Here is a 72,089-nt window from a genome sequence, read left to right on the forward strand (position 1 = left end):
AAATGAAAAACAATTTCATTCACTTGCCCCAGGAGTTCCCTGTCACCTTTTATGATCACATTTACCTATTTTAAAGCGCATTTTTATATATCTTGTTGCTGTGCAAAAGACAAGCGGGGAGAAAAAAAAAATCACTGACTGTATACAAAAAGTGTTTTCAAATGGACAAGTTAAGAATGCCGATAATGACTTTATTCCCTCCAGTCTTTCAACAGGTAGGTGTCACTTGTAACAGTAGGTAAAATAAATTCAGATAAAAGTTGATTTAATTGCCATTCAGATCTACAAGGATATCAGAATGCATTGTACCTGGAGAAAGAAGAGGTCCAAATCAAAATAAAGGGCTGAAAAGCAATCAGTGTGACAGATACCAGTGATCAACACAAAATACCCCAATTTTTTAAAATTTTATTTAATCAAAGTTAAGACGTGGATAAACATAAATACAGCACAGTTACTTCAGATCATTCTTCATATTTGTGTACATACAGACTGATGAATGTAATCCCAGTGAAATCTTCAGTCAGCAATGAAGTGCATACTAGCCTACCCCGACCCCACACACACACAGAAACAAAATCAATTTTTTTTTTAAAAACCACACGAACTTATAATCTCAGCACACACTCTCTCATTACAAATGATTCATACATAAATAGGTAGTGGGTGCAAACAAGCTAATATGCTAACATGTATAACCTTTCTTGTTAATGAAAACCAGAAGCAGCCATAATGATTAAAATACATTCAGTTACTGATAACTAGTTGTGCCATGAGGCATTACCAAAAAAGAAATCGTGCTGCAGAGAAAAGCTATATACAACAAGAAAATAAACTGCGAAGTTAATGCATGCATGTTTTGTACTGGAAAAGCACAGCCCTCCCATGTTTTCTCCATGTTTGTTATAAAAGCCCTCTGCACTCAACTAAAATTAAAATGATCTTAAAGGATAATACTTGTAAAGTTTACTTAAGTCTTCAGCCACAGAAAACTGCAATGAAAATAAATGTTCAGAGTCATTTTCAAAACAAAAAACAAAAACAAAAATCTATTCTTCTGATGACATGCATGATTAAAAGATCTAGGCAAGATACACTGCTCTACATTCCTGATGACTAAGGAAAAAGCTCAAGTCAATTTAATCTGCAGATGGTCAGGGGATTTTATATTCCAGCAGAAGTAGCAGTTCAGATCTTCTGAATCTTTTCCCCAACAACTACAGGATTTTCTTTCCTGATTTTCTCAGCAGCATCAGCTTTGTAATTGTAAGAGCAACTGTGTACATCTGAATAACGGTGCACACCACAGTAAACGTTTCCACACCGGCATTCAAACCCTGTAAACAGAAATATTGATCTATTAAGACAGACACTAAAGATGACTTAATTCTACAGGTTTGGCCTTTTTAATATCCTAAATACTACATTCACATTCGTTATCAACTAATCTCAGTTACCAGCATCCGTCAGTCAAAGCCAGTTTCTGCTGCCAAAATTGCTGACATATAAAGCACCGAAGTTATAAATCTTTGTTGTAGTGATTATTATAAAGAGCCCTCACTTCAAATATGCATTGCTATACAGCACTACAAAAATACAGTCCCTCAAGACTTACTGCAGACATTTTTTCAGTCACCAAGCGGAGGAACGACTCAAACGATTTTCAAATACTTAAACTGAATCATACCACTTCATTATGAAGGCTGATTAATGAGCAGACTCTTATATAATGGCCTGGAGAGTTGAGGTAAATGTAAGAGCTCCCAAACAGGAGCACTTGTAATGAAGAGCATTTTGCTTAATAAATGAAACAGTTAAACACAAGGACATATGAAAAGTCCTCTTTAATAAGAGCTACTGGTTGAAAACACCTTAGGGCCAACTTTTACTTCAAATCCATCAAAGTCAACAGACTAACCCACATGTGAATCTGAAGGCAGAATTTGGTCCTTTGATATTAATTGCATAACTTAGTCTTGGACTAAGAAAGAAAATGAAATATTTCTTACCAGTAAGTCCCACCTTCTTCCGGCACATGAAACAGCGATTCTTTTTCTGTTTTGGTTTGTCAAGTGACTTGTCTTGTTCTTCAGATGTAGACTCTGCACTCTCTGACACTAAAGCTAATATAAAAGAGATAAAAACTGAAAAAAGAGTGGAAAAAATGGCAAGAGATTTGTTTGAGCCACAAGAGAAATTTGAAGCCTATTTTGTAAATTCAAGCTCTGGGACTTGTAACCTTGTTGTAATCAATTTTTCCTTCCATAATCTACAATCCAGTCACGTGTGGAACTCTGCTTTAGCAATATTTCTGCATCACACAACAAGTAGTGCACTTGAGCTCCCTCTTTCTAAATTTAATTATCCAACCTGACTCATCCAAGAGAGAAGTCAGTTGACAGTGCTAAATGTTTTATATACAATTCATAACCTACAAACTACTGTAAGGACTAGTAAGAAAGACAGACCAAGGTTTAAATATACACACACTGTTCCTTTTAAATCTCAAAACCCAAGATTTAAAAATGGCTCTGAAGTTACCAAGTTTGGCAAGATGCAAGTGTAAGGTTTAACAGTTCCATAAAATTGTTACAATTAGCAGTATTCAAAGCTGATTCAAGTCAAGCGAGAAGCACAGATAATTTACCAGAGTTCAATAAAACACTTCTCCCTTCCGCAATGCTGCCTCACAATGCTCTTATGGAGGATAACAATATTGAATCAAACAACTTTCGGTATGTCAGATTTATGCTACTGAAGGCTAAAGACATCCATTGCCAATGGAGAAAAGAATTTAACTATGAAATCCGAGGGAGAAGGAATTACCCGAAATGAAAACTACATCTTTTTGGGAAGGTGGAGGTGTAATGTTTCCAGGCAATTCTAATCTTCTCTCACATCTGAAAGAGACTTGGGCTGCATATGGGAGAATCCGAGTAGAGAACATACAACTGAACAAATTGCCTGACCCAAGAAAAACAGGAGTGGTATTTTGTTCAGTTGCTGCCCTCTTCTCTACACCTGGGTGTATCAGAAACTTACAAAACTGACAGCAAGGGAAATTAACCTGGTTTTAAATGGGTCTGTAAGACAAACACTACCTACCAGCTATCTGCTAGGTCACAACAGGACAAGCTTTCACTGCCTACGTTGTAGGAAAGTGAACAGAAGAAATAGGGTGTGCAAAGGAAGGGACAGAGAAAGAATGAAAGGAGGCCGCAACTGGGTGAGTGCCAGCAAAAACAGGGCTAATCACATGAATTGCTAAAGAAGGGATACAGCAGTAGTCCTAAACGTTTGTCTGCAACTTGGCTACTTTTTCTGACAATATACACACAGCTGCATGCTTACCAGGCAGAATCGGTCAGAGATACGGTGAAGTCTCACTTACCAGCTCTCTACCAATCTCACTACTACTCCTAAAGACTCACCTGACAGTTCATACTTTTTCACCCTCAATAGTATCTGAATGTTTGGGGTGTCTTTAGTATGTACATACAACTTTGAAATTATCAGTGGTCCAACTATAACTGCCAAGTGTTTGTTAACTAGAAGTCCACTTTGTAGATTGCCAATCTGACAGGTTGAAAACTAATAAAATCAAAGGTTACAAGAGGCAGGAAAATAAGTTTGGATGCAAAACAGAAGAATCTAAGTCTTTTAGGACTAACAGGATGAAATTCCAAAGTAACCACCTCCACTGATCTACTCAAAGAGACTTGGGACAAAGCAGGACATGCAACAGCATGTACAATAGCAGCAAGGTGTGCGCAAGAGAGGAAAAACCTCATTTTAGTGAGTTATCTAAAAGTAAAATTAGTGAGCTGCAAAATAAAGATTTGTTACAGCAAAGACCTAATGCAAATAAATACATCAATTTGGTTGAAAGGTTAACCTAGTGAGGATAAATATATAAATGAAACATATCCATGAAGACATTCATTCCATTATAAAGCAATATTACCATCATGACACATTTGTACCAAAGAATTTTATATAACCTAATATGTGTGTCACCAAATGTATAGTATTTAAGTAAAACTTTCACTTACCTATAGTACATAGTTTAAAATCTGTATCATACATCTTTCCTCTCTCTCTGGAGCCTTCATCTAGGAAGTCAGGATCATCTACATTATTTTCTATGCTTGTATCAAAGTGTACTCTGTTTCTGAGCCCTTTGTAGTATCAAGTAAATCTAAAATATCCAACAGCAAGTCCTCTCCCATATGGCCTACTGAAATACTCTATCTAGGTGAGGTCCACCGACGTTGACTGGGATGGGACATTTTAGATCCATTTTATTTACATGTCTTAATAATCTGTGCTCATTTAAAATTACTTGTTTGCACTTTCTATTTAGTTTTAACTACTTGCATTTCAGGAGTTATGACAGGTAGTCTATGATCGCTGCAAACACTACATTTTATATTGCTTGTTCAGCAGTGGATGGGTTAAGGGACATCTTAAAATATTCTTTGGCTGCAGCAACAGTAGCACAAGAAAGGTCAGATGAGCGTGAAGCAGGGGAAGGCGAGAAATAAGCAAGGGGCAACGTACTTTGCCACTTACCAGTTATTTAAAGTGGCATTGCCAAAGTTTTCCTTCATGCAAGATATTGAGCCTAATCCTCTGCCCCTCCTCATTCCACTCCTTACTTCTTAAGCACTAAAGCTGATCTAGCTTCCACTTATGTTACAGCAGCACTAAGGCTACTGAGGCCCTAGTAGCTCCCAATATCAGGGGGGTATTGGAAAGATAGAGTTAAAGCCACTTATGCTTCCCTCCCCAGCGTAATCCAGTCTTCTTAGAGGGAGGGTGGATTCCTAAGTAGCAAAAAGCTTGGGAAACAGTGGAAGCAAACACAGCTCTTATTTAAAAAGCAAAACAAAACAGTACTAATGGGAAAGCAGCATAGCAACACTCTGCGAGCACGTCTTCCCTGTTACATCCTCCCTATTCTTGGGCTTCAAAGTTTCATGTAGCTACATTATACATTAAAGTCAGCAGCCCCCTTATAATGTGTGTTTCAGACACCTTTAAACCTCTAATTTGAACTTTAGCCCTACTGGCCTGTAACACCTCCTTGCACTATAGTTGAAGTAGCAAAGTAACACTTCTAGACTACCCTCCTGAACCCAACTCTTGCAAGAATACGCTGAACTGTGGCACTGAGTTTGTGTAAAACAGCCCCACTATAAAGTAAATGATCTCTGACTTGCCTAGGAGTCATGACTATTAATCTTAATTACATAAACCAGAGATTTGGAGGCATAGCAGGGCTTGCTGCCTGTATTAGAGCAAGTTGCAAAGGAGAGCTTTTGTATGCCTAATTGGGCCTGTCCAACAAGAGAATCCCATATTAATGCAACAAGGCTGGGGACCCACCTGAGCAAGGAGTGAAAATGGCTGGTGTAGTACTAAGTATTTAGACTGCAAAGCCCAGAAGGGTCATGCAGTAACCAGATAATGTCTTTACCTGATTAATACACAGAGAAATCAAGAGCCTCCAATGCTCCCTCCCAGAAACTCAAACAGTTTTGATAGTTAACATTCAAAAACACGAGGCTAGAAGTATAATATATTGAAAAGAACACTTCCAATGACCAAAAAGGTCTCCTCCACTTTCAATAGGACCGGTTGTACATCCTAAATCTGCAAGGTAAAGGGTCACCTCAATGTGCAGATCTACCTGAAGCTTTGCTTAAAATGCAGAGGTTGTACAACAGTACAAACACAACTTCACCATCTGATTCTCCTACAGTTTGCCAAGGAGAAGCCCTAATCCAATGAACCCACAGGCTAGCTCAACAGATTGAGAGTCTCACTGGCTAACTGTAGCAGGTCCAAAGGAGACTTGGGGTGGAGGGCATAGCGTACTATGATATGTGTTTCGGAAGCGACAGGGAGGAGCTTGCTGGAGAATATACTTATGGAGATACACTGGGCAGCTCTGCTGGGAATCTGAGCTTTGCTGGAGAGACTAACTGGGGAAGGGTGCAGAAGACATGGAGCCAGATAAAGTAAAATGGAAGTAGACTGCAAAGATTGTTCTATCAGTTTCCACAGCAGAGAGGAAAACAAAAAGCACAGAATGGAGTAGTGTTATCTTTGGATACTTTAAGTCTTCCCAGGTGATGTAATGCTGGGTCTGAAACATAAAATGTTGTGTGAAATTTGAAGTTCATAACTGTTATTGTTAAACTATAGGAGTTCAAGAAAGCCTGAAAGGACAGTTGTCATCTTATACTGGTTGAAGCAAGCCTCCTAGGAGTCTGATAGTGGCCTAGAAATTTCAGGTTTGTACTCCTTATTGAAATAATCTATTTTTAGAATGATCAATGTCAGGTTTTCTGTTTAAGGGATTTTAGCACAACTCTAAATGGAACACACAAAATATTCATAACTGTGGAGCCACTAGGGTGCTTCCCTAATTTTGCTCCATGTTGCCTTTTGCAATGTAAGTGCTCTTTTAAGCAGTAAGGGCAATATATGCAAACTGAATATGAGCAGTTCTGTCACATCTCTGATCCAAAGCCCTTTGAAGTCTATGGAAATGTTTCCATTGACTTACATGTGCTTTCAGTCACACCAGCAGATATTGTGAGCACCATAGCATTTATCTAAGATATTCAATACTGCATGCAACGTGTTCCATGTAGTTAGTCCATTTTTATTTTAAATAATAGTCCAGCTCAAAAGCTTATTTACCTATGGACTGGACAGACCAAGACATGCGTCAAAAGTGGGCACCTTCCAGTGGTCAGACGAGACAGACAGACCTTTCATACATTTTGCCAAGTTCATTTTCATTGAGCTCAGTCAAGTTTCATGATGGTACACAATGCCCAGTGACTTAAATCAAACTATTTCTACTATCTATCTATTCCTAGCTATCTACAGAGGAGGCCTGAGCACCTGTTTTTTTGGTCTCAATCTTTTGCCGTTCTGGGCCAATGTATCTACCATAACGTTGAGTGCACGTATCAAAAAAGCTCTCAACCCTACCACTTGTTGAAACCCACTCCCATCCTAAAAGTTATGCATATATTGCTAGAGAGCAAGAAAAAAGGTAGACCAGCTATGCTATGTATGCCTTTAAGTGACCTTTACATTATAGTCAGAAGAAGTCAAAGAATATTGGAGAGTTTAACTGCACACGAACAAAAGTATTACTGTGTTACCCTGCATTTAGCAGGGAGCATACATGAAGATAATGAATGGTTTGTAGCACTATAACCTGCAAAGTGGTAGGCAGATATTAATCTCCATTTTACAGCTGAGGAAAGACTTTGAAAACTAAGCAAGGTAAAAATTCTAGTAAATATTTGTTCAGCAATCTGAAAACAAAGTCTGACTATTACCTGAACATTTCTAGGGCAAAAACCTCATGAGGGAAAAAAAAGTTAGGTTTTATCTTAATGCATTTTATCTTGTCATATTAGGGATAATGTTCATAAGATTTGAGAATGTTCACAATTAATTGCTTTTAGAGTTATTTAATATTTTTGGCTTTGCTACAGTATTTAATATTTGCAAACAGTTTGAGTAAACAAACTGTAGAACATGCTGACTATTTGAAAGCCAGGTTCGCTCAGATTTCCTACCTCTTCCTTGATCTGTTTTGCAAGGCATAACACAAACTTGGGTGTATAAAGGGCAAAGCCACACAGACCAGATCAAGTCAGAGCCACCTGAGGGATTTGTAACCTTGCAATTTTACCTAGGTTGCCTGACATGTTACATATCATCTGCACAAATACAAATAATACTCCATATGTCTGTTTGCTAGTTTGTTTTTTTAACTTCTAGGAGAGTCTGAGTGAGTGTGATTTGTCCCGGTTCTCATTTACACTTGCAGCTGCCTGTAGCATATGCGTAGCCACATGCCACAGGGAAAGGCAGGCTGCAGCCACAATGCTGTGTGTAGCTACAGGTGACAGTGAAAGGCTCTTGCAGTGGGGCAGTACACTGCTAAAAACAAAGTGTAGATGTAGAGGCACAGCTTGGGCATGCAGAGACACATGCAGGGTATGCATCCTAGGGTTCTGGCATCTCTTTACTCGCCTAAGCCGTGCCTCAGTGTCTACACTGCTATTTATACCTGTGCTAGCTGGGTATGCAATGTCTGTACTCTGCACACTGCCTTAAGTGCAAACCTACCCATTATCGCAGCCTTGTGTGTTCTGCTTTACAAATCTAATAGTAACCAATTTAGATTCCTACAAAAAACAGTGTGTACCTTAACCTTTATTAAATGACCAGTATGGAACATACTCAAAAACGTCAAATGACTTATTTGGGTTATGTTGATTATATTGTGCAGTATATTTTCATTTTGAATATTCAGCTGATGCAGTGTTCTATGCAATAAAGAACTAACGCTTCAATCTGGCACTAATTCCCCACACTGCTTTGATCAGAAATTACAAGCTATTTTTATGGTAGCTACTGAAGCAGCTACCAAAACATGAAGCTTTCTTAATTTAAGGTGAACAGGTACAACTTTCTGATGCACAAAGCAAGAATTGCTTCTTAGAAGTAAAAAGAAAAGGAGGACTTGTGGCACCTTAGAGACTAACCAATTTATTTGAGCATAAGTTTTCGTGAGCTACAGCTCACTTCATCGGATGCTGTAGCTCACGAAAGCCTATGCTCAAATAAATTGGTTAGTCTCTAAGGTGCCACAAGTCCTCCTTTTCTTTTTGCGAATACAGACTAACACGGCTGTTACTCTGAAACCTGTTCTTAGAAGTAGGAATTTTAGAAAGCTGGGGTGAGTAAAATGGGTAAATTGCACTGTGCTACTATAGATCAAACAAACAGTTTTTTGAATTTAATATTACCTTGTATTCCCCAAGAGATTCTAATAGATCCTCCAACTACTGGCGTGGATGTGAATTTCATTCAAAAAAATGTTTTTACATTATCTTACCTCACACAAAATTGTTACACTAGCTTGAAAACATGTTTGTGTAGAGTCTAGCTAGCTCCCAGCAAAAATTATTTTATTTGCTAAGCATCTAAACAAAAAAATTAATTGTTACCTGCAAAACCTGGAAGTGAACAGACAACTTTGTGTTTGCAATGTACAGTTTAAGGGTCTGCACAGGAACTCCCTTCAAAAGAGAGAGGGCTGACTGCCACCACTGGAGAGCACTTATGAATTTGCTTGTGACAGGGAATTCCATGTCTGGGTCCTCATGGTTTAGATCTGTAGTTACTAGGTGCTGGTGATCCTTACAGTGAAACAGGCAGTAAAATGAGGCAGGAGACCACAAGGTCCAGAGTTCCTCAAGCACTAGGCACAGGAAAATTCCCATTACAGTAACTCCTCACGTAATGTAGTCCCGGTTAACTTTGTTTCATTGTTACATAACTGATCTATTAGAGAACATTCATTTAAAGTTGCACAACGTTTGCTTATAATGTTGTTTGACTGTGGGGGCTCGGAACCAGGGTGGGCTAGCAGCCCCCCTATCAGCTCCAATTCACCTCCCCACCCCAGCACCTCCAACTGCCGGCGGCCCTGCAGGTCAGCAACTCCCCCTTCCCTCCCCATGCCGCTTGCCTGCAGCAATCAGCTGTTTTGCAGCATTCAGAAGGCTATGGGGGTGGGGAGGAGCGAGGATGCGGCACGCAACCTCCCCTTCCCTCCCTGTGCCTCCCACCCACAGCAATCAGCTGTTTTGCGGCATTCAGGAGGCTGAAGGGAGGTGGGAGGAGTGAGGACGCGGCGCGCTCAAGGGGAAAGGGGGTGGAGCAGGGGCAGGAAGTGGCGGGGTGGGGGTAGGGCCTTGAGGGAAGGGGTGGAGTGGGGGCAAGCCTAGGGCAGAGCCAGGATTGAGCACCCCCCAGCACTTTGGAAAGAGGAGCAGCAGGATGATCCACCCTCTTTCACCCTGACTCCAGCACCTCAATCAAGCTTCACAGTCATCATTGCTGAGTACAGTATTAAATTGTTTAAAACGTATACTGTATATGTATATAATGTCTTTTGTCTGGCAAAAATAATTTCCCTGGAACCTAACCCCCTATTTACATTAATTCTTATGGAGAAATTGGATTTGCTTAACATTGTTTCGCTTAAAGTCGCATTTTTCAATAACGTAACTACAACATTAAGCGACGAGTTACTGTATCAGGGTTTCTAATTTATGTGAGCCTGCCCTCTGGTGAAAAAACAACCACCAACAATACTCTTTTCACTCTTTTGGGTGAGGAGGGGAAAAGGAGGAAGCAGGGTCATCTGTCAGTGTACCCAGAGGAGCAAGCCTTGGAGGCAGGAGGAGAAACCTCTTATCAGCTGATTACCAGCTCTATATTCCAGAACAAACAGAATGCTAGAGCATTTACAACTGATATCCAACTATGTCAAAAAGTTCACAATCTAGTATGGGCAGATTTTTTTTTTTTTTTTAAAAGACGACCATTGTCCATTATATATATATATATATATATATATATATATATATATATATATATATATATATATATATATATATATATATATTAACAGCACCAAGTTCTTTCATCACTCCATAGTGAAAATCTGATTTTAATAATGTTTTAGTAAAAATTAATCAATCCATTCAGAATGTTACCTAAATTCATATTTCCCCAACCCCAGTTAAAAACCCAGCACTAAGGCACACACTGATTTTAAGCACATTGTATATAGTTAGAATTCAAAGTCAACTGAAATGTGAACATTTTTGTCAACCTTATCTGAAGTTTCCATACGTGTAGTATTTCTACATTAAAAGCATATGCATGCCATGTTTCATTTTCCTTCAGCTTTATGCAACATTGTCTTTACATTGCTCAGAATGAAGCACGTTAGAATTTATTATAAAACTAGTCAAGGTGTAAAAACAGCATATATATTTCATACATGCTTTAATTATGCAAATTCAGACACTAACCTTGCAAATCTTCTGTTTCAGGTACTGTTTTGTCCACAGCTGTAATTTCTGCTTGGGATGATGCTACAGATTCTGTTAAAAGTGACTGGTTTGACACAGGACTAGGAAGAAAACAGTTGAGAATTCGTAAGAGCCAGGTACAGGATTTATTTTCACAAACATTGCTCAGATATTATGATAGGACAACAATGCAGTGCACCAATCTTCTAATTTAGAAGTTAAGGACTTCAGTGGCAAATTACAGCACTAGTTAGTGTTTAAACAAACAAACAAACTGATGAGAAGCCAAATATTTTCAGCTTCCATTGTAGTACACACTTGAGTTAGGAGTAGGCTTGGCAGAATTCAATTTTTATTTTCTTACAGTTTTAACTGATAATACTGATGTTTATTTTTAAGTATTTTATTTTTACCCATTTGAATTTTCAGTTTCAGGAAATTATGGTGGGGATTAGGCAATTACTATTTAATGACACTAGGAATTGAGATTCAAATAGTTAAAGCTTTATAACCTTTAAAGCATAAATTGTCAACCAAATCAAAACAAACAAAGTATGTATACTTAAATCAAACCCTAATAAATTCTCAAGCAGATTTTTCTTACTTTGCCTATCTGTAAATTTTGATTATTATGGATAGAAATATTTTGTCAGTGTATGTATGTGTGTAGTGAAACCAATGTTTATCAAAATTCACAGATAATCTAATACTTCCAAGCCTAGTTAAGAGTAATGCCAACAACTAGCTGAAGTAACCATAGTGGCTACTAAACCTCAGATTCATATACTGGTATGTTTAACGTGAGAAAGAAAATTGCAGCTTGTCCCTGTGAGTGGTCATTAGGCTGTAGCCTGAATCCAGGAAGATAGGGGAATCTACTCAAATACTTAGGACTTCCACAGAACATCTTGCATTCTTCTCTTCCATCCTATCATCCCCTGTTGCATAGAGAAGCCAATAAGACTTTGTGACTTGAGCCTTCAGCCACACTAATTATGCACTACTTAGAATAGATCAAAAATCCCAGGTGCTGTTAGGGGACAGGGCAGGGGGTAGATTTTCAATTTAATACTTTTCTAAATAAAACTGAAGTTGAAACTTACTGAAGTCATTGAGGGTGACAAGTCCACTTCCCTTTTAGGAATCCACTAACCCAGAGGTGGATTACAATTTTGTGGGGCTCTGGGCCAGAGCAAGCAGGGGGCCCCTCTCCGCCCCTTTCGCCTGCAGTCCCTCCCCCCCGCCCCCCCAACAGCACTCCTGCTAGTGAATGGGGTCAGGGCACAGGGGCTTGCCCCTCCTGTCAGGGAGCAGGGTTGGGCTGCGGGGGTTTCCCCGGCTCCCCAGCAGGAGCGCCAGGTGAGCAGGACAAGCCCCCATGCCACAACTCGGCTCCCTGGCAGGAGCGCCAGGCGAACGGGGCGAGCCACTGCATCTCAACCCTGGCAGGAGTGCTGGGCGAGCGGGGCAAGCCCCTGCGCCTGGACCCTGACAGAAGCGCTGGGTGAGTGGGTGGAGCCGGGCAAACCCCGTGCCCAGACCCCGGCAGAAGCACCGGGTGAGCGTGTGGGGGCACTGGGGTGATCATTTTTCCAGGACCCCTCATTTGGTTGGTGACCCTGGACATGGGCCCCGTTGGCCCAGTACCTAATCTGCCAACCAAGCCAGAGATTATCAGAGAACTGACTGAAGGAAAGAAGCTGGCTCTGGATACTAGCCAGGATGTGGGGGAGGGGAGGGGGAAGGGTAAAGGTGCCTTGCAACACTTCAGAGGGTTTTCCTCTGCCCCTGGGCCTATAATACTTTGACACTTTTCCAGACCTGGCATGAACTTTGTGCAGTTTGACTGGATAGAAAGGCCGTATTAGTATGAAGTACAAACCTTCCACCCAAGCTGGAAATAGAAGGGTAAAAGGCTCCTAGATCAGCTAGCACTGCAGATGGTATTCAGCTCTTACTCAAGTTTACAAGTATGAGTTATCAAGTTAACAGCTTTCATAAATATTGACTGAGAAGCTGTAAACTAGGACTGGTTGTGTTCAGACGATTATAAACGAATGATTCTAGTCTTACCTAACTGTAGTCTATATTATGACTTTTTAAAAAGGAGAAGGTTGGTTGATGAAGTTAGAAATTGCAAGCCAATTTACTTAAAATTTTAATATAATCTGCTTGTTTAACGTCTTTCATGCCAAAAGATCCCAATGTCCTTGAAAAAATTAAACTGCTGTTGGGTTTATGTCATTCAACACTGAAATGCAGCTACCAAAATAAATAAGTAAATATTTAGCTCTTACATACTGCTTTTCATTTGTAGATATTGGAATGATTTACAAAGAGACGTATATCCTTTACTAATTCTGACAGAGGTGAAGGAGACAGCAGTTGAGTAGCAGAGCTAAGAATAGAACTCAAGTCTCCTATATCCTATTCTGAATAACCTATCCTCTAGATGAAATGATGAGATGAACTGAAGCAAGCAGTTCAATATGGAACACTGCAGGTCAGTAAAGAGAACTGCAATTAGAAGAGCTTTCCTGTCCAGTTTAAGTATATATAATTAATAACTCCTATTTCTAAGATAGTTTCCCCTCAGAAAATCAACCGCCAAATTGAATGTTGTGGAGTGACGAGGCTTCATAGACTGTTTTAGTGCAGATATGATTTCTCTATGAGCAGAAAGGTGTCACTGCAGAGATTTTGGTATTTGAGACTTTGAATTAAAAATCAGAATTTTGTTTGTTTTCAAATATATTTATAAGATGATCTTGTTTGTATAATAGTAATTGGTAATTACTTAAAGAAATCTCATCTTTAAGCATGCAAGATCAAATTGCTCATTTCTCACCCCCAATTTTTAATACCTAATTATTCAGCCTCAGGACATAGTTGAAACAGTCATGTTTATATCAGTTTGTATGTAAAATGTTGACTAACAAGCATAGACAAGATAATTTACCTTGGCTGTGTAGACTGGGTAGATGTAGAGTCTAATGTTGATGGAGTTTCTGGGACACTGCCTTCTGTGTGCTGTACTGGTAAAGACTCGGTTATACTACTGACAGAAGTTGCTGGAAGAAAGACATTAATGTAAAACGGGTTTCACTGCCTTCTGGAGTTACAGAATTTATCCATAACAAAGATTCTTCTGCACTCTGGTCACAATTCAACATACTATTTTAACATATGGTGAAATTCCTTGCTGAATCAGAGCCTACATTTTAATGGATTATATTGTACTGTAATTATTTAAATTAATTGTGTCTGGTCACATTTGCCCACTTCCCACCCTTGTCCACCAAAAGCCCACACTGCACATATTTCAAAAAAAGCAGCATTAAACAAAGGAAAGCATGACTGTTTTAAATTACTCAAAAGCTTCTATGAATAACTGGTATTTCAACTTCACATTTTTGTAAGAGACCAATACCACAGAAGATATTTTAGGATATTTGGGACCAGTATCCAACTTCCCCTGTATGCCCAGACATCTTTCATCCAGGTATCATTTTACTTAACCCTTTTCACTATAGATCCACCACTGCACTTTTGGAAATGCATCAGGCAATAACATGCCATTAAACTGAACAGAATGTTAGGGCCTACATGAAATGACATTTAGTAGCACAAGTTATGCTTTCTGCATGGTCTGCTTCCAGTCAACAAGTAGTTAAAACTACATAACATACGACACAGCTATACATACAACAAAGAACTATACAAGTATCTCTGTGAAGATATTGTACTGTGTCTACATCCAAAGAAGTCTAACAGACTGCCTGTACTAGAAGGCAAATTTCTTCATTTGTTTATTCAATTGTAAAGAGAGACTTAGGCCATGGGAACACTATGGACGAATCTCTGTGTTGACCCAACTTATTATTGAGCCAACTGGCAAGTAGCTCATTGAGTCATACTACCAGAAGCACTGCATCCAGGATCACTTAGTGTAGTGAATCATGACATCTCCACTGAAAGAGGTACAATTCTTGCCACACAAGGTAGGATGTACTTTCACTGTCTGGCCAAAAGAAATAATTTTGAAATGGAAGAACCACCTTCTCTAAGGCCAAATACTATACTCCTGAAGGATCTTCTGGGTTTTGTAAAACAAAACAACAAAAACACAAAAAGCCACACACAGAAACAAGCAACACACACTACTACAAGAGGGAAAATTCGTCAATATAAAATTGCAGTAACATACAGTAACAGACAAAGATTCCATTGAAAAACTCTTTGAACAGGTCCACATCTAGGGGCCCAGATCCTAGAGTCATGGGATATCAGAACCAGAGCTTTCCGTTTAAATGAGACTCTAGCCCTGGTGGTTGTGAAAAAGCTTAAAAATGTGACCTGAATGTAATCCATACCATGAAGTTTACCAGAGTCTGCATGCAGTTTCCAGCAGAAGAAGCAGCTGCCATTAGTCATGAAAAAAACAGTCTGGCCCCACACTCACCACAAGAGCAGGCCAGGGTTTAGCTACACCATGAAAGACCACCATATCATGGGGCTAGTGGGACCCTGCTGCTGCTTTCACCACTGCTTGGAATGAGGGGGACACTACCAATGGTTCAGAGGGGAAGGAGTCTCCTAACTCCTCTAGGCAGCTGAGGGTGAGGAAGGAGAGGCCCCTGGTCATAACTGTTGCCCATTCCAAGTGGTCAGGGGACAAAGGGCCTCTGCTGCTGACCTGGAGCAGGGCCGAAGTGCAGGAAGCCCACATGAAGCGTGCCTAAAGCTTTGGGTTGTCTTAATCCAGGTGAGCGTAAAGACTGCTATGGGAACCTTTCTTTCTGAAGACCAATGCTTCCTGAGTTGTGTTTGAAGTGTCAATCTTAATACTGCACCAATTACTTCCAGAATTTAGATTTTGTTCTAAATATTTTTCATCTGCCCAAGACAGGTTGTTCTCTGTAGAGTCAGTAATTCCTGATAATCTTCTCTGAAAAGAATTTCTAGCATTTTTATAGTGATATTAGACACCTAGTGCTTATTATATCTTGCCAGAAATAAATGCAAGGCACAAAAATATAAACTACAATTACACTTATAAAAAGATTATCCACAGTATGTTTATTTCATTTTAAAGCGGATTCAAAGATTCTGTAAAACAGTAGAGACTTTTTGGCAGCAGTACAGTGGATTGCCCTCTCTCTCATTCTTTATCATCATCGGCTGCTGAAAAAAATCAATCAAATCCCCACTTCAAAAAATGGATGAGGCAGGGACATCTAAATGTAAATGTAGCACACAAGGTTTGCTCAAATTGGAATCAAGATGTTAGATATTAATCTAATACTTACCAGGAGGGCTAATTCTACCATTACTACTATTCTGCCTTTGAAGGTGTTCTTTATAGCAAATTGAACACATTCCATTTGTACGAGGATTTCCATAAAATCCGCATCCAGTGGAACAAAGCATAGGCACTTGGCTATGGTTAGTTTCTTGAGCCATTTTCCTCTTCTGTAAACCTGAAATTCACATACACAGCCAATTATCTAATGAACTCAGACGATTTTCAACGTTGCATTTTAAAATACAAAGGTTCCTACTGCTTTGGCATCATCTATTCCAGGCACAAAAGTCTGCTTTAGAAAAAAAGGATCTTTGGGTCAAATTCTCTACAATTGTTTCATGGAAATCAGTGTCTTTAAAAAATAAAACCACCACCAAATTTCAAGACCCTGGTTAAAAACAAAAATTGCAGAAGAAAGAGTGTCTTCCATTGACTTTGGTGGTAAAGACTGTGCAGGACTGAGCCATCTTAAATGAATGTGCAGCAGGGTGTACATTTTCATAAGCAAACAGTTTTTTACTTTCCTGTGGAGCATTCAGTAATTTATCACTTTCAGAGAGACTATATTAATTCCTAGCCTACACCCTGAAAGCACACTTTTTGAAGCTTGTACTCATGACACTACTCAAACTCTGAAAGTATAAACTGAAGACTAAAGAAGGGAAATATTGCTGCTTACTTCACAACATTTAATCATGAACAGCAACTACAAAAAATTTCAGGTATTTCTCTGAATTTAGGAATCTGTTACATTATAAATTCATATTTAGATTTTCATTTTCAGAAGTTACCATTTTGGTCAAGACTAGCATTTGAACAGATACATTCCTCCATACCTCAACTCCAACAAGATGTTTGCATTTTTAGAATATTGTTTCATACAATTTAGATCGTATGTGGTAGTCAATTTGGTAAGGGTTGCTTTGCAAGTTACCCTGTCTTTTATTTGTATTTCTCTCCTTATTAACAAGGAACATTTGTCTTGCAAGCTAAAAAGCTCAGGTGGCCTTCTCTATCATGAACTTTTGTGATGAGTTGCCTTAGCAGTTCTCAAGTGACCCAAGTCTTAGATTAAGCTATTGGAATCGGTTTCAGAGTAACAGCCGTGTTAGTCTGTATTCGCAAAAAGAAAAGGAGTACTTGTAGCACCTTAGAGACTAACCAATTTATTTGAGCATGAGCTTTTGTGAACTACAGCTCACTTCATCGGATGCATACTGTGGAAAATGTAGAAGATCGATCTCACGAAAGCTTATGCTCAAATAAATTGGTTAGTCTAAGGTGCCACAAGTACTCCTTTTCTGTTTGCTATTGGAATCCAGACTGTAACACATGAATTTAATACAATCACTTTGTCTTCTTCACCCTCAATCAAAACCCCCAAAACTGACCATAGTATATAGTTCAAGGTTAGTCAATACTACACTGTCAGTTTCAAATAGATCATATCAATGTGCCATTACCTTAAAGAATGCCAAGCTGACTGTAAAGTACAAAATACCACAGAATTGTTAGGCAGATATCAGATTGCTTAAGCTTGGTTCATAAAATGCTCTCACTGTACAATTTATTCAGCTAGAGAAGAAAGGAAAAATACTCTTATAGCAGAGTCGGTCAAATTTATCTTTTAACTTCAGCTTCTTAAACATCTGGCAAATGCTCAAATGTTTTCCCCTCATGGTCACAGGTCTTCAAATATTGCCTTACAAATTTTCAATGGTAGAAATTTCTGAACAACATCTTTCTTCTACAGCTTAGTTTTCACAAGTATATCAGTGTAGGGAGACTGCCCTTTCATTAGGAGTCTAAAGTAATGTGAATCCAACCTTCCGAATCTAAGGAGATGTTATGAATTAATATTTAAGACGTTTACAGGCCATTACTGTTTGTACTAATATAGCACCTAGAGACCCCACTCAACAAAATGCCCCTTGTGCAAGGCATTATGCAAGCAAGTAACAGAGTTAATCTGTGCCCCCAGGAGCATAAAAATCTGGGTTTGTGACAGGGCACAAATATGAAACAAACAGACATAACTGGAGATGGAAGGATTGTTGGATCATATTAAAGAAGTTCTGTATTAAAATCACAAGTGAGTTTGATTCCCCATAGTTTAAATTCCAGGGTATTACTAATTAAGAGGTCTGTTGGTTTTTGGTACTGTTTCTCTCCCTCTATGTGTGAAATTTGCAAGCTGCTAATTGCGTTAGTACATTCTAAGACAGAGTCTGTTCTCAAAGCAATTCGCACAGAGAGAGACTCAAAGCAATACTCTGTAACAATAGAAACAGTACCCAGAGACTCCCCGCCCTTTTGTTGTATTAACAATTGTGATTAAAATAGAGATAGAGGATGTCTGTGGATGGATGCTTGATGTGGATAATAACTGATCAGGGAGGTGCCAGCCTAAGAATCCAGTGTCCATCGGCTGAAGAAGGCATCAAGTGGAAATAACCAGAGGACCCCCTCCCGGAGGGCAGACTGGAATCCACCCAACAGCCTCAAGAATGGGAGAACCAAAGAACAAGATAACATCTAGCAGCACGGAGCCATCAGGAATGTGCTATCTGCTGATTGATTCAGCAACAGCATGATGAAGCAATTCCCATAGACTGGCATAGGAACAAATTCCTATAAAAATGGACTCTAGAAAGTGAGAACTTTGGGGTCTGATTCTGCAAACCAACTTCCAGGAGCATCAGATGAGCATCTGACAAGGCCCAGCTCCCTCCTCATGTCCAGGCCACCTGGCCAGTGGCTTGGCATGAGCAACTCTAAGGCTGGTAACTATGATAACAACCTTGCAGAACCTGTGTGTGTGTGTTTGTATGAATGATTGTGTAAATAAACATGAGATTGAATGGAATGTTATAGCTATAACTAACTGATTACTATGATTCTTTCTGTATTCACAATAAATGTGGTATTTTGCCTTTTCCCCTTTAATAAGATCCTGCTGGTTTTTATTTTATTGGTATAACAGGATGAGCTAACAAAAAACAAATTTAGCATAAACAAATTTCAGGATCACCAATTGCCTAATCATTGCAATGGTCCATTCAAAATGTATACAATATACACCACCCAAAAGGTGATACTGTTGCACACTGGAAGCTTGTCAAGGCTTGACAGTTGAATTCGAGTAAGAATGATTCAATAGGTTTAGACCTATGGACATTTAGTGTATAGCAGATCTTGACTGTATGGAAGACAAATCCATGTTCCTAAGTTTTCCTCATCACAGGCATAGTCAAACTATAAATAAAATGAACAGTGGATATATCAGAATGGGTTTGAAGTGATCAAGGCAATATAGTAAACATGAGACCAAAGGCCTATTTCAGCAATCCTACTCATTTTCCAAGCAAGGGCATGTCAGTATATACTAATAATTTTACCACTAACAGCAGGTGCTTTGAAACCAGAGAATAAAGTCAATGCTTTTTTCACCAGTTAGCCAATTTTATACAGGCAATTTAACATAGGAGTACTACCAGTGCTCTAGAATGCATGGAAACTTTGTGTAGATACTAAAGCAGCAGAGGAAAACTCACAAGTTCAGATATATAAAGTCTCCAACATTTTTATCATGAGAAAGCCGTCTGACTTTTTGTATACAGTACAACCTCAGAGTTACGAACACCAGAGTTACGAATTGACCAGTCAACCACACACTTCATTTGGAACTAGAAATATACAACCAGGCAGCAGCAGAGACCAAAAAAGGCAAATATGGTACAGTACCATGTTAAACAAACTACTAACAAAAATAAAGGGAAAGCAGCATTTTTCTTCTGCATAGTAAAGTTTCAAAGCTGTATTAAGTCAATGTTCAACTGTAAACTTTTGAATGAACCATAACATTTTGTTCAGAGTTACAAACAACTTCCATTCCCAAGATGTTCATAACTCAGGTTCTACTGTATCAATTTTAAAGAAAATGTTTTTTCATTGCAAAGAACTAAACATCTAAAAAGGGTACTAATTGTCTTACTCGGAACCAGCTCAACTATCTAAAGCAAGGGTGGCCAAATTTACTGACCCTCTGAGCCACATACAACAATCTTCAGAAGTTTGAGAGCCAGGGTGCACCTGCTGGGTGGTGTCTGAGCTTCAGGACTGTGGGAGGCATCTGCCAGGTCTCAGGGCTTCAGCCCCACTCCTGGTGAAGCCCCAAGCCGCAGCAGGTGCGCCCCATGGGACTGAAGCCCCGAGACCCCCGTGGGCAGAAGCCCCTACCCCACCACCCTGCTGCAAGGCAGAGGTCCTGAGCTCTCCCCGCCCCAAGTCTGGTAGGTGGAGAGTGGGGGGAGCGGAGTGGGGGGCTCCACAAGCCACAGTGTCTGTAAAAGAGCCACATGTGGCTCTGTAGTGGGGCAGATTAGCCACCCACAGACCTGGAGGGGAAGGAGCCCCTCATTGAACCCTGGTGGGCGGAGCCACGACATGTTCAACCCTCCCGCCGGAAGTCAGTGGGCGGGACCAGAAGTACAAAAGGCGTGCTGGAGAACTCAGTTGAGAGGCAGCCGCCGGAGGAGCCAGATGCCTCCTGTGAGCCCCCAAGCTGGGAGGCTGTGGCAGACCCTGAGGGAGCTGAGGACTGGCCTGGACCGCCAGGGCCATTTACAGACCTAAGCACGGAGGAGCTGCAAGCGCTGACAGAGGCTCTCTTCCCTGAAGACCAGAATGACCTCTACAGAGCCATGTACACCCGAGGGGGAGTTGGGAGGTGGCCCAGGGGTAGCCGACCACTGTCTGGCTGCAACGCTGACAGCGAGTGAGTCAGCGTGTTGCGGTCAGGATCCCCACTGACCCAGTGGCAGACCTCTCTGCCACTGCTAGGGCCCTGGGCCGGGACGCAGTGGAGTGGGTGGCCATCTCCCCCTCTCCTTGGCAAGAAGCCTGCACTTGTCAGCCCTCCGCCAGAGCTAGGGGGCCCGACTGTTTGCTGCTCAGCCTGATTGCAGGCCTGAGCTCTCAGACTGCCCAGCCCCAACCGGGGGCTAGGGCTCTGTAACTGTTTGTTGTTTGGCCCTGATCAGAGGCCTGAGGTCACGTCTCTCATTGCCCGCTGATTCTCCACGTCAAGCGACCCCCGGAGCTGTAGTGGGGCGGATTGGCCACCCACAGACCCGGAGGGGGAGGAGCCACTCCCCCCAATGGGCTACAGGCTCATGAGCCACAATGTCTGTAAAAGAGCCACATGCGGCTCATGAGCTGCAGTTTGGCCACACCAGTCTAAAGTTTCATGCTTCATGTAATTAAAACTTGGGCTTAGTTAAGGGTGACCACTTTTCTTTAAAACAGATCAGAGACAGAAGAGCAAGACTACTAAAAACTAGACCTGGGCTGGGAGGTTCCCTTCCATGAGCTGTCTAGCCAGACCCTCAGTAACTAACTTGAGCACTCCACACACTTACGGTGATTATTATTGCTATCGATATTTTTGTTCATACATTGCTCATTTAACAAATATTGTCACTGCAGCTAGATAAACCCCCTAACATTGTGGTTCTCAAACTGTAGTCTGTGGACTACTAGTGGTCTGCAGCACTGTCTGGTGACATGGTGCTATATCATTCTGTTCTCACCTGCTAAAATGCACTGAAAGACAGATAAGAATCCATCTAAATCTGATCCTCTCCCACAGCACAAAGATAACAGAATGGAATAATATAGCTCATAGGCTTCCTAGTTACAGTAGAACATCACATGTAATTTACGTATCTGTACAGTCCCTATAATTCCTATCATTCTTCTCCTGCACAGAAAGTTTTCACGGGTAAGTCCTTTCTTACACTTCATCATGTAGCAGACAGCACTCGGTGTCAGATGAATCTTTATACACTTCTAACTTGATTTATAAAAACTTGAAATAGCGAAGAAAGTAAAACAGATTAAGTTTTTAGAGTAAGTTTCTAGACGGTAAGTTCTTTGGGGGCAAGGACTAGATCTTCCAAAAAGGCTCTGCATTGCACTGAGCATAATGGTTATGTTCAGTAAGATAATTCTTAGTACCGTTGTATGGGTATATCTTGTTATGGAGAGTAAAATGGATCATGATGCCAGATAACTTTAAAAGTATGTGCATTTGGTCTTTTAGTTACTACCAGTCTCAAACACTCCATACTTGTTAGTGTTCATAGGCTTCAGTCATCAATCAGAAGGATCAGGGACAGCGGCATTTAGTAGGATTAGTCTAAACCTCAGGTTTTTAATCTCCCTTTAAAAAACAAAAAAAAAACCTCCACTTTTTACTCTCCCAGCATTCCTCCCCAGAACAGAGGTATGTCTCCTTGCCCCTGTTCCTTATTTGTATACTTGTAAGTGTATATCATATGTGCAGCTGTTACTGTATTACTATTATAAAATTTAGTGTAGTGAGGATGTAGATGCAGATCAGCTAACTCTGCTTAAGCCCATACAAATCATGAACAGTTTTCCAGTTCCAAGATGTCCTTCAGGTTCCAAAGCAAGGTTTGAGTTGTACAGGTGCTCCCCATATATTTTATGGAGATTCTGGCCCCCATAACCAGTAGGGTGGAGCAGACCACAAGAATGATATACTGGTGCCTCAACTACAATAACAAAACTAAATACAATTTGTGCCATGTTGTTATCAGTATACTACAGTATCACTACTGGACTGGAGAATGAAGGAGAGAAAGCTTACATTAAACTACATACCTGTTGTATTAACAAAGACTATTGTCAGTACTTTAGTTAGAGCCTTCCATTTCAAATTTCACTTGAGGAATGAAATCTGACTAGAATACCACTAAATGCAGACTTTAAATAAATTAAGTAGCTAAACTATTCCCCCACCACCATAAGCACACTTAGACTGGTCCACTGTGGAACTGCTAATGGTAACCTTCTACCATTGCTGATGAAACAGGAAAAGAAACTGCAGACACACCCTTCCCTATTCAGCTACCCCAGTGGCTGAGGGTAGTACTTGTGCTGCTCACTCATGTTGTATTTTCTCACCAGACGCAATGTTTGACAATGTGCATGATTAAATCATCTGCACTTTATAGCACCTACTGGTATTACTATCTGGTAAGTCCTGAGGGTCTGAAAAGCATTAAAGGGGCAATGCATACTGTGGCATTATGCCACCATATTCTTCATAGAGATATTGTTATATGATATTATAGCATAACTGTGATGTATTTTATACTAGATAAGGCATGTGAGATATCATTGGAAAGGTTATTATTTACTGAATATGGTTATCCTATTTGTATGCATGTATCATTTTGGTATCTGAAGTTAGGAATATTGTCTAGGCATCTATTATAAATGTGTTTACATCTGGGGAATGCCCACTAGACAGAATGGATGGTGGTTGGGAAGGGCCATTAGGGAAAACGATAGTTCTTAGAAGATGCTAATCACCCACTGAGAAGTCTTCCTGGGGATGCTACAAACAGCCTCTGAGTTTTGGCTGCAGGGTCATGTGACCAAGTCACCTGGTAATGGACTCCATGAAAATACAAGTATTTTTCCACTAATGGGGGTGGGAACCACACTGGGAAACATAGGATTCCCACCATATCCAAAATCTATTCAAGACAGGGGAGTAACATCATCATGGCTCATCCATCATTAACTCCCCGGCCAAGAAAGAAGACTGCTGGAAACACCTGAGAAACAGAGACTGAGGTTTTGTGGGGTTTTTTTTTTGGGGGGGGGGGAAGAAGGGCTGAGCCCAGACTCGAGGGGGTCTGGCCCGTGAAAGGAATATCTGGAGTTTTAAAGCCTCAAGCAAGTGCAGCTTGTCTTCAAGAATCTCTGCAATCTACCTAAAAAAAAGTTAGGGTGAGAATTTGTTACTTATAACCAGTTTCGTTAGTATATTAAACTTAGATTACCTAGCAAATAAAACAAATACGCAATCTTCTTCTGTTTGCTATCCCTTATTTAAAATCTATCTTTTGTAGTTAATAAATTTGCTTTTGTTTGGTCTAAAATTATTTTGTGTATAAATCCTACCTGGGGGCAGAAAGTGGTGTATACCCCTCTCCACATTGGAGGGAGGGGGGCAAATATCATAAGCTTACACTGTACAGTTCTCTGTGCAGCACAAGACGGTATAATTTTGGGTTTACACTCCAGAGGGGAGTGTGCACTTGAGTACCGGGCAGTTCCTTAGCTGAGCCTTCCCATGCAGGGCTGATCTCAGCATCTGTGTGTATAGCTGTTCCTACCTGTATGTGTGCTGGTTAAGAGCAGTCTGAAGGCTGAGGGAGGGAGGGAGGGTTTGGCTGGCTTGCCTCAGCAATACAGTGTAAAGGGAACCCAGGCTGGTGGGTCACGCAGGCTCGGGGGGGGGGGGGAGATAAGAACCCATCACACATACTTGTGCAGCATTTTCAAAAAGTGAAGGGGTGTTAGAAAAAAGTAAGGAGGAGAGAAGGAAGTAAAAAGGATTTCTCTCATATGTAAGACAGAAATCCTGTTTGTTTATATATGTATAATACACACACACTATAAGTGTATATATTATATTACATTTCACTGTTTTCACTACATGTATCACATGAGCAATATCACTGCCTTCAAGACATCTGAGCAACTGTACACAGGACTTCTTTATCACGACTTTAGAACAAATTGATCTCTTGAGCTAAACATCGTATTGGATTTTCTCATCTAGGAAACATGGGAGTTATAAGTGTAGTAGCTCTTTCCATTTTTTGTTGATAGACTTCATGGGAAGGAGTTACATGTAAAGTTGCTACATAAAACCCAGTCTTCTAGAGAAGGAGAAACTAACTGGTGTAAGAGGCAACTGCCAAGTCTACTGAGGGCCAAGAACATAATAATTGACTTAATCACATCCACTGAAAGAAAAACTTTAAAAAATAATAAGCGTTCATGAAGAGAACCAGAATAAAATGTTACTACTTTGACATTCAAGAGATGCAAACTCCTTTGCTTGCGAAGAGAAAGAGCCCAAAGCTGGAAACAGTGACTACATACACAGAAGTCACAAATGCTGCAAGTTTAGACAAAACAGCTATGAGTTTATATCAGTCTCCGAGAACAGGTTACCTCAGAAGTACTGTATAGGCCCATGACTAAACAGCAGGAGAGAACTTGTACATTTTAAAAAACAAAAACACTTAATTTGGGGGTGATCACACAAAAGACAGCAGTCAGGTTTTTTCCTTAGACCAATTCTAAACTCTGGTAAAATCAGAATTTCACGTACACTGTTGAAAGAAACTTGGGCAAAACCATGCTTTTTAAGTGAAATACTAGATATTTAGATCCTAGACCTTGATCTATCTTGTTAATTTCAATACAGGAAATATGGCAAATATGGATGTGTGTAAATTAGTTCTTACAAATCAGATAACTATATTGGTAGAGAGAGCTTGCTTTATGTGAAAAAGTTAAAAGAAAATCATCAAAATAAATTTTGTAGAATTTAAAGATTAACCATGTTGGTTTAGTAAGTTTTAAACCTAGTTTCATTGAAGTCAGTTCTCAATATCCAGGTTAGCAGGACAACATTTTAAAATATTTACTCACATAGTTGGGGAGGAACAAACAGCTTAACACATGCACACTAGCTTCCTGACTTCCCTTCTACTTAAAGTACATTTTAAAATCTTGTTTACTCCAATACTCTTCAGTTTTCTTCCTGTAATATTTAATGTAATTGATTTATAAATTTTTAATATTATGTTGAACCACTGAAGCAGTCATATTGCCTTCGTTTGGATAATCACAATACTATTTCATGTTCCATATTAATGCCCACAAACTATATAAAAATGTATTCTATTAAATCACTTTTTAATAAGTCAGCTACCTGATACTCATTTATGATTTCCTATCGTGCAGTTAATTTCTGGTGAAAGATGTGTTTCTTCCGTGTTTCATACATGTGGCCTTTCAGCTAAAATCAAGTTATATATCAGACCTATCCTAGTTGGAGCTCTGCAGAGGATGGAAAAGACAATCCTAATCGGTTTTCCCCTTAATCTCCAATTCCTGTAATTTTACTGGAATCTGAAAGTCAGCAACCAGCAAATATGCAATAAAGTACTGTTTTTTTAGATACAGTCCATATTTGGAACCTCCCAAAAATCCAGTAACATAGTAAATCTCCACACTGATCTGTTCATGGGGAGGGGAGGAGAGGAGATGAATGGCTTACTTACGTGGTTCACAGTCACACTGCAAAAAGGAGGGGAAAACCGCAACAAGCGGGGAGGTAAGGATGAAGGTGGAAGGTCAGCAGGTAAAGAACTGGGTAGGGACAGTAGGTAGAAGGAGGGAAAAGGATGCAAGTGGTGGTTTACCTCTGATCTCACAATCCCAGCAATGAGCTGGCCACAGGATAGCAGGAGCAGGAAAGAGGAGAAAGATCAGCAATGATTATGTCTGACCTGGGCTAGGACACAAGTTACTATAATTAGTAGTATTACCATATAACACACCTAGTCATAGTAGACCACTGAGCTAGGCGCTGTACCGACAGCTAACAAGATATCGCTCCCTGCCCCTATATTACTTACTACCATAATCTGATGTGCTCTTCAAAATTTGATTGCATCAGGACTGGCTGAACATATATTTCATTACTACTCCTACACAAAATAAAGAAAGTTACAAGAAAAGCAAACTCTCTATATCAATACTAAGAGAATCACTGATTATGAAGATTTAGCTTTCAGCAAATGTCTTTGCATACACTGCACCATGAATAGCTGTTACTTTGAAACAGTAATTACTACTTACAGCCACGCTCAACATTCACATAAAACAGATTAGCAAAAAACTGTTTTAAGTATCAAAGATCCTAGCTGCTGAAAATAAGGCACTTCAGGAACTCCGGTTCATCTCATACCGGTAGAGCAAATTACATACAATGACCACTCAAAAAGAAAAGGAGTACTTGTGGCACCTTAGAGACTAACAAATTTATTTGAGCATAAGCTTTCGTGAGCAACAGCTCACTTCATTGGATGCATTCAGTGGAAAATACAGTGGGGAGATTTATATATAGAGAGAACATGAAACAATGGGTGTTACCATACACATCATAACCAAAGTGATCACTTAAGGTGAAGTGAGCTGTAGCTCACGAAAGCTTATGCTCAAATAAATTTGTTAGTCTCTAAGGTGCCACAGGTACTCCTTTTCTTTTTGCGAATACAGACTAACACAGCTGCTACTCTTAAAAATGACCACTCAGAGGATATAAGTGGTAAGCAAAATCACTTTCTGTACAAAATGTATTCACATCAAGCTGCATTGAACAAAATGAAGTGGTGGTTCCATAAAGTTTCACTGCTCTAGTCAAGCTGCTCTAGCATATCAAGACAGAGAAAAATCTATTGAAAGATGTGTAAGTATTAGGAATATCAGCATAATAACACACACACTCAGTTTTATTGAATACTAAGAGAAATCACATTTTGTTTACACCAGAGATTTAAAAAAAGCAGAGCATGAACAAAAAAAAGTGTTTCATGAAAACGTTAGAATTCCAGAAGCTACAGGCTGTTACACAGAGCTATTGGTTTTACATAGTACCACTTCTTTATACTGAAGCATCTGACATACCTGTTGCATTGCATAGGAAACCAAATGCCCCAGTCCAACTATACAATCTCAGAGTTCTTTCCCAGTTTATACATACTCAGTTCAAAGTAGTGAAATAAAAATCACAAGATGTGTTTCAGATGTCTATTATAACATCGTTAATGTGTTTAAATTGTGTATATTTCTGGTTTCCAAGTTCTTCAGAAATAACTTTGCAGAGTTAGGGCCGTAAAATCTCAAAAACTTAAATCACGTTTTTCCAAGTCAGCTTGCCTTGTCCCACTGGTGGGACATTTTATGAGAAAAAGCTAATAAAGACAAGGCCAAAGAGCCTACAGTGAACTTGTCAAAGCAGTGTGGGAGAATTAATCTTAAAGCAAAACCAGGAAATGTTTAGTTCCCAGAAATTGCAAGAAACATCGCTGTTTATCATCTGACTGAAGCCATAGTACCAATAGCAACACACCTCTATTTTCCAAAACTGAAGTACAGCATTAGTCCTGATGAAGCCATAACATTGTGGCCCAAAGGTGAGTGCGCTACCGAGAGCGTCATCAGGAGATGTTCAGAACTTAAGATTAAAGGGCACTGCTGTAACATTCTAAATTACTTTTACCCCCTTGACAGAGGAATGTTAAACTGCCAATCCACATTTATAAAGCTACAAATCATAGGAAAATAAGAGCTTTGTCACTAGAGCTGGATTCAGGCTGATTTCCCCAAAACAGGAAATAAAAATGAAAAATAATGTCTATTAGGTTAAACAAATAGCAAACAATCCTTAGAGTAGGCATGCTTATTTTGCAATAAAATGCGAAGACAGAGGTGGCTGGAACACTGGTATAAATTAAATAGTAATACAGGAAAAACAGGAACCAAAGTTTGTTTGTACAAGCAAAGACTAATTCTGAATAAATTTCAGACTCATAAATATGGACATTACATATGAGATTGTCTTATCCATCTCTGAAGGGACTTGTGTGAATATCTTTCTAGGGGAGGTCATGAGGAACGATGGAATGATAAAGGAAACTTGAGAGGTATAACTGAGGGACACCAGGGATGCAAAGGGGATGGTAGGGAGGAAAAAGATACCGGATATCAGAGACTGTCCGGGACATACTGTCCTACTGAAGTGTCAGGGGGCAGGGGAAGCTGAAGCAGAGAGGATGTGTTCTCACAATGTAAAATTTTGCTATTCGGTTTAGCTAACCGAAGGGGTACCTATCTAGATTAGTTTAGGATTTTAAGGATAAGATCAAGTATGTTTTGAATATCATTTATAAAATGTAAAGCAGAGTAGCACAACTCCAAAAGCTGTCTCGGATCCTGTGTCTGAAAACCGTTCTAGCTTTGCAAGATGACAATCTGCAAAGTAAATTCAAACATTTACGAAATTATTCAAGTAATTGCTGGGAGAATTGTTATAGCTTTAGTTTATTTTGAGCCTCAGTGAATTGATTATTCTATCTACGCTACAATGTAAGCCAGGATTTGAACTCTGGATCAAGCCTAACCCCTCTTCTGTCTACACACAAATCATGCTGATCCAAGGTCTCAGAAACCCTGGGGGTGGGAGTATATCTACACTGCAATAGAACACCTGCGGCTGGCCTGTGTCAGCTGACTTGGCCTCAAGCTGCAGGGCTATAAACTTGCAGCGTAGATATTTAGGCTCAAGCTAGAACCCTGATTTTTGGCCCTTGCAAGGGTGGAGAGTCTCAGTCTGGGCTGCAGTCCAAATGTCTACACTGCTATTTTTAGCCCAGCAGCCACAGTCAGCTAATCTAAGCTCTCAAACTCAATGCTGCAGGTTTTTTAAAATCACAGTGTAGACATCCCATAAAGGTATGATTACACTGCAGTTAGACCACTCGCAGCTGGCACATGTCAACTGAGTCAGTCTTGTGGGACTTGGGCTGCAGGGCTATAAAACTGCACTGCAGACGTTCGAGCTCAGGCTGGAGCCCAAGCTCCGAGAGCCTATGAGGAGGGAGGGTCCCACCCCGAACGTCTACACTGCAATTTTACAATCCACTGCCCAAACCCTGCAGGCCTGAAGCAGCTGACATGGGCCAGATATGGCTGTTTAATTGCAGCATACACATACTCTCCTGAAGCAGTCAGGGTCTCGCTTATTTTAAACAGTTATTTAAACCTAGAGGAAAGAGGCAGTTATAAAAGCTGTTTTAATACAAGTTCTCAAAAGATACCTGTCGCAGAGAATTTTGACGGCAAGAACAGAAACTAAGAGCAATTGCTGCATAAACAGTACAGTGTAAAATTTGAAAGTCAGTTTATAGAATTGCAGTTGTACAACTAGCAGAATGGAGTCCTGGTCCCTCACTGGGGCTCCTCGGTGCTACTCCAATACAAATTATATAATTTAAGATAGCAATTCAAGCCCTGGGGATGTGGTTAACTTCCGGGGTTATCGCTATTACCACTCACAATAGCGTGCTGTGTTGCTTCCATGTGGAGTTGTGCGCCATGTCTAATTTAAGTGTACAGAATATACAATATTCTCACTGTGATCACATGCTACATGGGGCACTCAGCTGAAAGTTACTGCCTTGCCAACTGTAGAGAGGATATGTAGGGACACATTTTCAGTAGAGTGAGAAATATAAGTATTCAGTTCCCTGTGGCAAGAATCACTTTTCCATGCACAATGCACTTAAATTTATCCATTGACTCAGAGGGTGCTCCTCTGTTTTTGTATTCGGCCATCCAGTAACTTATGCGGTACATTTTAAATGCCTGTTCTCCAATGATTGTAAGAAGTGAGCGTAACCATAGGACAAAAGTACTGATTTTGCATGCCGGCTAAGGAAGTCTAGTGCTCTATGTAGTTTGAAAGGTTGTCTTTCACCAACAGAAGTTGGTCCAATAAAATATATTACCTCACCCACCTTGTCTCGTGCAGTTTAGTTCGCCAGAACCCCATCTGCACAAGTGAAGTTTAATTATTCATTGCCCATAACACAAGCTGTCAACTTGCACTTGGGCACTGACTGATTGGCACATCCAAAGTCACACTGGAAATGAAAGTTGGCATTTTCGATATCTACAAGGAAACTGAGGAAGGAGGCCAACCACCACACATTAGGCAGGGAGCACAAAGCTGAATATGTATATAGTCTCCCTGAAGTATAGCTTGGGGATCATTTACAAGAAATACTCAGGCAGGTCAGATTTCATTATCAGCCTCAGGTTTCAATCTTGTCCATCCAGGTTTCAATCTTGTCCAGCCTCAGGTTTCAATCTTGTCCATGTCAAATCAGCACCTTGTCTCATAGGGAGGGGTGTTTATTTCACTATACTGAATCTACAACAGTTTGTGTTTATGTAGTGACTTGCCTTTTGAAGGTTCCCAAAACACACCACTCTGCTAAAATATGGGCACTGCTGGGGCAGCTAACTGAAATCATACAACAGTGGTGTAGGAAAGCCCATTTAGCCAAGGACACTAAGGCTATGGGCTGGTCTTCACTACCTGGAAGATCCATGCTGCTGAAGTTGATGCAACAGCTGTCGATTTAGCTGGTCTAGTGAAGACCTGCTAAATTGACAGCAGAGCGCTCTCTAGTACAGTGGTCTCCAAAGTGGGGTGCGCGCACCGCAGGGGATGCGCAAGACCATCCCTGGGGGCGCGCGGCAGGAGGAGCGCCACCGAAGGAGCACCGCCAGCAGCGCTCCTGGACCTCTGATTCTTCGGGCAGCACGCCAGCGGCAACTGGGCTCTTCCCCGCTCCATCTTCAGCGGCACGCCGGCAGTAGCTGCTCTTTTTTTTTTTTTTGCTTCCCTAGAGCCGGCCCTGGGGGTGCGCGATCCACAAAGTTAGGAGACCACTGCTCTAGTCGACCCCAGTACTCCAGCTCTCTGAGAAGAGTAAGGGAAATCAATCAGAGAGCGTCTCCCATCAACGCAGCGCAGACACCAGGGTAAGTCGACCTAAGCTACGTCGACTCCAGCTACATTATTCACATAGCTGGAGTAGCATAACTTAAGTCGACTTACCCCAGTAGTGAACCCCAGCTATGCCATTGTAACACTGTAGTGCAAATACTACAACACCAGAAGGGGTTTTTTTGTTGCAGTAGTAAATCCACCTCCTTGAGAGGCAGCAACTAGGTCAATGGAATAATTCTTCCATCGATCTAATGTGCCTATACTAGGGTTTAGGTTGGCTTAACTACATTTCTCAGATGCGTGAGTTTTTCATGCTCCTGAATGCCGTAACTAGGTCAACGTAATTTTTAGGTGTACATCAGACCTCAGACAAATCCTCCAGTCTTCGGAAGAGGCCCAGGGCACTGTGTGTTTTTAAAGATCAGCATGGAACAGACACATTTTTAACATCTCTTCCTAAAGCCCATATAGAATAAACTGCATGGATTTCAATTTCGCAACCTCAAAAGGATGAAAGACAGAGTTGACTGTCAGGACTTGAATAAAAGTCTACATACCAAATCTAGTGCTTTAGTCACTAAATCAACCTTTCTATCCAGAACACAATATAAGTACTCAGTTTGGGTACAAAAAGTTGTCAACCACCTTTTTTGGACAACCAAATTTAACACACATGGTTTTTGGACAAGATTTAGGGCTTGTTGACACTATCGCTTAAGTTGATGTAACTTACGTCATTCAGAGGTGTGAAAAAGCCACCCTCAAGTGATACAAGTTACATAGACTTAAAGTGGTGTCTACACCATGCAATGTTGCCGGGAGACACTCTCCCGCCGACAGAGCTTCCACCTCTTGTTGAGATGGAGTAATGGCATCCAGCTGTGCCAATGAAGCATGATAGTGAAGACAAGCCCTCAGATATGCAACTCCAGGTTAATTGCTTTTCCCCCTCCCACCATCCCCCTACTCATTTACCATCCAGAATATTTAGATGAGCAAGTTAAGATCACAATGGTCTAAAAACAATTTTGCTGGATGCCACTGTTTCTCCTCTTAATACAATGGCACCTATGTACAGAGTTCTTTCCATAACACTACACAGAAAAAAATATATATGGCCATATGGCAACAGGGAGCAGATAAAGGGGATGGAGGAAAAAGAAAATATGTGGAACTAACAATATGCATGCCAAATATCAACTCAGTCATTTTGCTTGCATGTTATATAATTCCTTCCCCTCTGTTTTGTGTGTTTAGACCAGTGGTGGGCAACCTGTAGCCCGCACGCGGCCCATCAGGGTAATCCACTAGCAGGCCACTAGACTGTTTGTTTACATTTGCACGGCTGCCTGCAGCTCCCAGTGGCCGCAGATCGCTGTTCCCGGCCAATGCGAGCTGCGGGAAGGAGCCTTCTGGTCAATTAAAGCTTACCAAAGAGTTTCAGTCAATTATTATGACAGGATAAACAGCATTCTAGGGTCTTGACAGTGAGAAATTAAACTGTCATCAAGGCTGAGTCAGGAACTCTCCAATATACGGGACAGACTGATATCACTTCTGGAATTTGTGGTTGTGCAATGAAGAACTGATGTAAATATTAGAAAGATATAGGGATAAATGGGCAACAGCAGCATGCAAGGACTGGTTTATGTACTATGCATACAAAACTGAGGCCATAGGTCACACTGTGACTTTGCAGAATGGCAAGCTAATTGCTGTAGTAAAATCAAACTAAACATTAGCCATGTCAGTTTGAAATCTCTAAAATGTAGTTTTGTAGACAATATGTACAAGTCACTCTTTCTGGCAAGTTAGAAAAGTATACTGAGCAATTCTACTTAGATATATAGGAAAAAAACATAGGGTGGAAGTATAGCAATGGAGAGAGAGAGAGAGCACACATGAAAATGAAGGAAGATACATTGTGATTAGTTAAGAGAACGGTGTGACATTAAGGATAATAAAAAGGATAGAACAGAAGCAAGTTATTTTTTAAAATGCAAAAGATAAGAAATTTAGTTGACTGTTAACAATATGGTACATAACACCTAGTTTTAAATCAAACTTACAATCTGTACTACACCTATGAAAAGGCTTCAATATTTGAAAGTTGGGCCAAACCACAAGAATTACTTAAATATAGTGAGATGAAAGCTTTCATCCTTTCTATTCTGACCTCTAAATCTTACTGGGAAACTGATTTGTTGTAAATTAGTTGACTGCTCATTTTTAGAAATAAAAGAGGGTCTTTGTAACATTAAACCGCAAAGCCCAAGCAAAGTGTGTTTTTAATAGAAGTCTGCTGTTTAAAAACAGTTGCTTATGTGCTCTGTAAAATAATTCATAATCCCCCTCTTTAAAATCCCTGCTGCTCTACCGAGGTGGACACAAGTCTCATTTTGGACTGTCATGTTTCATTTTGTGTTTCACCACCTCTTAATAGGGTTGCCAACTTTCTAACCACAGAATACTGAACACCCTTGCCCCACCCCTGCCCTGAGGCCCTGCCCCTTCTCTGAGGCCTCTCTCTCCATCGCTGGTCGCTCCCTCCCTCCACGCTCACTCACTCATTTTCACTGGGCTGGGCCAGTGGCTTGGAGAGCTGGAGGGGTGAGGGCTCCAGCGCGGGGCCAGAAATGAGAGGTTCAGGGTGTGGGAGGGGGCTCTGGACTGAGGCAGGGAGTTGGGGTGCAAAAGTGGGTGAGGGCTCTGGCTGGGAATGCAGGCTCTGCGGTTGGGCCAGGGATGGGGGAATTGTGGTACAAGAAGGGGCTCCAGGCCAGGGCTGAGGGTTTCAGAGTGTGTGAGGGGGCTCTGGACTGGAGCAGGGGGTTGCGGTGCAGGAGGGAATGAGGGCTCTAGCTGCAGGTGTAGGCTCTGGGGTGGGGCCAAGGATGAGGAGTTTGGGGTGCAGAAGGGGGCTCTGGGCTGGGGGTTGAGGTGCAGGAGTGTGTGAGGGGTGCAGGCTGTGGGGGGTGCTTACCTCAGGCGGCTCCCAGGAATCGGCTGGCATGTCCCTCAGGTTCCTAGGCAGAGACATGGCCAGGAGGCTTTGCACGCAACCCCTGCTTGCAGGTGCAGCTCCCAGTGGCCGCAGTTCCTGACCAATGGGAGCTGCAAAGCCAGCGTTCAGGGCAGAGGCAGTGCATGGAGCCCCCATGACCGCGCCTACGCATAGGGACCAGAAGAATATGTTATTTCCCGGGAGCCACACAGACCTGGGTAGGGAGCCTGCCAGCCCTATGCCAACCGGACTTTTAACAGCCCAGTCAGTGGTGCTGACTGGAGTCACCAGGTTCCCTTTTTGACCGGGTGTTCCGGTCAAAAACTGGACACCTGGAAACCCTAACTCTTAATAAAGTGGGATTTTTGATACTGTGTAGTGATTACATGACCACTTATCTTTGAATTTTACTCAGCCAAAGTTGTTGAACTGTTAATGGATTACCATAAATATAACTGCAAATCAACTTTATTCCAAGATTTAACACCAATATCCCACGGTATCATGCAATTATTGTTAGAACTATCCCAACATAAAAAGCCTAATACACTTCTTCGAAAATTTTAATCATATAAACTCCCCTGCACTGACAACAAAAGCTACCTTGGTAAGCTGCTTACTTGAATTCGGGAAGCTAGACAAGAAAAACCACCTTCAACTTCTCATTTTGCATTCTCACCCTTTAACAGACATACCAATTTACCAAAAAGCTGCAGATCTCTTGTTAAGAAATGTTCACTGTATTGCCACACCTGTCCTCCTAAGCTGCTTTAAACAATGTTCTACTGGACAACAGAAGTACTACACCATTAAGGACAGGTTTCAGAGTAACAGCCGTGTTAGTCTGTATTCGCAAAAAGAAAAGGAGGACTTGTGGCACCTTAGAGACTAACCAATTTATTTGAGCATCGGATGAAGTGAGCTGTAGCTCACGAAAGCTCACGCCGAGCATGAGCATCTTTGCCAAAGTTAAGTGTAGTGCAGACACACATTTGTGGTTGAAAATAGTTATTAGTAAAAGAATTTCAGAAGTCCAATACAGCACATTCAAGTATGCTGGCAATAGCTAATTTTTGGCCTAAAAATTTGGCCTAATTTTTGGCTTTGAATTTGTATTTCTCTCTCCCCCCAACACCTCATGTGGCTACACAAATTAGCACTATGAATCACAGAAGGCACACCATAGCATTACTGTCTTAAAACATGGGCTACTTAAAACTGTTTGGGTGGTTGTCAGAGCCCGCCAGGCCAGCCATGCTGTTCAGAGTTTGGTCCAGTAAACATGGTATTACTACATATTAGGCTATCCTTCAGGATGTGGTATTTGCCAGTGTTACGATACAAATGTGTCATGGCACAACATAAGATGGCTGACCAGGAATCACCCTGTGCACAGGAAGCCCAAACTATGAATGCAGAGACAAGTTCAGGTTCTGCAAATCTTGACAGGTTAACAGCAGAAGGGGTAACTTCTATGGATTTCCCATTTAAAAACTACTGTATGGGAAGTAAATATTCACCCTCTTATACCCCTCATCACCACCTTCTGGCAAATATGAAGCTTTAAATCCCTACAGCTTGTTTAGCATGTAAGGGCTTGTCGACACGAGCACTTTACAGTGCTACAACATTCTCGCCCAGGGGGATGGAAAAACACCCCCAAGCGCTGCAAGTTTCGGCACTGTAAAGCGCCAGTGTAGACTGTGCTCCCAGCGCTGGGAGCTAGTCCCATTGTGGAGGTGGTTTTTTTAGAGCACTGGGAGAGCTCAGCGCTTTAACATTGCTAGTGAAGACGCGCCTTTAAGTTCAAGGCTTCAGTTATTTGACAAAGAGCCTCAAGAAGTTGCCTGAAGCGGTCTTAAAGGGGTGGGGGAAGAAATTAGGTTTTAACTCATTTTGTTTCTTCATGATGAATAAAACCTTTTTTAGAAAGTTCTCTGTATGTAACATTAAAAATTCGTGTCTTGTTTACCCCATTTTACCTGAAAGATTATGAACAACTAGAGAACTGGGAGCATAATAAGAAAGTGAGGCCTGATTGAGGGAGGGAAATGCTTTTCATTTAGACTGTATAAAGCATGGTTTTTGCTAATCCCTATTTAACTCAAAAGCCCCATAAACACAGTTGAAATAATAGATCACCTGCCCCCACCCTTCAATTAAGGGTTGAGAGGTTACCACATATATCTGAGGGTATGTCTACGCTTTGAGTTGGAGGTATAAATTCCAGCTCAAGGAGACACACTCATGCTAGCTCAATAAGAACAGAATATAGCCTCAGCAGCACAAGGGGTTAGCTGCCTGAGTACTTACTAGGGTCTTGGATGGGTACATAGTCAGGGTGACTAGTCCCTCCCTCTGCTCATGCTGCTATACACTATTTTTAGCACACCAGGGGTATGTCTCCTTGAGCTGCGGTTTACCCCCTCAGCTCAAAGCCTCCACACACCCTCACACATCCAACAAAATCAGGGAAGGACTTAACGTTTCTGATATTTCTAAAGTAAAAAAAAAACAAGCAGGAAAAAAAACCCACGTTTGAAGAAACTTTTCAAGGCTCTGTTATATACATCTTAATGCAGCTAAAATGAGCGAAAGCTATTTTTTATTGCTTTACAGGTCATATTATTGATTGATTATACTGTAACAAAGTTGTGTGAAAATAGTCAACCTCTTCCTCAGCAAAATTCCACACCATGGGAAGCCAAGGATATCTACTTGAAGTCCCTGTTCTTATGTATGAGCTCGGTACCTCCAGTATCCTATCCCTAATCCACCTGCTGGCAGCACAGCACCAACAACCAAAGCTGCCCCTTGGATCCCCATTTAGGCCCTGTCTTCACTAGGAAAATAGATGGTAGCTAACATGGTAAAAATTCTAGTATGGACAATGCAGTTTTTACAAACATATTAATACTACACCACTTTTCCTAGTTTGGACAACCTTAAAGCAGTATTCTCACCATGAAGGAAGTTCCATGGGAAATACAATACAGCCTCAAATTGTACTAACTTTCCCAAGTAGTTTACACAGGGCTGAAGGGGCGGGGGGGGATGGGGGGGGGGTCAGTGTGCTTCAGCTACACCCATGCTCAATGCAGGGCCATCCAATCACTACTCCATGGAGTGATTTCAGCAGGTAGGTGGGAGGAAGAATGGGTCCATGAGGTCACCGATGCCTTTGCCCTCTTTTCCATGAATGGATGAAGAAAGCATGATCTAGCCCTAAGTGTCTGTTAGGAGTTTAATCTTAAAGAGAATGTAAACTTCAGTTACATCAGATGTGTAAATTTCCATCTTGACGTAAGTAGTATGTACATGAATCTTCGAACACAGAAGACACACCCCTCAGTGTGTAGAAGACTTGTCACAGTGTAAGATAATGTTTTACTAGTATAAATTGCTGGAATAACTAGCAAATGTATTCAGATTGCTTATCTACAATTCTGAATACAGGCAAGACTACCTGCTGTATCTTGATACAGAAGTTCTCCAGCCATGCCAGCAAAGTTGTACGTTTATCCTTTAGGGCCAATCAGAATTATATACATGAGGTGAAAACTTGGAACAGGTCACTTCTGAAAGTTTAATGCATCAGGAAAATTACTGGTCCCTTCTTTACTAGCTAGGTAGATCATATAGAAGAAAAATTAAAGAATGGTTGCTTCAACCACTGACTGGTTTGAAATAAGTTAAACTGGAAAAGTCTGCTGAAAATGTCAGCTAAGTAAAAGCAGCATTCTGCATAATTAGTATCTAATATTACACAAATATGTATGATTTTGCTTGTGTACATTAAATATACATACATATAATATATGCTTAGTTTGCACAAATATAAGCCTGTCGTTTATTTTTTCTTTTTGCTTTCATTTGAAACATGAACTCTGGTCACTCAATTAAGGCCTAACTTCAGCTGAAAGATATTTGTGACACTTTGCACTTAAAGTCAACTTTTGTCTAAGTACTCCCTTTCTCCTCTAATTAAGGAGTAGCCATTTAAATAAGAGGCATCTGGCCCAAAGGCAGTTAGAATGGCCAGTAGAGCTACTGATGAGTATTAAAAATAATTCCATAGTTTGATGGTCATGCATTTTGTAATAATACTTACTAGTAGAGAAACACATTCCAAAAAAGTTTAGAAAGTGAATAAAATTATGCTATAATAAAATCAGAATATGTATTAAGTGTGTGTAAGCCTATAAAATACCAAACCAAGCCTGAGATGCCACTGTATTAGGATGTACTTAGACAAAAATGAAACCTATTTATAATCCAATTTTTTTTTAAAGAAAATTAACTAATGGAAAATTGAAAATGTGTGAAGTGTACTATGTTGACCATGTCTAACTATTTTGTGAAATGCTCTGCGTGGTCACTTGGAAGATCCTGGTTTGATTTTCATGTCTGTTCTTGTATTCCCCAAACTTCCAGGTACTGCCACATCTTAGCTATTTGTAATGCATCCATCAACTTGGTATCTAAGCATTAAAGTTAATCAATGTCAGAGAACATAACATAGTATTTCTTTGATCCCAAGGATCAGGTTGCATGAATACAACTGTGTGTGCATGCACACATGCATATACAGACTCTTTTGTGAAGGAAGGGGGGCAAATTAGGGAAGGCTTTTAAAAACAAACAAACAAAAAAAAAAGGATGCCTTGCATTTGAACCAAATACCCAGACTTGGGCACTATCTGATCTCTCTGTCTAGGAATAAAAAAGGGATCACAGTAAACACTTTGCAATACTCAACAGAAACTCCTCTCCATAATACTAATTTATAGCATGTTCCAAGCCTGAAGACCCTTGGGACACTGAGAAAAGGTATTACTAAAAACTCATCCCTAAATATGAAAGCCGAAAGGAAAAAAAAAATGGTGCAGAAACTGAAGATAACCCTCACCCCGCTCCCAAACAACAAGTAACCACCACACTATGCTCAACACATAAGATTCAGGGTGATAGGGTATTGATTAGTTTTGAAGGAAGCCCCATCTTCAGCTGGAAGGACAGCGGCTGCAACAAACACAAGAAGAATTAATTTCCTCCCTGGCCCCCTTTTGTTTTGTTTTTTAAAATCAGAGCTCTGATGGTCCTTGATATTCCAGGAAGTTGTATTAAGAGAAGGGGGGGTCGGGGGAGGACTTAGAATACATTAAATCTAGCTTTTAAACCTCTTTGCATACACTGTTCCTAATACACCAAAATCTATACAAAGTGTTCTTCTCCTTTTTAAAGTACAACACAAAAAATAAATAGCATCAATCTTAAGTGATATAATCATGGACATGACTTAAAACAAAGGCAGATGACTTTAAACAAATGTTATCATTGTATAATCTAGTAGCAACTGTCACATTCAGTTAATTCAAGTCTCATCAGAACCAGAGAAGTTAGAGTTAAAAATAAAGCTCTTTTGGAGTTACACAACATTATAGAAAACAGCAGCATGATCCTCAATTTTTTTACAATTAACACAACTAGGTAAGATATTGTTGTACAACTTCACTTTTCCCAAATAAAAATACCAAACTTTAAACTAGCAATAAATGATAAAAGAAACTCAATCAAGTTTGCATCTCTCAACAGCTTATTTCCTGCCCAAAGAGCCCTTTTGTTCTGCTTCCCCGCATACATTTTAATATTCTGCCAGCACTGGAAAACAAAACAATCATGAAATTTGGCGCACACATAAGCATAAGTGCCTTAAAGGGTAAAATGAAGAAATACAACAAGATTAAAACAAACAAACAAAAAATCCTACCAAGAAAATCTGCACAATTTTCTGTTTGCTTCACCCCAGATTAACTTCACTGGAAGCTGTACTCCTGAGCAACCTAACCTGAACAGAAAGCCCCACCTTCTTCAATTCTAGTGGCTGAAATGGAAAAAACTCCACCCTTTCAGTAAAACTAGTATCTCTCATTGGTAAAACTTAATATCCATTATTTAAAGAACTTTTCCTTGCTAGCAGGTTAGGTTAAGCTGGTTAAAACACCCTGGACTAGCTGGTTTCTTAAAGAAACAGCACACAAGTCTTCAGTTGTGCCAAACTACAGCATTTTATTACATTATTTTGACCAGCTTCATACCAATTAACATTACATAAAACTGAACAGTGAAAGCCTAGACTTTGCCACTCCAAATCTTGAACATAGCACTCAAAACCATATGGATTCATAGGGTTTTACCTAGAAATATAAAAGTGATGTTAAAGAATACATACTTTTGACATATCTGATCAGTCTATTATTAAAGAACTAGATGTACTGTAAAACTTCATGAAGTGAAATTGAAAGAATTCTACCTATATAAAGCTTTGCTACTTGCTTTTTAATATAGGATAAAATTTAATTCAAGCTTCAGGAACAAATTCACTATTTAAAAATCACAGAATAAACTAACTGAAAAATTAGGCACACTATATGTAACTTTCAAGGTATGATTTAGTAATCTAAACTTGAAAATATGAATAGTCAGTCACTTGTTTCAACCTGCTTTCTTCTGCTAATTTAAGACATGACTCAGCAAAAGTGTTTCCATAGTGTGGAAGCCAATATCTAGATCTTACCAGGGTCTATGTATGTTTCTGTGTCAGACAGTCCGTGGTTTTTATTTTTTGCTGATCCAATCTTTAACAGTATTTTAAAACTATTTTTTAAAAAAATTCTAATTAGATCTGATAATTAGATTATGACTAAATATTCCATTAATCTGATCTTTATACATCATAACTGTATAATACAAAATACTGTCAGTTTGTATCATCAAGATCTTAGGCATCATTGCAAAAAAAAAAAAAAAATCTGAACAGTTCTCTCCCCACCAGCCAAAAAAGTCTACCTAACTGACAAGCCTGACATTCAGGGGGAAAAAATTACACAGAATAAAGAGGCATCTCACATCATGTCTCACAAATGTACAGATCACTTCAGGAAGACCTCTCCCTGACTCAACCCAGAAAATGTTGTAATCTGGAGACTGACAGATGAACAGGATACCTCCCCCTCTTAGTGCCACCACAGTTTGCCCAGTTAGTATTGTATTACATGCAAAATTTTCATGGGTTTAATATTTCATCAGTTTCAAACTATATCCAGGATGGTACAAGCTGTGAATTATCTGCACATTTGTACTTTTTGTCGTGGTTTTTTTTTTGTTTGTTTGTGTGTGTGTGTGTGTGGGGGGGTAATTTTGGTTTTTTAATACAACAGAAAAGTTAGAGGGAGGGAGAGAGGAGAAGGAAACAGATCTCCAGGGAGAACAGCCAATTCCCAGCCCTCTTTCACCCCTCTTTCCTCAAGACTCCATTGCAGCAGCTTTCCTTCTGAAATAATTAAGGTCTAGGCTATACTGCAAAATGGATGCCAATTTCAACAGTGTTGAGGGATAACTGTTTTAAATAGGGTCTCCAAGATTGTATTTGTAGAGCAATGGGCCCCTCTAAACTATTTTGCTATTATAGATTAAAAGTCCAAGATAAGTTAGTCATAGAAAAATACTATATTACCCCCCACATTCGAGGGGAATATTTACAGCAAAGTACTAGGCTGCATTTTAATGCATGCACCACTTTCTAAAAAAAAAGCTTCTTTAAAAAAAAAACCACTATAAAAGGGCTAACTTTAAGAAGGCTCTACATCTGCACAATGTATTATAGTGTCTCATATACTAACTGAAAAAGTCAATTCAGAGGCCTAATCGCAAGATGCTTTGTGAGAATTCGGTACTTTGAACGCACAGAACATTAAGAATAAAGTTACTCAGATCCTCTTCATACAGTTTCACAGCTGTATTGCAAAAGACAGCATTAAATCATAAAAGTGCAACTCAATCTAAGCAATCGATGGCAAGAACATAGTTTAGGCAAATAAAGCAACATGACTAAGAATTGTAAAGGGTCACGATACCCAGGACAAACTTCTAACTTTCAGTTTGGAGTTCATGAAGTTGCACGTCTGTGAGAAAAATAGCTGCAGTCACAAAAATCTTACGATCAAAATCACCCTACTCTGGAAAGGCAACATCTTCTGCCCTAAAAACAAGTTTTGTCGCTTACACAATATAAGGTTGCATATATTTACATAGTACCTTTCCTCCTGAAGAATCCCAGAGTGCTTTAAAAATCCATACCTATCCATCACCACAGAAATGCAGCCACCACCAGGCAATCTGCAACATCCAAACAAATAGCACACTGCATAGCAGCAAAAGGGGAGAAAATTTTGTCCAGGGATACCCTACTTTTATTAAGTGGGCCAGGGAATAGTCTGCTGCCCTTGTGAAGTAAACCAACACCCCCCCAAAATCAGAGAAGTGAGATAAGGACACAACTGGCTTGGATTCTTATCTATTACATATCAAAGTTCATGTGTGAATACAGCTGAATTTAGGGATTAGACATCCAGGTTAGAATTTTGTTGCTCAAATCCCTGTCCAGCCTCAAAGACAACCACAATCAGGACTGTTGAAAATGAGCATGAAGGACACCAATTTCATAGGTTTAATTTCTGCACACATCCTATATTCGTCTGGATCAGAGTCTGAAGAAATTCACTGTATTTCAAACTCAGAAGGGAAGTTAAGCCTCTGCTGCTCTTTAACATCGTCAGAGACAGCAGAAACTGGTGTGATCATCATAGTTGCAAACCTTAATTAGGGAAGCTCTGAGCATGAGCAGCCTTGAAGACAAATTCAAATTTTAGCTGCTACTGTAACTTGCTCTGGGGACAGGAGTAAGAAAAGAAGGTGCCTAAGTCTCATTTGATTATTTTAATTGTAGAAAACCCAGAAGTCTATTTCTGCTGCAATATTAAGATACATAAAAGATATAGCAAATTAGTGAGACTAGATAGCTCAGGAAAAGAAGAACTGAGCCAGTTACATTTAAGTCTCCAGTTCAAACAGAACAGAATGGTAGTGATCAAAAGCTTTCATCTGATGGCTGTTCGGTGATCTATGTAAAAACATGTCAGTCACAGTCCAGGTCCCTATGGACATGTGTGAATCACAAAAGCCTGCCAAAAATTGGTACCATTTGTGAAGGACTCTTAGGAAACACATAACACTTACCTCTAGGTTTCTACAGGTTAATAAATGGCAAAGCAATGTAGGGAACTACAGCCTTCATGTGCTGTACCTGCACTGTGGAAAAAGGTCCTCAGCCTCCAGGGCTGTCAATATGCCAGTACTCTTATGGGGTTCATTCTTGGGTGTGTTTTTTTTAAGAAATGCAGCTCTAACTTTTAACCTGTTTTCCACTGTTAACTATTACCATAACTTAAAATTAAAAGGCAGATATTTAACTTTCCCACCCCAGGCAAATTTCAAAATTTATGAATATTTACACAAACAGTAATTATGCTTTTGAAGTTACTATATACAAACAGTTTACTATTCTTTATCATTTTGAAAATAGTATATCTATTGATCACCAGATTATCTCTGAATACTTTAAATTATTCTATTAAAATAGCCATTCTCTCAACAGATGACTTACTTGTACTACTAGTGAAATAACTACATGAACATACAAATAATTGTTTCAAAAGTATATTCCAAACACTATTCTGTTCACTTTCTTATACCATGGTGATGGGCATGATATCTGGGCATCATCCTCAAAAGAGAGAGTCATTTACATCACTGATGTATTCTATTTATACCTGCTCCTCCATGAGTTAGTTGCATGAGATTCCATTTTTCAGATATGCTAGTAGGTTATGAGAAGCTGTGTGGAAAGATCAAAGAATGGAGATTTGCATTTTCAGCTGAAAGTTTTGAAGTTAGTGTTCATCCTTTGATCCTGTGGGTGTGAATTCCACCACCAAGAACAAACTCTTCCCTGTGCAGATGAGCTTCTCCTTAGTGATATACAATTCCATTATTCAAAAGGAGCAAAACCGTCAATGGCAGTCAAGTGCCTGAATGGTTAAGCAGTATTTCAGGTATTCTAGGGTAAACCCAGAGGATTAGGACCAAGACCTTGAAGCTGACTATGTGTTCAACAGGAAGCTAGCAGAATGAGCAGTATATAGATGTGCTCTTGGTAAACATCGCAGTCTAGTGCTTTTCTTGATGCTTTCAACCCAAGATATACTGCAATGCTACAATCAAGTCTGGAAATAACAAAAGTGCACATGACCAAGTCCAGCCCTTAGATGCCTGGCTAACCATAGAAGGTCAAACGGGTTTTTGTGACTGATGCTATAGGAAAGTCTGACAAAATATCCTGAAAGACCCTATACATTAAATACCCTGAAGTCTCCAATAGTCCCAAATTGTCAGTGTGACAGAAAGCACCTTACAGTGCTTCCTTCTGCCTAGGAGCATAAAACAGGACAGAGTAGCTTCAGACAGTTCCAAACCCAGATGCTGGGATACCTGGGTGACAGAGAGATTTCACCAAGTATAAACAGTTGAGTATTGGCTACATCTTACTGACAACTGTAGCTTCAAGAAGTCTCAATCACTCCCAAGGGTTATGATATTCAATAGGACCAGGAAAGAGTAGTGACTATTATAGAACTATATAGGTGAAAGCTCTGGTGGTAGACATCATACATCATGCCTTTTGGCTACAGCCCCTGTGGAAGGATCCAGAGCATTCCCTTGACATCAGCCATCTTGCTCAGGTGCAACAGCAGTATCCTACAGTATGGTTGAGCATGCTGAATTCAATGGCCTAAGAATATGTATGTACAGTATCAATGTATTGCCCTTTTCTCTAAACTGAAATAAGCATGTCCCGTAAGCCTATATAGAACAAGCCAAAATTTGTTCAACACCTGACTCAGAAAGGCTACTCAAGATCCAGGTGCATAACTTTATCCCAATTAGCTGCCAAGTGTACTTACGATTCTTTAAAAGAGAAGTGATTAATATAGTTGCTACACAAAAGCACACATTTTCACAGGAACAGGAGGTATCCTAATCAGTAACCATAGTAACTTCTCAGTAGCTTGTGTTAATATTTCTGTCCTCTACTGATAACTTTAAAAAGAGTGGTAAGTTATTTGTTTGGGGTTTTGTGGAGACAGTTTGAGTTTAAGGTAATCAGATGTTGAATTTATAAACACCGTAAGTTCTTACATTTTCTAATATACACCACTTGAGTTATGAGAGCAAAACTATGACAAACTAGAAGCCACTTTCCATATGTATAATATACCAAACTAATTGCTTATGAAGACAAAAAAATAATACAAAAGGGACCTGAAGACATAAATACATGCAGGAAATAGTTTGGGATTTCTTTTAAAAAAAAGTAATGAAAGTTGGAGGAAAGAAAAAAATCACAACTATTCAGTGGTGAAGGCGACACCTGAAAAGCAGTCACACCAAAAGTGATAGAGGAGCAGTAGTGAATATCAAATCAGATAAGCTTGCAGTGATATACAGCAAATGAACAAAAACACTATACACATACCACACAATGATACTTTGGGCAGAACAAAAAGGTATATTATGGACTAGATCAGGGGTTCTCAAACTGTGGGTCGGGACCCCAAAGTGGGTCAGGAGCCCATTTTAATGGGATCACCAGGGTTGACTTAAGACCTGCTGGGGCCCAGGGCCAAAACCGAAGCCTAAGCTCCACTGCCAGTGGCCAAAGCCCAAGCCCTGTGTGGCAGGGCTCAGGTTACAAGGCCCCTGTCTGGGGCTGAAGCCCATTGGTTTCAGCTTTGGCTCCCTGCCAGGGGCGGCGGGGCTCAGGCTTTGGCCCAACACCCCTCCCATCCACCCACCCAGGGCAGCAGGGCTCAGGCTTTGGCCCACGCCCCTCCCCCACTCCTCTCCCACCCAGGGCAGCAGGGCTCAGGCAGGCTTAGGCTTCTCCCCCTTCCCAGGATCGTGTAGTAATTTTTGTAGTCAGAAGGGGGTTGCAGTGCAATGAAGTTTGAGAACCCCTGGACTAGATAGAAGGGGACCATCCCCTTCTATAGGACACATTGGAGACCATTTCTAGTGCAAAATACATTTCTATGTACCTCAATACCAGAAAGATATCAATAGATTAGAGAGAATTCAAAGAGCAGCAATAAAAATCATTAAGAAGCCTGAAGAAAATGGTTAAGAAATTAAAGAAAGTTTAGGACTAGATACATATAACTCTGCTAATCATCTAAGGGAATGAGATTATGATTAACCATCTACAATTCAAAGAGAGTGTAAACACACCAAGAAAGGAATTATTTAAGGTTGAACCAGAAGGATATCACAAGGAATAACTGGATGAAATGGAGAGGACTGAACTTCAGTTTTAAAGGTCAAGGCTACAAAGTTAGGGATATATAATACCCTCAATACACTAAATGTTAATAGAAGTTTGACAATAATTGAAAGTAGATTATATACCCGCAGCAGAATAGAAAAAAACCCACCAACTAATTTCTCTACCCACTCCCCCCAAGCCTTTTGGGCACGGATTTCAGTCACAGAACAAGTGCAGACAAAGAGTTAGGGAAAGCAGTGCAACCGTGCGAGACATACCTAGTAGTACACGTTTATAAACCCTGGGAAAAAGAGGTGCAGCCGCTTCTGCCACAACCATTCCTGGTGAGTATCTGCCACTACATAAATACATTTGCTGCACACTTGTGTAAAAAAAGATCAGTGAGAAGTCATTCTTTCAGAGTTAACAACCCACTGAGACAAAAGGGGATGCTCACACCACTCAAACCTAGCATTTCAGGCTTTTCAGAGACTGGAAAGAGAGCACTGCATCAAGGTTACATTTGGAAGGTTATTTTCACAATTGTAAGGACTAGAAAAAATGCAATATTTTAAAATGAAATCCTAAGTCAATCATACACACTGGTTCGACTAGGAGCTTAGTACCACAATTTAGATTGTTCAGGAAGCAAAATTCATCCACATGCTCCCAAACAGCCAGGTGTTCTGAATTGAAGCCATCCTAGTAATCAATATTTATATTATAGTACTGTCCTAAGGCCCTAACACCCCCCCCCCCCCGCCCTCAATGGAGTGCTGGTTGCTGTATAAAAACCACAGGCATACAAACTCAATCCTTACCCTTACAACAGAAGCAGCAGTCCCCCTGTGTTTACATGGCAGTAGAGCTGGTTGAAAAAACAATTTATGAAAATTCTCTCAAAATAATTTTGGATTGGTTAAATAAGTCAAGACACTCTATTCTGGCCACCTCCATATAGCACCTTTTCTTCAGAAAGATCACATAACACTCTACAAAACAGACTAATCACATCACCTCTGAAATTCAGCCATCCCTACAGTAGAAGCCAACATACCTGCAAACAAGTTTAGTAACAACAAGGGAAGGGGAACTGTCACTGAAGGACACAAGTAGAAATTCTACCCTAAAAGTGGCAATTCTTCAACAAAAAAACTTCAAAAACAGACTAACATGAAACTTCAGAACTGGAATTAATTTGCAAACTGGACACCATCACATTAGGTCTGAATAAAGACTGGGAGTGGTTGGGTCATTACAAAACCTAAACCTAATTTTCCCCCTAGTGTTACTCACACCTTCTTGTCAACTGTTTGAAATGGGCCTCTCTCATTACCACTACAAAATTTATTATTTTTCCTCCGTTGGTATCCTGCTCTTAATGGAATTGTCTTGTTAGACTGACCTCACACTGGGTAAGGCAACTCCCATCTTTTCATGTATTTATACCTGCTCCTGTATTTTCCACTCTATGCACCTGATGAAGTGGGTTCTAGCCCACAAAAGCTTATGCCCATATAAATTTGTTCGTCCCTAAGGTGCCACAAGGACTCCTCGTTGTTTTTACCCTTATAAAGTTGCCCTTGGGCTTTCATGCTATTAGTGTTGGGGGTTATGGGGGGGGGGAGAGAAGAAACAACTCAAAAAAGGGAGAAACCACCAATTAAATACAACAGACAGTGTGGAACTCAATTTTGATTCCTTCAACCCCCTGTATCTGACAGGCTGAGTCCAAGCCCCATATATTCCCCCCCCCCGTGCCCCACAAATTACAGGAAGTCCTAGAGATTGAGACACACAGCCAGGTGCTCCTTCCTGGACGCTCACCTGACTCATCCACACAAACACCCAAGGACTGGGGTGGGGGCAACAGCAGCTTCCTTGGGTGAGACTCACTTCCTATGTTTGTGTATGGGAGGGGTGCGCCCCACCGGCCCCGTACTCCCCTATGGGGGGGGCACCCCCTCGCCTCCCTTTACTCTTCCCGAGGTCCCCTTGCGGTGGGGCCCCACTCCTCTCTCCAGGGCCCCGCTGCGGCCAGGGCGCCCCCCTCACGCCGGGGCCGCTAGTCCCTTTACGCCCGGGGCTGGGGAGGGGGGAGAGCAGCTTGCCCCCCATCACCATGCTGGGGAGCCGCCCCTCCTGGGGAGCCGCCCAGCGGGCCCCCGTAGCCTGGCACCCGCTCTTACCTGGCTCCGGGGCCCGCTGAAGCCCCCACCCCGCCTGGCCGCCGCCGCTGGCCCCGCTCGCTCGCTCTTTACGAAACTTTTTTTTTTTTTCTGTTTCGTTGCCCTGAGAGTGACGCGGGCGGGCGCTGATTGGCGGAGCCGGGAGGGCGGGCGGGAGGGTAGCACCGGCTCCCGCAACTAATTATTACAGGGGACGGCGGCGACGTGAACCACAGAGCTGGACAGAGAGGGATTTAAAGGGACAGCGCCCCGGTGCGCCGCAGCCGCCTGAGCCAGCCGGGGTAGCACAAGAGGGGGGATGGGGTGCAGCGCAGAGGGGGGTGGGCAGTAGGTGAGCTAAGGGCGGGAGCGTGGCAGAGGCTATGGGGAGTGGGGAGGCGAGCGGCAAGTGTGGGCTAGGAGATTGGGAAGGAGAGCGGGGATGTGGAAAGGGTGGCGGGGGTAGGGCTGATGGGTAGGAAGGAGAAAGGGGAGATGGAGGGAGGAGGGATAAGGAGGAAGAAGAAGGCAAGGGGCAAAGTGCCAAATAGGAAGCAGTTTTGTGGCAACTGTAACATGAATCATAACACGAGACAAGAATGTATTGTTAGGTCAGGGCAATGCCCCCCTTCTTCCACCCCCCACCCCCCATCCCCATGCATTAAATGTTCAGTAACTCCCCAGCCAGGGCACCAGTGCTCCCTCCTCTATATATTGCTCTGCAGAGCTCTGCCTCCAACAGTGACGATCTAAATGGGGAGAGCTAAAAACAAGCGATTCTATTTTAAAATGTGTCAGGGTCCTTACATATTGCAGAATCATACTCTTTAAAAGCTACCTTCAGAAGCTGCCTTGGTCCGGAATAAGGGATGGAACCACCTTCCAAATAAATTAGACTTGGCAGGTCTGTTTCTGTGGTTTGTGTCATTGTTTGTTACAAGTTTCCTGACGTATTATTTACCTCGGACCAGAGCTCCAAGACCTTTGTGTGGCTTCTTTCCATTCCAGGAATATTTCACGACTAAATCACTGTCGCAGGCTACCTTATATTCAAACAACTTTGCAGCTGAGTGCTCTGTGGAGAGGGAGGAGAATTCCTGTGGCATCCCCTTTGAAGTGAGCCTAATTAAAAGATTTTGCTCACTGAAACCAGCATGATCTGTTAGTATTTTTTCCTTTATTTATTTATTTTATTTGACTGATGCTACAAAGATTTTACAGTTTCATCTTTTCAGCTCTCCACTCTACCCACTCCTGTATAGGAAGATGTTTGGAGTTTATGGAGAAAACAAGAATGATTCTGGCTTACTAAACTGAGATAAATTTTACCGTGTAGCCTTTTTTTATTGTTCTGTGGACACTAGAAGTATATAGTCATGTCAGTCAGTTAATCAAATACATCCATGGTCATTTGCTTTTAGTTTAGTTTAGCTACTTTATTTCCCCTATAAAAAGTCAACTCCAGATTTTGAATATCTTGTAGTTCTGTGCAATATGTCACACCAGTTTTATTTTCCCATGGAGAGCTGAGACAATATACCACATCTTATTTTTATATAGTGATTTTTATATAGCGTCTTCAGTTCACAGTATCACATAACCACACAGTCAGCTGTAAATTAAAGCATAAAGGAAGGTTTTAAAATGAGATTTAAAGAGCATGAATGACTCAATGGCTTGAAGGCAGATAGGAGAGGTGAGAATTCCAGATAGATGAAACAGCACAAGCAAAAAAGCAACCTCAGCTATGGAGAATTGAGGGGAAGAGGTCAAGATTGGAGGTACACACAGGATAATAGCTGGATGATGGGTCAGAGAAGTTAGGTAAAGTGAGCCCATGGGGAGTTTTTTTTAGGGAAAAAGAACAGTTTTGAAGTAGATTCAGAAACGGAGGGGAAGCCAGGGAAGGTGATCATGGATAGGACATGTTTCCAGTTCTTGGAGGGAAAGTTTAGCCAGATTGCTGCATTTTAGAATCTCTGAGTTTAGATCATAGGAATTTGGGAACACCATGAAGAGAGGATTGCAACAGGACATAGATCAAGATTTCACAAGAGATAAAATCAAGATATGGATGATCCAGTAATAGACTTATAGACAGAGAAGATTCAAAAAGTGAAAAAGGTTCAGCATGAAGATCATTTATGAATGATAATTTCTAGGTTTCTGGCCATGGTATCTGAAACCATGTCTATACTAGAAAGTTTTCTTGGTAAAATGTCTGCTGGCAAGCGTCTGCCAAAAATAGCTGTAGAGCACATTCACATTTGTTGACTTTTGCTAGTGCAGTGCTACCTCACAGTGCCAGGTTGTACTGGCAAAAGATATGTGGTATTGTGGGTTGCCATCACCGTGTCCCCTGAACAACTATCTGGCACACTACTTTGTGGGAAAATTTTGTAGTGTATTGTGGGATACTGGCACACTTCTTAGGGAACTGTGGGAGTTTGGGTCAAGTTCCCACCATTTCTTCTGTTCCATCCTATAACCTTCTCTTTTTCAAACCGTTTTTAAAATTCCCATGTTTCTCTCTGGTCCATCCCATAGTCTACCCTCCTTCGTGTAGGTTTTCAATCTTTTCACCATCTCGCCATCAGAAATATGGATGCTGAACAGATTAGTGGAGCTCTTGTGTCTATTTCAGAGGCAGGATGACTGATTCTTTTGTATTTGCAGAACCACCACAGTGGCTGGCCATGCAGCAGGGAAAATGAGAATACTGAGGAGGAGTAGGTGATGCAGGCAGCAGTGAATGAAACTGGACAGCTGCTGTAAGTATTCACTGAAACCTGGAATGATGCAGAACTTTCGGGTATGGAAGGCCACATTCCTGAAGTTGTGTACCAAGTTTTCCCCCAACCATTCAGTGCATACACACCAAAATGAGAACTGCTTTGACAGAAGAGAAATGTGTCAGTTAAGGACTGATAGTGGAGCCAGAAACATGAGACAAAGACTCATGGACTTTCCTCCTTGAAGTATTCAGATTCAGGACATTATCATGTAGCTAGGAGCTGACAGAGCCAAGAAAGGCAGCAAAATGGAAAATAGAGAGAGAATAGGAGAAGCGCAGTTGTGTGTCATCTTCATAGATAGTATCTGCATTTGAAGCTAGCAGTGAATTGTCCCCAAGGGAGAAGTTATATGGAGAAGAGGCCCAAGGAGAGCATCTTACAGTAACGGAGGAGATAGAGGGTAGGTGTAAAATCTTGGTTCACTACAAATGGGAAAGCTTTGATAAAAGAAAGAAGATTCAAAGCAAGAGAGGAAACCCCAATTTTCTCACTGGAGGAACTAAAGAAGGATAGCACCATCCATAGTATAAAAAACTGCCCTGAAGTCAAGTAGGATGAGAAAAGAGATGGATCTGTGATCAGAGGAAAGAATAAATTGCTAAACACTGAGAGAAGGGCCCTCTATTCTCAATACTGAGAAAGGGTCAGAAATCAGCATCAGCGAATGCAAAAGGTCAACGGCTGAACTGAAACAGCTGGTGGAAAGAGAAATTTAGTTTCTCTAAAACATTGCTGAGGAGGAGCAAGAGACTGAAGATGAGATGGTAAATATCAAGTGAGTAGTTTGTATTTTTGTTTTATTATTTTTCCCAAGAGTGAGGTAAAGTAGCAAGTTTGATTTTCAAAAGGAAGAGTGTAGCATGCTCCTTCACAAGCTCTGTGGAGAAAGCAAAAGCAGGAGAAGTGTTGAGGACATGGTAAGGATTTAGTCACAGTCTGGATTTTAGAACAAGCAGTAAAGGAACTAATACCATTAGTGAATTAGGACTAGGAGTCATGATCCTGTGAGACACTAAGCACCTGCTGCTGGGTGATGAGTGCCCCGTCTCTCATTAATTTAAATGGAACTAAAAAGTCCAACGCTAGTTTAGAACCTAGCAGGATCTGGCCCTAACGGGCCAACTGTTCCTTGTTTTCCAGAGCTGAGCTGGTTACAAAAACAATAGCCCATTGGCATGGTTAAAACATGATTTGCTCTTGCAGTATTAACATCTATTGACTGAAATCTCAAACTTTTGAAGAGCTGTAGCACTATTTGGGAACACAGTTAAAATACAGTGCTGTCACGTCTACCCTGCAAGACACAACTGTATTTCAGCATTGTCAGAAGACTACTGTATTGTAACCTTCCTGAACATGGGAGGAGTTAACATATAGATGAGACTTTACACTGCACATTTTAACTGATTTTTCAACTAGGTTGTTATACAATTGATTCCCCCCATGGTTTGTGTCTACTCACAAAATATTAATCCATGATTCCTAACTGTGTGGTTGTACTGTATTTTGAACCTGTTCATTATCTGGGGTTGTAACACAATTAGGCTGAAACTGGGTTGCAACATGTTTCTTCTGATCAGCATACAGAACCATACAACTGTGATTGTGTAGTTGGGTTAACCAGTTCTTTTAGTTTCCAATTCTGCATGGGAAGCTATCCCAAAATGGATTGCACTATATCATGAATATCTAAAATCCTATGCCCTCTGACATTAGTAGCTGAGGCATTATGGGATACTTGCACAAACTTTCCCAGGATGCACTAACACAGTGTGCAGCATGGTAGGCGTGGACTGGCCAACAAAATTGGCACAAAAATATACCAGGATAAATGATGTTATGTGGACACATAGAAGAATGTGAGATGAGCATGTTGGAGTCTTGTTGCTTAAACATAGCTTTTTCTGTAGAGTAGATGGAGCCTTTACTAGATTTCTTTCCCTCTGCCCCTGATGTAATTCTTTTCCTGGGCATCATCAGCTGGTAGCTTTCTCTCTAGGTTCCCTGAATCACTGCTATATGACTTTCTTGTCACGCTTTTCTGTCCTTGTCATTCACTCGTTCCAACTGAGTGATCTTTCTGTTTTGCTTTTCTATTACATTCATTTGCAGTCCCAGCCTGTTGCATGCTATCATCTTCCTAGTTTGCCTCTTTCATTTCTGCTCTTTTCTTTTCCCCAAACAGTTTTAATTTCAAAACTATTATTAATTAGAAAGGGAGACTTTTATGTCATATGAATATAAAGCATTGATTGTTTTCGTGAAAATGCTAGCATGTTTGTTTATTTAGCTTATGTCACATATAGACAATCAGCTCATTACTAAATCTGGTAAGCATAAAGCAGTCTCTGGACCTGCCTCATGTAGCCAGATAATGCTACCATGAAATGGAGTAATCTACCATACATAACATTGTGTACTCCAGAGTTTTCTCAACCTTTTCAATACCAGGGACCAATTTGCTGCCATCCTAAACTGTGTCAGAGAGATCTCGGGGACCAGTGCCAGTCCACAGACTGGTGGTTGAGAAACACTGGTCTATTCAATACTGCTATCAGAATGTGCAGTCTTGTCATTGTCTATTCAGTGCTTGCCATCTCTACTTGCTGTATATAACGGGTTGGACAGTCTCTGAGATTGCAGCTCAGCAGGACACAAGAGCAATAGGGGCAGCTGGAGCTTGGTACACATTGGGGTAGTTATCGTTACACATAATTTCACTTTAGTAGGCATGACATTTTGCCTCAAGTTTGTTAACAAAAAGGCTCAACCCACTAAGAGTGGGCCGCAGTGGAAATTCAAACCACAAGAGAAGGGAGAACATTTTCACCAATTTACTAGCAAGTTGACAATATCCTGGCAAAATAGAACAACTGGTGAAAGGTGCTGGCATGTTTGTAGTACATCAACCAAAATAATTGTTAATCTCCCTGACCTGTATTATCTAAATTTGTTTATATTCTGCCATATTTTAAGGCTCCTATCACCATGGTATCTCAATATAACATATTCTCACACTCTTGTCTTAAAGGCCATCTGCTCATATAACTTTTTAGAAAAGATGCATACACAATTTTATGAAAGGAGATTCCTCTAATCTCCACCCAGAAAATCTGGTTAAACTATCTAAACTATCCCCTTATTTTTGTTTTCTGCGACAGAATCTTGCTAATTTCCATTCTTTGGCTAAAGTAGGGCTAGAATTCTCTTCTAAAATATTAGAAACATATTCATTTAGGGACAGATCCAGCACCCACTGAAGGAAATTGAAATACTCGCATTGACTTCAGTGGGCTTTGGATCAGGCCCATAATGCACTATATGGCTTCCAGTTCTTTTAGTCTAATTTTCTTAGGGCTTGATCCTGCACCTCTGCAGTCCGCGGGAGTTTTGAAGTTGACTTCAGTGAGAATAGAATTGGGCCCTCAGAGTCCTATATACATACGAACAGGCTGTCCACTCCCAAAAGAAATAAGTGCAGGACTTTCCCATGCAATAAAGTTTAAAATTTTTATTTTATTTCATTTGATTCTGATTTTTTTCCATGTACCCAGTCCTAGGTCTCTACTTTGCCTCCTATGCTATTCTCTAGCTTCAAGAATAAGAGTCTTGACTGCCCCATAATTACTACAGATGTTGCTCATGAGTTGGTTGGCAGTGGTGTTTCATGAGCAGGGTAGCCAAATTTTTGTTACAATACCCACATTCAACAACTTGTAAAAATTGTCCAAATTCTGCTCTCATTTGCAAGCGTGCAACTCCATTGATTTCAATGGGGTTGCATATTTGTAACCTAGAGCAGAAATGGACCCAGGATCCTTGAGATTCTCTTATGTTAGTGTTTATATGCTGTTATCATAAGGGGTAACAGCTTGGTTCATGTTGTATTTCACATTTAAATTACACTGAGGAAATGTATTGTGCAGATGTCATTTACTTTGCGATATAAGCTACACATATGGAAATGAAGAAACACTCATTAATTAGCATTAGGGCTTCCAGTTTTCAGCATTTATTTTCCAAAACATCTCAAGGAGTATTTTTTCATCAAAGAAATGTAAAGATGAAAATTCCATTTCTTTGCATTTATATATGCCATTCTGGAGATTTACACATCTACTCATAGGGGTCAGTCCCATGCTGTTTCCTATTGCGAAAATGATCAGAACTAAAAGGACTAGAAATGTGTGAAGATTAAATACCATGGTGCAAGGACCAGGAATTTACTAGTATTTTTTCTGAGCTGGGGAGAGAACCTTGGTACAAACAAATATTTTACTATCTTTCTGTTCTTCATGGGTGAAGAGGACCTACACAAATCTGTCTGTCCATCTGTCATGGCCTTCATTGCCATAGTGTCAGTGGCCAACTTTTTTAGAGAAGTGTGCCTAAATTTAAGCACCCAAATCCTTATTTAGGCACCTAGATAATTACAGTAGTTTGCTTTTCAAAAGATCCAAGCACCCATTAAGACCACTGACTTCAATCAGAGCTGATGGGTGCTCAGCGCCTTTGAAAATCAAGCCAGTTATTTAGGTGCTTTAATGTGGATTTTGAGTACATAACATTTGGCTCCCTTTTCGGAAATGTTGGTATGAGCATCTTTAAGCACTAGTGAATCCCTATTTAAGATCTTAATATGTGGAATAAGTGTTTTAGGGCACTGGCATTCTGGAGACCCGAGTTCTATTCCTGGCTGCTGAGCAACATTGGGGAAGTCAGTCTCTTTACATCTGACTTTGAGTGCTGAAATAGAGCCCAAGCAGCCTCTACGTGTTTGAGGCGGCCAGTTTTAGTATCGTGGAGCATTATTAGGTCCATGCTGGCCAACAGCAATTAAAAAATGGTGCTAGCCCAAACAGAAAGGAAGTCTGGGGTGGAGACAGAGGAATCATGGGATTTTAAAAAAAATTGAACTCACCTTGCTTTCTCTGTACATCCCACAGTGAGAAAAATCCCAGAATGTACACTGTTCTGTAGCAAAGGACCATCACCATGCCCTTAGTACACTACAAGCCAGCACTGGGTGTACACAATGATGCACACTGAAAGAGGGCACACCATGCTGTGTGCAGGGTAATAGCGAAGCATGCATCGTGTGTGTTACCTGACACTAATATAAAAGCTGTGGATTAAACCTCTGTGTAGACAAGGCCTCTGTTCCTTTGCTTCCACTCCCTTTGTCTGTCTTGTCTACATAGACTGTAAGCTCTTTTGGGTCAGGGACTTTCTCTTATGATGTACAGTATTTAGCACAATGGATCCCTGATCTCAGTGGGGGCCTCTGGGTACTACTGTAATGCTGCTACTGGTTTTTAATTTTACCGTCATGTTGAAACAGATTTTACTATTAACTATTAGTTTAAACTAAAATCTGGAAGCCCTTAATATTGGAACACTAAAATACCAATCTATGATGCTTGTGCAAACCCTTATTCACACAGAGATCAAAACACAGAGAGTTCAGATCCTGGCTCCTGCTCTGGCCCCATACTCTGGAAGTGCAAAGGGGCTGGAAAGCTGACTTAACAGGATTGCTAAGTACTCCCCTGGCATGGGGGAAGTCCCAGATGTCGCAGAGCCAGCTCTATGCCTCGCAGAGCCAGCTCTATACCTCCTCCTAGTCCCCTCAGTTTATGGGGCAGGAAGGGTTCTGGACAGAGTACAGCTCATTTTGGTGATCCTGGGACAGCTCACTAGTCCCCAAGGTACCTTTCTAAGCCAGTAGAATTTAGAGCAGCCCTGAGGCTGCTCTGGGCCAATATGTTGCTTAGGGCCAAGTTGGCCCTTGGGAATCAGGGGAGCACAGGTGGCTTAAAGCCCAACTCTGCAGCAGCGAGCAGAGTTCTGGCATAGCTGAGGTTCTGGACCTACATTTTCAGAGTTAGAAGCAAGGAAATGAATGGACTGTTCCATGGAAGCAATCCTGCCACCTAACCATATCCTATGGCCTAGAATCAATTTTATTTATTCCAGTGCAACAGAATACTTGAGAAATCTCTTCAAGAGCTAGATATAGTTGCTAATATAAGATGAGAGAGAGGCTAATATATAACACAAAAGGACTGCTTATGTAGTGTGTGACTGTATGTCTACACTTGGAACTAGGAGTGTAATTCCCATCTTGAAGAGACATTCCTGTGCTAGCTTGATCAGAGCTAGCATGCTAAAACTAGAGGGCAGCCATGGCAGCGCGAGCAGCTAGCCACCCTGAGACATGCCTACCATCTCATATGCCTATATACTTGGAACGGCTAGCCTCTCATGCTGCTGTGGTTATGTTCCAATTTTATCACACTAGCTAGATGAGACCTAGCATGTGTTTGTGTCCTTGAGCCAGGAATCACACTCCCAGGTCCAAGTGTACCCTGGGAGGTTGAAGGGAGAGAATTGCTAACAGATGGAAAATGCACATATGCATTGTGATTTTTTAAAATAAGATAGGACCTTTTGTTTGTAATAGAAAGTTACTATATTGCTGATTTCACATGCCATTTTACTGTACTACTTATGGTATGAGATTGCACCAGCAGCTATCAAACACTATTTAATAAATTACAAAGTGATATGTTATAATCAGGCACATTTGCAGGGCAATGCCAGGAAGCCATCAGTGCTGCTATTTGCTGATTAAATAGAGGATTTCAGTCCTAGGGGCTGTCAATTTGCTGCCATTCAGGAACAGTACATCCAAATGAAAAAGTGTTGTAAAAGAAAATGACATGAAACCCTTACTAGTGAGAATTGGAGGTGCAAGTTTATGGTCCAGATCCTCAGCTGGCATATATTGGCATAGCTACACTGAAGTCAGCTGAGGATTTGACCCATACTGTTTAACTTTCTTTTCATTAGTTACTGGTATAATTTTAAAAAATCATATTAGCAGATGAAATGTGTCACTGGTTTATCATATTATTGTTACTGTCAGAGGAAGCTGACTAGAACACACCTGCCATATTTTAATTCTCAAACCACCATAGCAATCTACTACCATACATAAAATCTAAAGCTGGACATCACCAATGCAATGGCAATATGTCATACTTTTGGAAGTCTCTTACAATAGCAAGCTAAAGGAAAAGAGAAGAATTTTTCATGAGTAATTTTGTGATATTTCCTCAACCAGAAAAGAAAATAAGAATGCTTTTATGACCACTAATAAATGTTCATTGTGTGTTCTAGGGGACTGGATGATTCTAGACATGTAATATGGAGCCTTTCCCCATTAAGTCTCTAGTTCATGTTTAGCACAAGTTGGCAGTCGTCAATGACAATTGCCACCATCCTCATACTAATCTGCAGTGTGAAGCAAGTTGGTGATCTTTGATCTCTTATTAGTGGACCAATGTTCACAGCAGGAAAACCACCTCCACCACCATAATTGGCATTAATTGGCACCCTTGTTGGCAGTCACAACAGAGGCCAGGATTGTGCCCCATAGATTGGCACGTGGTGGGGTCCTTCACTCAGATCTTCCTTTCTCTGTCCTGAAAAGAGGCTTGGGGGCCCATGACACTGTCTGCACTCCCATATATGACTGAGCTCTCTCTACACAATATGGTGTCTGTGTAAGGGGAAAGGGTGGACCTGAGGCAGGAAAGATGTTCTGGAAATATTTAATACAGTCCTAGACTGTATGAATTATTTTGAGGATTCCCCATCTCCCTCCAGTGTCAACAGGAGCATTTATAGTCAGGGAACAGAGTTGAGGGTGGGGAAGCTGTCAGGTTTGGAGCTGCAGGGCCTTCTCATGGATAGCTTTGGCCTCCTGTGGATCCTGAGGGATCTGCCAGATTTGGAGGCAGCTTTTCCACAAGGGCAAGAGAGGCAAACCTCATCCCCAACAGGACGGGGTGGGAGAATATCTGTGAGGAATTCCTTGCTGAGTTTTCGTCACAAAAATTCTTTCCCCATAGCTTTGAACATAGAAGGGAACAAACTGGGCCGGAGAGTCCAAGGATTAAAGGGGAACGATCCTGAACTATCCTTTCATTAGAGGCCTGATCCAACTCCCATTGAAAGGCAATGGAAGGACTCTTACTGACTTCAGTGGAGCTGATTCAGATTCTATATAAAGTTAGCCCCTGCCCTCAAGCTAGGTTGGAAGTACATTAACGGGGCATGCAGGGAGCTTGTACTGCTGATGCCCATGTCATCAATCCTGCTTTGTGCATGGAAGATTTCAGTCTCTGGGACTGTCAAATTGGCATCTACCGTGAGTATCATATGCACTTGAAACATGTAAGGGAAAGATTCTGTGTGTGCAATGTCAGTGCTTACTCACTTATCTAGGTACTTATGTGGCCCCCATAATGGTACTATCTGAGCATCTCACAATCTCTAATGTATTTATCCTCCCTCAACCCTGTGAGCCAGGGCACTGCTATTATGCCCATTTTACAGATGGAGAAATGAAGCACAAAGAGACTACATGACTTGCCCAAGGGCACACAGGAAGTCTGTGTCCTTCATTTGTTCTGTGGCTGTCCCTCTAAACTTGCTGTTTCAAAAATGCTATTTGTCAATGACAGAAGAGTCTGCTGCGGCTACAGAGGGAATATCTTGTGTCAGAATCTCCAGCTTCATGATGGAACTGGGTCATTAGGCAGGCAAAAATGTCCCTCTGATTGCTCACAAAGTAAATTATTTGTTCTTCCAAAATCTCCAGGCGGTTATCTACTTTTTGTGAATTATACTGCCTGAATTCCTCCCCATAAGAAAATATTAAGGGTTGAAGTGACTTGAAATGTACAACAATAAATAAAAAGTTTTACAGCAAAATAGATCTGATCAGTGTTTCCATAAGTGATCTAATTAATCTTCACTATGAACAATTTATCCGGTTTTTTTTTTGGGTGGGGGGAGGGATGGGGGAAGGCTGGGGGTTAGTTAAAGTAAATTACTAGAGAAAAATCATAAAACAGAACATATCTATGGGTCCATGGATATTTATAATGCTTTTGAGACCTTCTGAGTGCTCATTAGTAAGTCTGGAGGAAAGCCTTATAATATACCCTGATGGTGGTGTATTTTTTCCCATCAATTGCTATCTATTTTGCCACATCCCTTCTGTTTTGGGTTTTCTTATACATACCTTAAGTGTATAGTTGATCTGACAGAGGGGAATGCTGCACTGACTGTCTGGCTCAGAAAAGAGATTCATGGATTTTTAAAATTAATAACAATATGTGTATGTGGCTAGCACTTTTCATCCAACGATCGCAAAGGCTTACAACCGTTCATTAACTCTACCACCAATACGGACCTCTGTGCTCCAGCCACAATGCAAGAGGCACAGAATCTGGCCCTATCACCTCTGTCGGTGGATAATAGATCCTACACTACCCTACCTGCAGTCTCCAGTGCAGAAGGCAGAGGGTGGGGAAAGCAGAGGGACAATAGGGATGAGGATGGCTTATTCTCTGCTGGCGGCCAGTCACTTGGGGACCATTGCCAGCTGGTGCACATGAGAACAGCCCCCCTCTATCCTGTGCTAGGGCCATGACCTGGCAGAGAATCAGGGAACTATAAGTGGCTCCCTGAGCACACTCGTACCCATCCTGTCTCTGCTACACCTTGTGGAAATTTGGTCCAACAGAGAATCAGGCCCCGCATGAGTGTTAGCTACATCCTTATGCAGCACTGAGTTAACTGCCTAACTCTCCTAGGTGCCTTTGAAAATTTCATCCAATATGCAAAAATATAATAATATATATCAGTAACACTTACCAGTCTTACACCACAGTACATGCCAAGCTGGGCTTCATAAGTAACTGTTGAGGAAGACTGTGGAAGAGGATTATGATTACTGAAGACTGTATGGTAGAAGATAGGCTTCTCCGTAACATCACACTCAATGAAACGTTTTAACTCCACCACTAAATAGCACAGCTAGTGATTCATAAGGTGTGTCAGTCATCTTAGAACGCCAGACCTTTTTGGCCCCTCCTTCCTTCCCCTCTTTCCCTCCCCCTCTTCATCGTTCCTCCCTCCCCACTTTTCACATTCCTCTCCTTTCTTCTGCTGCCCTATGAACTACTCACTGTTGAGCAGTGGGATTGTGACATAACCGATAAGCAATCGCACTATGACATCAGAGAGACAAGTCAATCCTCTCTCCCAACTTTCCTCCCTCTACCTCTTTTCATCTTCTCTTCTACTCAAGAGGATGAGAGGGATTGTGACATTAGCAATAAGCCACATCTTCCTTACTTCTCTCCTATTGTTACTTCTGCTTCATTCTCCTTCAGTTATTTGTATTGTGCAGATCTATTTGTTGAAATGTGTGCCATATAAACAGGGATATGAACACAAACAAAATCGTAATACAACCCACATGTGTTAAACGGCATACGTTGTGTCCTGATTTGCTCAATCAGAAGTCATTTTGCAAGTGCATGTTTGCGCCTTCACAGTTTGCACTGACCATTTTTCCTCTTTCTTTCCTTTTTTCTTTATTTATTAGGTTTATCTTTACTAATATAGGGTCACATCTTTATCCCTTCATTTAAAAATCCTTGGAGACTGTGGATGTATAATTATGTCCTCCCAATCCTTCATTTGGCTGGCAATCTTCAAAATGAATATACTGTTCTAAGGGTTTGTGATTTGCATAGTAGGTGCCATTTGATCTAACCCTGAGCACATTTTATGGGCTTACTAAAGTTTCCCTGCTTTGGGAAACTGCCAGTTAGTAGAGTGACAATTGCAAGTGACAAATTTTGTAGCATGAGAGTAGTTATCAGGCGCACAGTTCATGCACACACCTTCACACAGTGGTTGTCATTTTCTTGGCCAATGGTCACTTCAATTTTTCTGAAAGCTACATCTCTTTACTACTAGGAGTCAGTGTACCTTAAATGAAGAGATCATAGATTCCAGTGTATCTATCCCATTCAGTCAGAAGGAACTTTGGGATATCTAAGTATATCAAGTTTTTTGGAACTACTAGATCCCGAGTATTATTTCATAAAATACACTTTGCAGTATACATTACTCTCCTCTGTAATACTTTCCTCTCAGAACTGCATAATACGGCTCATCTTCCCTATTTTTCACTTACTACCTGTGCAGAGTAGCGTGTGTGTGTGTGTGTATAGAGATAGACAGATGATTAGATAGATGCCTACACATACTGTGAGACTGTAAAAAATCCAGAAATTCTGTATATCTATAGTGATTGATATCATTGCTGTTAATTTGCTGAAGTACCTAATTATACAGTTGCACATATTGGGTCTTGGAAGAAAGGAGTGGGGAGTCATATAAACCCATAACATAGCAAGCTGTGCATTAGGAGTACGGCTTTGTGTAGTAAAAAAAAATCAATATTTAGTCATGTTATATCAGAGAGAACCATAAAAACCGATGGTCCTTGTACTAGTCCATATCTAAATTTAATTAGATCTAAGAAGAATTATGTCCCCTCTATATAGAATATGTACTAATGTTCCCCCAGAACACTTGAAATACACATACGATACAACCTGTATAAACTCTTTCCCACTGGTATAGAGAAAGGATGGTCTTGCAATTTAGGCAAAAGACTGGAACCTAAGATATCCTGAGTTTTTCCCTCCAGCTCTGGTGCAGACTTTCCTTGTGAACTTGGGCAAATCACTTAATTTCTCTTTGCCACAGAGGTAATAATACTTCCCTACCTCACAGGTGTGTTGTGAGATGCTGAGTGGCACACACAATCCAATAAATTAAAGTAAATAAGTTATCTTAGTGTTCCCTCCCAGACCAAGGACAGTTTTAAAACTGGAGTGTTATTAAATTAGCATAAAACCCAAACAACTACATCTTGCACAAGCCCCATTGCTGCTTAGTCCTTTTAGAATACACACAAGTCTGTTGCTGAAACCAGAGCTACCTCCTTTGAGCCTTTCAGCAGACTTTCAATTCTTAAAGAGACAGGGCACAGGTCAATCTAACTCTGGCATTCCGTTACGAGTTGTATGCTCCCCACTCATAAATGTAATGTTATCCTGAAATTTCTATTAACAAAATATAACACACAGCTCATCTATTTGACTTATTAGCAGTCATCCATGAGTTCCACAGCTCATAACAGTGGTCCTCAAGTCTTTGGGTTGTCAGAATTTACTGATGGTGGAAGCTTCTACATCTCTCTTCAGCTTATTTCATATTAAGCTGAAAATTTCTGTGGCAATTTTAGTTCCACTATCCAGCTAAAGAGCCAGGTCTGAACACCTTAAATCCCCAAAGATAATCATTAATATCTTATGAAATAAAATTTCCTATATGATCAATGTTATAACTATGAAACTCCAAGTCACTGGGCATACGCTATTTAGAAAACGTATTAAATTAACATAAGTACAAACTATCCAGAACTATAAAACCCTTCATTTACCAATATTACTTTAGACTTGGGCACAATGCAGGGTAAAGTACAGGAATAGGCACTTGACATAGCAAGGGACAAACATGAAGACAACCCACCAGTCCAAAAGTTAAATTCAGATACTGATTAATAGGTGTTCCTAACTGTTCATATGTCAGTATCTGTGGGGCTCTTCTCTCCCTAGTTGGACAACCTCAGCAGTCAGTGAGTTGTTCTGATGATGTGTCCTGTTGTGTGCTACTGGTTCCATGCTGGCATTCGTGTCTTTCTACAGCTGGTCTGAATGTCACATCAGTCTGATCAGCAGTTTCCAAGTTTACCAGATCAACAACATCCTCATCTCCCAAGAAAGGATGGAATGTGATGTACACACAGATTTTACCACTTTTAAAATGTATTCCAGAAAGTTGGCAGGGTAATAGCTGTGGACACATCTGGATGGACAGCAAAAGGAACATTTATATATAGAGAAGAGAGTCTCCAGGCTCTAACAGTCCTTAGTTACTGCTGAATTACTCTAAGTGACTGTGTATTTTTTTATGGCACATATGTATACTACTGAATTGATGCTTTACCATGTAGCTGTCTCAGTGTCAGGGTACTTAGAAGAATGCTGCTATACCAACCAGAACTATAAAAAAGTCCCTATAAAAGACTCAGCAGTATTTAATATTTTATTCATCGTCAGGTTATTATGTTTTGCCTGCAGTACAAGAGCCTTATAGAAGTGAGACATTATGTACAGTAGAGGGATGACAAACATTTTCCCCACAACTCACTCAATGAGTTCCCCACCCCTGTTTTGAATCCTTGTCTTCCAACAATTTTTCTGCTTTCAAGGAAGAAAAACCAAACAAATAGTTTATTTTATGAGTAGAAAGGAATCAGAACAGGTTGTGTTTAAGCTTTCATCCCTTTTTCATTTGTGCAGTAGATAGTATGTAAATATTTTTTCTCCAGGAAATATATTCCAGGCTTTAATCTTGCTCTGTCTTAGAAATTGCCTTGCAGAGCACTATCTCTCCAGTTAGTGACTAGAGAACTAAAAGAAAAATAAACAAAGTTTAATATGTATCTGAATAATGATGGTAGTTTTATTGCAAGAGTTGTAAGCCAAGCTACACAAGCATAAATGCAGATGTTAAAGGGAAACTGTATGATCGCTGGCACCAAGGATTCAAAAATAATGAGTCAGGCCCCGAAAACGATGTGATTGGCTTACAAATTATTTAAAAAATAGTACAGTTTGATGGTCTTTTTATTTTGCTATGACCCTTACCCTTATTTTGCTTCTGGTTTTTGAGTCACATTTTCTAACCTTTTTCTGTAAGCATGAAAGCTAGAAACTTTTTTTTTTTAAAGCTGAGATTCTTGAGTGATAATATGATTCCAGAATTAGGAGCTTTAAGAAAAACAAACAAACAAACAAACAAAAAATCACAGCAGGAGTTGGCAATAAAATGGTGAGAGTTGGCAACACTGTTTTTCTGCATAGGTTTTTATATGTTGCTCATCACTGTAGTATCTGGGTGTCTTCCAGTAGTGCATGACTAATAGCTGTCACGTGTAGTTTGTTCTCTCATCCTCTCCCCGGGGAAGAATTGTGTGTGCAGTGGAGTGTTTTGGTGGTTTTTTTTTAAAATGTATATGCTGCTCTGTGTTTATATTGTGGAAGGCAGGTCAAAGAAGTGCACCTTGCAGGTGGCATGAAAAGTGGTGACGTTTGTGATGGTCCTCAGTTCCTGGGAGAGCTCATTCCATAGTCAGGGACCCCCAACAAAGCTCTGCCTCCTGCACAGGCAAGCATTATCCTTATTGTAAAGAGATCCATTGTGTCAGAGGAACAGACTTGTCAACCAGAGCCTTCATCCTGGATTTAAATATCTTAGGCCCAGGCCATTGAGTGCCTTGCTCAGTAAATAGTGTTCGGTTCAAAAATGAGGTTCAAAGAAGAAAAGGAAAAGGAGTACTTGTGGCACCTTAGAGACTAACAAATTTATTTGAGCATAAGCTTTCGTGAGCTACAGCTCACTTAAAGGGAATAATTCCAAAATGTAATGGGTGAAATTGACTAATGGCAAGAGGCCCAATTAACCAGGTTGCATGCAGGTGGAGTGCAGGGCAGTTGGAAAGTTGAAATCACTACCTCCCAAGCCAAGGCCAGGATGCAGACCAGTTGTGTTGTCCCCTTGAGGCAGTTCTTCCAGCCTATGGCTGGCCTCTGCATTGTTCTGAATTTCACCCAACATGAACAGAAATATTTACACAACTGAAAAAAACATCAGCGAAAATGGTCTATCTTTTTGGATTAAAACTTCCTTTGAAGGTTTTAGAAACCCAAACACAGAGGCACAGATGTATAAATCTGGAAAGTGAAACTCGCTTTAAATGGGAAGGGGAAGTTACCCGTCTAAATTCAGTGACAGTTGTCAAGTCTTGTGATTCTATTATGAATCTCCCAATATTTGGTGTTTTTCCTCAAGCCCCAACTGCTGGAACCAAGGGATTTTTACTTGAGAATTTCAGCTTTCATTTAGATATATTATTAAGCTTCTAGCCCCCATAGTTGCAGAGAAAAGTTTGAAAACACGAAGTGAGTGCACTCTAAAGCCTCAGAAACCAGAAGGTAAATATGAAGTATCCACATTTTATTACTTTAAAACAATCTCATGATTTGCGGGAGGGGGTGCTGACATATTTGCAATGCTGGGAGCTGGCAGTACTGCAGCATGAATCATGAAAGGTAAATTAGATTCTCCAAACATTACTTCCATGCTGAAAAAATCTTACTGGGAATGTACAGAGGGAGAGATTCTAGGCTAGTGGGAGGGAGTGTGCTCTAATGATTGTACCACAGGACAGGTAATTGGGGATTCTCAGGATAGTCTTGATCCTGCCACTGGCTCACCCCCTTAAGCCTGATCCAACTCTCACTTCAGCTGAGATTAGAGTGGACTTTTAGGGTCAGATTCTCTGGCAGCTTTACTCAAGTTGAGTAGCACTTTACTCCATGAACGGCCCCACTGAAATCAATCTATCTACTGGAGGAGTAAGGTACTACTCAGTACATAGAAGGTGATCAAATGCTGATCTTGTGCTCTGTTTGCCCATCCATAGAATGAGGACAATAAACACAGAAATGTCCTGAGGCTTAATTAACTAGGCCTAGACTGTGTCCTTGTTTTACTAACCCATGAAGGGGCGTGAGAGGGATTAACCCCTCACTTCCCCCATCCCTGTCCTTTCTGGATTGGGTCTGGGTGTGGTACAGAACACAGCCCTTGCTCTCTGGATGCGCCCCACTCTGAACAACTGGGCAGGGATGGGGTGGAAAATGGATTGCGCTTTAATTCCACATGCACACTCAAGAGGTGCGCTCTCCACAGTAGCTGGCCAAGGGGGAGGGCGTAGTAAGCAGCACCTTTGTCCTAACTTACTTCCCAGGAGCAAGAGTGGAGAACGGGGAGAATGACTGTAAATTCCTTTGTGAGGGCAATCCTGGGTCAGGGCAGTGACTTAGAGCTGAGCCTGAAAGCTCAGGGTATGGCTACACTTGCAGATGTAGAGCGCTGTGAGTTAAACCCTCCTTCGGAGAGCGCAGTAGAGAAAGCGCTGCAGTCTGTCCACACTGACAGCTGCAAGCACACTGGCGTGGCCACATTTGCGGCACTTGCAGCGGCGCTGGGAGCGGTGCATTATGGGCAGCTATCCCACGGAGCACCTCTTCCCATTCTGGCGCTGTGGCTTATGTGTCCTGTCCCAATGCCCCGTGATGCATCGGTTCGCATCTCTGCATTCCCTGTGCTTCCGTCCACATTTGGCACCATCTTTCAACATGTTTTGTTCTGCACGCTCTGTCTTCCCTTTTGGTCTGCGGGAATGGAGCCCAAACTGCTGAGGAGAATGCTGACAAGTCTTGCCAGCATGTCAAGTTTGACAGTTGAGTTATTCCTTAGGATCCAAAGTGACAGTGAGGGCTCCGACGATTTTATCGACACGAGTAATGCATACAACACGAGTTTGCATGTGGCATTCACGGACATGCTCAGCACCGTGGAACACCACTTTTGGGCTCAGGAAACAAGCACTGAGTGGTGGGATCACATTGTCATGCAAGTCTGGGATGACGAGCAGTGGCTGCAGAACTTTCGGATGAGAAAAGCCACTTTCATGGGACTGTGTGAGGAGCTTGCCCTCATCCTGCAGCGCAAGGACACGAGATGGAGAGCTGCCCTGAAGGTGGAGAAGTGGGTGGCTATTGCAGTCTGGAAGCTGGCAACTCCAGACAGCTACCGATCGGTCGCTAACCAGTTTGGAGTGGAATCGTGTTGATACAGGTTTGCAGTGCCATTAATCACATCCTGCTCAGAAGAACTGTGACTCTGGGTAACGTGCAGGACATTGTGGATGGCTTTGCACAAATGGGTTTCCCTAACTGCGGAGGGGCAATAGATGGCACACATATTCCAATTCTGGCACCAGCACATCTAGCCTCCGAGTACGTTAATCGGAAGGGGTATTTATTGATGGTTCTCCAGGTGCTTGTGGATCACCGTGGGCATTTCACAGACATTAACACAGGCTGGCCCGGAAAGGTGCATGACACATGCATCTTTCGGAACACTGGCCTGTTCAGGAAGCTACAAGCCGAGACTTTTTTCCCAGACAAGTAGATCACTGTAGGGGAAGTGGAAATGCCCATTGTGATTCTTGGAGACCCTGCTTCCCCTTTAATGCTGTGGCTCATGAAACCCTACACAGGGAGCTTTGACAGCAGCAAGAAGCAGTTCAACAACAGGCTGAGCCGGTGCAGAATGAGTATGGAGTGTGCTCTTGGCCATTTAAAGGGCCGCTGGCGCTCTCTGTATGGGAAGCTGGACCTGGCCAATGACAGCATCCCCATGGTTATATCCACATGCTGTACCCTCCATAACATTTGTGAAGGGAAGGGTGAATGATTCACTCAGGCATGGAACTCGGAGGTTCAATACCTGGAGGCTGAATTTGAACAGCCAGAGAGCAGGGCTATTAGAGGGGCCCAGTGCGGTGCTGCAAGGATTAGGGATGCCTTGAGGGAGCAGTTTGAGGCTAAAAGCCACCAGTAATGTCTGGTGCCCTGCACGGGAGTGAAGTGCAGTGGTTCTAAAGTTAGTAGGAATCTGTGTTTGCTATGCTGACTTGCAGTGCCTGTTTCTTTCCTGGGCTAAGGTATCTTTTACTTTATGCAAAAATAAAGAATGTTTTCGAAGCCAAAAAATCCATTTATTGAAAAGAAAATTCATTTATTGAAAAGAAACACAACTGCTTGGGAAACAGAAAGGGCAAGGGGGTGGGGTGGGGAACTGTACAGTCACAGGTTTGCGTATGTCCTATCCGGAGTGCTGTGCAATGAGTGCAGCACTTCAGGATGGCTATACTGCATGGTGATGGGGGTTGAGTGCAGAGGGTAAGGGTCATAGTTTTCATGGCTGGGTGGTGAAGCTACAGGTGTTGGAGGCACCTGGTGGCAGTAAGAACCCAGATGTTGGGGAAAGTGGGTTGGAGGTGACATGGGGGCACAAGGGAAAGAGTTTTGGGACAAGGGTTCCAAGGGGGGATGGGGTGATAGTGCTCCGCCTGCATGGCTATGAGTACCTGGATAGAATCCACTTGGCACTCCATTATGCTTATCAGCCGATCTATGCTTTGCTGCCAGAGCACTGCGCTTTTGGCTCCTTATTCTGCTGGCAGATCCTCCTTTCACTCTCCTGCCACTCCTGCACTTTTTGATTTTCATTACTTGAATGCTGCATTACTTCATGCAACATGTCTTCCTTGCTTCTATGTGGCCTCTTTCTGATTCTTTGGAGTCTTTCAGTCGGTGATAACATGGACGGCTGAGATCTCAAGGTTGCATCTGTAAAGGCAAAATGCAACACTTAACAGAGGCAGCATTGTTCACACCAGACAGAGCAATGATTCCCCTGTACGTAAGGGCAAGCACAGTCTACACAATAGCATAATTTGCCCATCCCAAAGCGAGCGCACATAACCCATGGGAACCCCAAAATGGTGAGTAAGCACTGGGTCAAGCGTGACTGATTGTTTCACGGCTGCACTGTCCTCTGGGTTTCAGTGCCTTGGTGAGAGCCAACAGTGGCAGGGGGCCCCTATACTGAACTGGATGAGACCTTTGAAGAGATAACTGAGGCCGATTACCACGATGTGAGAGAGCACATCAATGCCCTATTCCGCATCTAGGCTTGCATGCAGCCCTAACCCTCCTTACCCCAAGAGCCCGCACTGAATAACTTCCTTCCCAAAATAAAAGCTGCTTACCTCATCACAAACACTGATGAGGACCACAAACACTGATGAGGTCCAGCACCTCGCCATTGCTCCATAGTGGGGATCGCCTGGTGCATGGAGGCATGGTCACCTGGAAAGATGCACTGAGAGCACTCCACGCCTGGCTGAGCAAACAGGAAGGGGATTTTCAAAATTCCCAGAGAATTTAAAAGGCAGGTTTGATGGCTGGTCACCTGAGGGCAGGGCAGTAGAGTTCAAAGTGATGACCAGAGTGGCTAGAACAGGCATTGTGGGACACGTCTGGAGGCCGATCAGAGCGCATTAACAGACCAGGGCATCCACACTGGTGCTCCAGCAGGGGCGCAGCAAACATTCCTCTCGCCGAGGTGGAGTACCAGGAGCGCTCTAGCCGTGGAGTCAGAGCACTCTACGTGCCTTGGCAGTGTGGACGGGGAGTGAGCTAGTGTGCCCGGGGCTCCTTTATTGTGTACTAAATCGCAAGTGTAGCCAAGCCCTCAGTCTAACCCTTAGTGTTTGTGAGGATTTCTGAGTGCCTTGAATGGAACTACACATCGCATAGGCACCAAGTGTTATATTATTATTAATTATTGCAGCCTATAGAATGTCATTCAACAAAGGCATTACTGTGTGAATGTCTCCATTTTAATCAAACAATTTATCAAAATATATTTTTTTAAATTCAGTCAGATCTGTAGGCAGCTGAGGGGAATTATTTGACAAATACATGTGAATATCAATTTTTTAAAAATTTGGCCAGCTCTAATTAGTATTACATATAAATACACTTTTTGGGCCAGGCACTTTACTGCTCCATGCCTCAGTTTCCCACTCTGTAAAATGGAGACAGTGATGCTGACCTTAGTTGTAAAACACTTTGAGATCTACTAATGAAATATATAATTTCATTAATAATTCATTGATTCCTGGGCATCATTATTATTTCAATATATATAAGTACTTGTCTTGGCAGGGTCCCCTTAAATATAGTGAGCCAAATCAATATCCAGGCCAACTCCTTTGACTTCAAAGAAACTAGAATGGGGAACAATTTGGGCCCGTGTTTTATTTGCACCCACATCACTCTTTGCAGCCCTTAGATTTTTGCTTTCAACTAAGGATGTTTTGGATTACTTTCCTCTGGCTGGTGACCTTTAAAAAACATTGGCTTGCTATACTTTCTTAGTACCACTGAAATCTTGTTCACATTTATTTTCATTACACCAGTACACAAAAAGCATGCCAGGTGGTTAAAGATCATTCTATATTAAATACACATTTCAGAACTTACAGCCACAATAAAACTCTCACCTTTACACTTACTGGCTCAGGAATTTCGTTTCCCCCCTTTATTGTACATCTATAAATTACAGTGACATAAAACATATTATGGTTTTCCTTCATAATTTTGCCATTGTGCTATTTTATGACCCAATAATCCAGCTCCCAAATGGTTAGTCTATGAGGACAAAAGCCAAGTGATGTATCATGGACAAAGGAATGGGATTATTGCCAGAT

The 72,089-nt window shown here is 41.2% G+C and overlaps 1 protein-coding gene across 4 annotated transcripts; it reads right to left on the minus strand.

Annotated features, from left to right (window-relative positions):
- Positions 1–380: 380 nt before the first annotated feature.
- ZFAND6 (zinc finger AN1-type containing 6) lies at positions 381–49,199 on the minus strand. Of its 4 annotated transcripts, XM_073304119.2 has the most exons (7): positions 49,122–49,199; positions 16,235–16,405; positions 13,885–13,996; positions 10,926–11,026; positions 4,053–4,112; positions 2,010–2,123; positions 381–1,337 (listed from the first exon to the last, which is right to left on the minus strand). In XM_073304119.2, the coding sequence occupies exons 2-7, from the start codon at positions 16,386–16,388 to the stop codon at positions 1,189–1,191; spliced, it is 690 nt and encodes a 229-aa protein (XP_073160220.1). In that variant the 5' UTR covers positions 16,389–16,405; positions 49,122–49,199; the 3' UTR covers positions 381–1,188. The 4 variants fall into 4 exon arrangements, with proteins under 4 accessions (XP_073160220.1, XP_073160218.1, XP_073160217.1 ...); XM_073304117.1 differs by lacking the exons at positions 4,053–4,112; positions 49,122–49,199 and adding an exon at positions 40,483–40,580 and having other exon boundaries at positions 2,010–2,144; XM_073304116.2 differs by lacking the exon at positions 4,053–4,112 and having other exon boundaries at positions 382–1,337; positions 2,010–2,144.
- Positions 49,200–72,089: the final 22,890 nt, after the last annotated feature.

Source organism: Lepidochelys kempii, chromosome 10 (genome assembly GCF_965140285.1).
Source record: "Lepidochelys kempii isolate rLepKem1 chromosome 10, rLepKem1.hap1, whole genome shotgun sequence".
Classification (NCBI taxonomy): Eukaryota; Metazoa; Chordata; order Testudines; family Cheloniidae; genus Lepidochelys; species Lepidochelys kempii.

What these genes read in the sequence shown, in the direction of transcription:
- ZFAND6 (XM_073304119.2), bottom strand. Translation starts at nt 16,388, where the DNA reads ATGGCTCAAGAAACTAACCATAGCCAAGTGCCTATGCTTTGTTCCACT. An exon ending in TGAAACAGAAGATTTGCAAG is followed by an intron (nt 4,113 to 10,925) that starts GTTAGTGTCTGA and finishes CTGACTTCCTAG; the next exon opens with ATGAAGGCTCCAGAGAGAGA. An exon ending in GAAGAAGGTGGGACTTACTG is followed by an intron (nt 1,338 to 2,009) that starts GTAAGAAATATT and finishes TTCTGTTTACAG; the next exon opens with GGTTTGAATGCCGGTGTGGA.